Consider the following 72,089-nt stretch of genomic DNA (forward strand, 5'->3'; position numbering starts at 1 on the left):
GTGATTAAACCCTCCGCAGTTTTCCTCGCAAGTTGCCCTGTTCCCTTTCTAAACACACCCTTTTATAATACAAAAGATCAAAGCCCGTGACAATAGATTGACGCAAACCCTTCCCCTTTTGATTGTACCATCTTAATCTCATTTTTCTGCCATTCTGTTCGATTTCAAACCATACTGCTTCTTCTTAGGCAGTCCCTCAGAACCGAGGATGATTTGCTTCCACATTAAAAATGAGTTCTCAGGTGACTGATTAGTCCAATGCGGGACCTACAGTCTCTGTCACAGGTGGGGCAGACGGTGGTTGAAGGGGCGGGTGGGTGGGGTACTTGGGTTGATGTGCGCTCCTTGCACTGCCTGCGCTTACAATACAAAAAGAAATATCTTCATCCTGTTGGATGTTCGACCATTATCACACAAAGAAATGTCTTGTTTGGACACTTCCTTGCTTATCATCAGTTTGAAAGGTTCTTTTTCTTAGGCAGTCCCTCGGAACCGAGGATGACTTGCTTCCACACTAAAGGTTAGTGAATGTGTTTCAATCCAGTGACAATCCTGAAATTAACATTTCCAAAAGATGTTCCAGACTCGGTGGAGCCAATTGTAAGTGTGGTTAACAGCTGGAGTGAGGAGTTTCGCTGGACAGGACAGTCAGTTGAATTTACACAAACACAGGCCATTGTGTGGTTCGATTGTTCCAGCCACTTCCTTGATTAGCATATTCATGAAGTAAAAGGAGTCGTGTCTGTGGTTCTTATGCTGTTTAATCCAGAGCGTGTATTACACATTCCCTTTAAAAGTCTCGCTGGTTCCTCAGGTGATGCTGGGATACGAAGTTTGGTCAGGTTCTTATGATTGGTCAATTTCACAAAACTGCCTTTACAGACCAGCAGTTTGACCCTTTAATGTTGGTATCATTTGAGTTGAATGCGTTCTTGCTGCAGGAACTGGCTACACTCAGAGTTTCTTGTACGAGGACACCTAAATCTCTCTAAACACCAACATTTAATACAATAGCAAAATACTGCGGATGCTGGGAATCTGAAATAACAACAGAAAACGCTGGAAAAACTCAGCAGGCCAGGCAGCATCTGTGGAGAGAGAAACAGTTAACGTTTCAGGTCCAACATTTAATAGTTTCTCACCTTAACAATATTCTGTTTTCCTATTCTTCCTACCAAAGTGAATAACCTCACATTTCCCCACATTATACTCATCTGCCACCTTACTGCCCACTCACTTAGTCTGTCTATATCACTTTGCAGACTCTGTGTTCTCCTCACAGCTTACTGTCCCACCTAGCTTTGTATCACCAGCAAACTTGGATACATGACACTCGGTCCCTTCATCTAGGTCATTAATATAGATTGTAAATAGCTGAGGCCCCAACACTGATCCTTGCAGCACCCCACTAGTTACAGCCTGCCAACAGGAAATTGACCCATTTCTCCCTACTCTCAGTTTTCTGTCCGTTAACCATTCCTCTCTCCATGATAATACATTAGCCCCAACCCCATGCGTAACAATCTTTTATGTGGTACCTTACCGAATGCCTATTGGAAATCCAACTACATCCACTGGTTCCCCTTTATCAACTCTGCTAGTTACATCCTCAAAATACTCTAATAAATTTTTCAAATACGATTTCCTTTTCATAAAACCATGTTGACTCTGCCTAAATCATATCATCATTTTCTAAGTGCCCTGTTCCACTTCCTTAATAATGGATTCCAGCATTTTCCCGAGGACTGATGTCAGGCTAACTGGCCTGTAGATCCCTGTTTTCTCTCTTCCTCCTTTCTTGAATAGCGGGGTTACATTTGCTACCTTCCATTCCACTAGGACCTTTCCAGAATCTAGTGAATTTTGGAAGATCACGACCAATGCATCCACTATCTCTGCAGCCACCTCTTTTAGAACCCTAGGATGTAGGCCGTCAGGTCCAGGGGATTTGTCGGCTTTTAGTCCCATTAGTTTCTCAAATACTTTTTCTGGACTGATATGAATTACTTTAAGTTCCTCACTCTCATTAGCCCCTTGGTTCCCCACACTTTCTGGAATCTCAACCTTCTCCAGTGTAGCTCACGCAGCTCCAGCTCGCGCAGCCTAAGCCCGGGCTGTCCGCAGTGCGGCCGCAACATGCCCGTAGACTTGCACGAGTGGTCGGGACCTCTTGCCCTGACCGAGGTGGATGAGAAGCCTGCGCAGCCCCTCCATGTCAAGTATGACAACGTGGACATAGATGTGCTGGGCAAAGTGCTGAGCTCGGCCCAGGTACTGACTGCAGCTGAGAGCTGAACACACAGGAACCGCTCCAGTGCATGGGGCCAGCAACAAGAGGCAACAAAAGCAAGGAAGGCACAGAGTACAAAAGCAAGGAAGTTATGATGAACATTCCTAAAACACTGGTCCGGCCTCAACTGGAGTATTGTGTCCAATTCTGGGCACTGCACTTTAGGAAGGATGTGAAGGCCTTAGAGAGAGTGCAGAAAAGATTTACAAGAATGATTCCAGGGATGAGGGTTTTCAGTTACGTGGATAGACTGGAGAAGCTGGGGTTGTTCTCCTTAGAGTAGAGAAGGTTGAGAGGAGATTTGATGGAGGTTTTCAAAATCATGAGGGGTCTGGACAGAGTAGATAGAGAGAAACTGTTCCCATTGGCGGAAGGGTCGAGAACCAGAGGACACAGATTTAAGGTGATGGGCAAAAGAACCAAAGGCGACATGAGGAAAAACTTTTTTACGCAGCGAGTGGTTAGGATCTGGAATGCACTGCCTGAAAGGGTGGTGGAGGCAGATTCAATCACGGCTTTCAAAAGGGAATTCGATAAGTACCTGAAGTAAAGAAATTTGCAGGGTTACGGGGAAAGGGCGGGGAGTGGGACTAGCTGAAATGATCTTGCAGAGAGCTGGCACGGGCTCGACGGGCTGAATGGCCTCCTCCTGTGCTGTAACCATTCTATGATTCTAAGCTTATATTGTGGTTAATAACAGACAAACCCTGTTCTTTCCCCTGATCTGATTACAGATTCCAACCAATCGATTCAGTGAATGGAATGTCTTATCAGTGTTGCCATGGCGATCTATCTGCAGTGAAACACCTGTTTGAGTTTCTAACTCAGACTAAACTTCTCTTTCCCAAAATGCACATAATATCAGACATTTGATGTCAATGTATTTTAACCATGTTATGTTAATATCTCTAAAATCTACAGGTAGATCAGATACACAAATCTGTAAAAGTTGGAGGGCAAGTTTATAAAGTGGTTTAAAAATGTTAGCCGAGGTTTTTAATAAATGGGGCGTAGAAAAGAAAATCATCGGTTTGGCTGCAGTTAGTATAAGTTTTGGGCATCTTACACTAGGAAGGATGTCGGGGCCACAGAGAGGCTGCAGAATAAATTCAGAAGTTATACCACGGATGAGAGGCTTTAATTATCAGAGAATCAGAGAATCATAGAATGAAACAGCACAAAAGGCGGCCATTTGGCCCATCATGCTTGTGCCAGCTCTTTGGGAGAGCTATCCAATTAGTCCCACTCCCTTGCTCTTTCCCTATATCCCAGTAAATGTTTTCCCTTCAAATATTTATCCAATTGCCTTTTGAAAGTTACTCTTGAATCTGCTTCCTTCACCCTTTCAGGCAGTGCATTTCAGATCATAATAACTTGCTGGGTAAAGAAATGTTTCCTCATGATGACCTGTCTGCAGTGAAGCGCCTGTTTGAGTTTCTAACTGAGGCGAACTTCTCTTTCCCAGGAGGAGAGACGAGAGAAACTGGGGCACTTCTCATTAGAACAAAGCAGGGTGAGAGAAGATGTGAGCGAGGTGTTTAAACTTGATCAATGACACCGACCAAAATATCAGAGACACTCCCTGTCCTTCAGGACCTGTGTCTAGGGGAGAAGCTGATGGGTTTATCATATCATCTTTGGGTTAAATGTTGTGCTCGTGGAGCTGAGCCCCTAGTGTCAGCATCAAACACTCTCCAGTCGGGTACAGCACGGGTTAGATACAGAGTAAACCCATCAGCTGCTCCCCGACACAGATACCGAGGGACAGGGAGTGTCCGGGACAATGACATTTCTCACTCAATAAGGTATAAATTGATCCTGTACCTCTCCCCATTAATCCTGGGCTCCACACGGGGCGAATCCTGCTCCTGTTTCCCTTCCTGTAACAGCACTGAGCTAAACCCAGCCCATAATGAGCAGGGCTCAGGGAGGTTGGTTGCTAGGCACTGCAGTGATGTCATAAAGCAGGGCCATTCAGCCCAGCTGGTCGTCTCCTTGTCCCTTTAAAGGTGGAGAGCCGGGACACCCTGTCTCCAAACACATCCCACCTGTTCATACTGAGAATCCCCGGGGAAGGCCCAAGGCCCAGAGTGTGGAACACAACCAAGGGGGAAAGAGGAGGAGAGAAGGGGAGGAAAATCAAGGAGTCGGGACTGAGGGACACCAAGCTTCAGTTTTAGAGCCTGTAGACTTCAGGAGGGGAAGAGTGAGTTCAGTAGTTTTAGGATCCAGGGAGAGAACAAGGAGCAGATGGGGAGACTGGTGTGGACTCCAGCACAGTGAGGATGTAGGGGGGAGGGAGATTGTGTTGGGCCGTGTATTAGGGGTGTGGGAGGGTCAAGAGAGGAAAGGTCAGAGGAGCAATTACTGTAGCAGTGCCCATAAATAGTGAGAGAGAGAGAGAGAAGGTGGGGGTTCGAGTGGATCAGGGACAGTCTGTTAAACTCTCTGTTTGCTGTGACCAGTTTTCCTTCGGTTAAAAATGGCCTTGTTGAGATACCGCGGCAAACGTGGGAGTCGAGACCAGAGCTAGTAAAACACAACTGCTTTATTCAACCTCATGGCAAAGAGGAACTGGAAAAGCCCGCGCATCCACTTAAATACTCCCCAGACAGGAAGTGCTCCCGGCAGCCTGTCCCTGCGGGAAACAAGTTGCTGGAGGAAAGGGCCCCAGCTGGGGGCGTCTGCTTAAACTGTCCGTGCCGCCGTGAGCGGATTATGTCCAGTGGTGACGTGTCGCCACAGAACTCCACCCAGAATCCGCTTAGGAGGAGTGGACGAGTCGTGACGGTGGTCTGATGGTTCTGCCGCAGCGGCTCTGAGTGGTCGCCGGTCTAGTTGGTGGGGCCGGGCGGTTCGCCGCCGGCTGTGCTGGCTTGCTGGCGGGCCGGCCTCTAGTTGGAGGCCGGGCCACGGGGACCTGTTCCCCTGGTTCTGTGTGTGCTGGTTTGAGCCAGTCGATGGAGACTGTGTCGACCCTGTCGCCGAGTCGCAGCTTGAAGACCTTGTCCCCGGTTTGTACTACCTCATACGGTCCGTCATACGGGGGTCGCAGGGGCCCGCGGTGCGCATCGTGTCGCACGAAGACGAAGCGCGCCTGCTGTAAATTTGGCGGGACGTGAGGTGCGAGTTCGCCGTGTCGGTTGACCGGAAGTGGGGCGAACTGCTGAGCGGAAGAGAAAGAGTTGAGCCGCTGCTGTTCGGCCGACCAAGGCGTGGTAGCCTCCGGAAGGAATTCGCCTGGGACGCGCAGCGGTTGTCCGTAGACTAACTCCGCTGCCGAGGACTGGAGGTCTTCCTTGACTGCGGTGCGTAGGCCTAGTAGCACCCACGGTAGGCGGTCAGTCCAGGTACTGTCCTGCAGGCCGGCGCGGAGTGAGGCCTTGAGTGACCTGTGGAAGCATTCACACAGCCCATTGGCCTGCGGGTGGTACGCCATGGTTCGGTGGAGCGTCACCCCGAGGTTGCGTGCTGTGGCCGTCCAGAGTTCGGAGGTGAACTGGGCGCCTCTGTCGGAGGTTATGTCGGCTAGTATGCCGAACCTTGCGACCCAGGTGTTAACGAACGCCCTGGCGATGTCGGCTGTAGTGGTGGAGGGCAGCGGCACTGCCTCAGGCCAGCGTGTGTAGTGGTCGACCATCGTGAGGAGATAAGTTTGGCCTTGCGATGGCGGCAGAGGACCGACGATGTCGACGTGTACGTGGTCGAAGCGGCGGCTGGGTACCTCGAAGTCTCCCAGGGGTGCTTTTGTGTGTAGCTGTACCTTAGCCCGTTGGCAGGTGAGGCAGGAGGTGGCCCAAGTCCGAACATCTTTGCTGAGGCCGCGCCAGACGAAACGCTGGGAGAGGAGTTTGACGGATGCGCGGGCACCCGGATGGGAGAGCGCGTGTAGCGCGTCGAAGATGCGGCGGCACCAGGTTGCAGGGACGACCGGCCTGGGTTGGCCGAGTGAGACGTCGCAAGTGACTGCCGTGGCTTCGGGCCCGTGCGCGACCTTGGCTAGGCGTAGCCCTGGCAGGCTGGTAGCCGTCGAGAGGAGGTCTGGGTCCGTGAGCTGGGCCGCTGCTAGTTGCGCGTAGTCGACCGCGAGGTGATTCGCGCAGATGGCGGGACGGGAAAGGCAGTCGGCGACAATGTTGTCTCTACCAGAGACGTGCTGGATGTCCGTAGTAAACTCGGACACGGCCGCGAGCTGGCGTTGCTGCCTAGCGGACCAGGGTTCGGTGTGCTTGGCCATCGCGTATGTGAGCGGCTTGTGGTCCACGTATGCGGTGAAGGGGTGGCCTTCCAGGAGGAACCTGAAATGGCGGTCCGACAGGTGGAGCGCGAGAAGCTCGCGGTCGAAAGTGGAGTATTTGACCTCCGGGGGGCGCAGTTGGCGGCTGTAGAAGGCAAGTGGCTGCCACGCGCCATTGACCCACTGCTCGAACACCGCTCCGACCGCGTGGTCGGAGGCGTCGGTGGTAAGCGTGACCCGGGCATCGGCCCTCGGGTGCGCAAGCAGGTTGGCGTCGGCGAGTGCGCTTTTGGTGGCGTCGAAGGCGGCTGACGTGTCAGTGGTCCAGGCTACGTCCATCTTGCCGGATTTACCTCGGAGGGAGTCGTATAGGGGCTTCATGAGGGCTGCAGCTCTGGGGATGAACCTGTTGTAGAAGTTCACCATCCCGAGGAACTCCTGGAGGCCCTTGATGGTTTTGGGGTGGGGGAATTGCTGGACGGCCTGCACCTTGTTGGGCAGGGGGACGGCCCCAGCAGGGGTGATGTGGTGACCGAGAAAATCGATCTCGGTTAGGCCGAATTGGCACTTCGCCGGGCTGAGGATGAGCCCGTGTTGGGCTAGGCACCTGAACAGGATGCGAAGGTGTTCGAGGTGTTCCTGTTTGGAGGAGCTGGCCATGAGAATGTCGTCTAGATAGACGAATAGGAAGTTCAGGTCCCGGAGGACTGAGTCCATAAGGCGCTGGAAAGCCTGTGCTGCATTCTTGAGGCCGAAGGGCATCCTCAGGAACTCGAACAGGCCGAATGGGGTGATGACGGCCGTTTTGGGGATGTCTGCGGGGTGTACGGGGACTTGGTGGTAACCGCGCACCAGGTGGACCTTGGAAAAGACGGTTCGTCCAGCCAGTCGGGCCGAGAAGTCCTGGATGTGTGGCACCGGGTATCGGTTGGGGGTGGTGGCGTCGTTGAGGCAGCGGTAGTCCCCACAAGGGCGCCAGCCTCCGCCGGGCTTGGGGGCGATGTGGAGGGGCGAGGCCCAAGGGCTGCTGGAGTGGCGGATGATGCCGAGTTGTTCCATGGTGGTGAACTCGGCCCGCGCGATTTCCAGCTTGGCCGGGTTGAGTCTGCGGGCGTGGGCAGAAACTGGGGGGCCGGTGGTGGGGATATAGTGCTCCACACCGTGTTTGGCGGCTTTGGCCGAAAAGGTCGGGTTAGTGAGGGCGGGAAACTCGGCTAGGAGTGCCGAGTAGTCGTCCGTGGCTCTGGCGCGGCAGTAGGTCGTCAGGCCGGCCGAACGGGCCGGGGTGAATGCGCCGGGGTGGGGGCCATAGTGTTGATGTTGACGAGGCGGTGCCTCGGAATGTCGACAAGGAGGCCGTGGGCGCGTAGGAAGTCGGCGCCGATGAGTGGGCAGAGGACCTTGGCTGTGAGGAACTCCCAGCGGTAGCGGCGGCCTGCGAGGTTGAGCGTGACCATGCGGGTGCCATATGTGCGGATGTCAGAGCCATTGGCTGCGGCCAGCGTGATACCCCGTGTGCCGCGTTGGATTTCGAGGGCGGAGGCGGGGGTGATGCTGTGCTGGGCCCCTGTGTCACACAGAAATCGGCGGTTGGTTCTGTCGGTGACGTACAGTAGAGGCCCCTTTTGCCCCACGGCCATCGCGGGGGCCAGTGCGGGGGGGGGTTTGAAAGTGCACGGTGGCGTGCAGCGTTGGGCCCTAGTGCCAAAACGGGTGTGGTAGTAGCAGTGACCCGGAGTGGTAGGGCGGTCGGGCCTAGTGGGCCGGGAAGACCGCGTGGTCGTTGCCGTGAGGTCGGGCGCGACGTCGCGAGCGGACTGCGCAGAGAGCAGCCAGTCGGCCTTTTCGGCTATGTCATTCAGGTCCGTGGAGCCAGACTCCACAATGAGCGGGCGGATGCTGGCGGGGAGCTGCCGAATGAAAAGCGTGCGAAAGAGGGCGCCGGTGTTTTTGTCGTCCGAGAGGGACAGCATGTGGGAAAGCAGATCCGAGGGTGAAGCATCACCAAGGCCGGGGAGGTCAAGGAGTTGGCAGTTGCGCTGGTAAGAGGACATTTGAAATTTTTAAGGAGCGTAGCCTTCAGATGTTCGTACTTGCCTTCCACTGGTGGATCCTGCAGCGCTGCCCAAACCTTGGGGACTGTGGCGTAGGTGAGAGAGGAGACGAGGTAGTCGTACTTTGTGGCATCGACTGTAATGTGTTTCAGCCGGAATCTGGACTCAGCTTGAACAAACCAGGCTTCGGCCAGGTTCTCCCAAAAGTCCGGTAGTTTAACCGTGACTGCGTTTGTATCCGCCATGCTAGCTTAGGATTCGTCCTGAGCGTCGGGGTCACCAGTGTTGAGATACCGCGGCAAACGGGGGAGTTGAGACCAGAGCTAGTAAAACACAACTGCTTTATTCAACCTCATGGCAAAGAGGAACTGGAAAAGCCCACGCATCCACTTAAATACTCCCCAGACAGGAAGTGCTCCAGGCAGCCTGTCCCTGCGGGAAACAAGTTGCTGGAGGAAAGGGCCCCCGGCTGGGGGCGTCTGCTTAAACTGTCCGTGCCGCCGTGAGCGGATTATGTCCAGTGGTGGCGTGTCGCCACAGCCTCCTGTAGCCCAGTGACACAAACGGCCCATTAAACTCCTCCAATGGCCTTTGGCCTGGTGAGGTCTCCCTTTGTGAAACATCGGCTGTTGTTAAAGCTTTTCATTCTGACACGCTCACACTGAGAAATGAGCTGCAGAACTGCCGACACCGTCAGCTTTAAGGAGACGTTTCCCTTTGGGGATCGGATTGTCCATTGAGTTTGATTAAACTGATGTTAAAGTAACAAGGCTGCTTTGCTCCGTGAAGCAACAGATTATCAGAGTATTTCCCATAGGTTAAAATCCAATGTTACAGGGATTCACTGCCCTGGAGGGTTGAAGTGGACCCTGTGATATAATAGAATTTTCTGTCCTGTCAGACTTGAACATCTTGTAGATCCATCTTTTAACAAGTTGTGGGAACTCAGTTCTCAGATGGATTCCACTCAGTTTGTAACAAGTCCTCAATCAGCTCGTCTTATTGTCGAGATATCAAGGACTCGACACACTGCGTGTGTGGGAAACAAAGCTCATTTATTTGACATTGATACAGATTAAACTCCAGCCCAGTTATAGTGTTACTAACATCAGCTGAAACAAACCCCAACTGTCAGAATGAACAAGGTTCAATCCTGGATGTGATTAACAGCAGCAAGAACAGTAGAATCCAACCCCTGCAGTCACTTGTGAACTCGCTGGTGTGTCCGCAGGTTGGATGAATGAATGAGTGAATCCCTTCCCACACATGGAGCAGGTGAACGGCCTCGCCCCAGTGTGAATTCACTGGTGTGTCAGCAGGTTGGATGAATCAATGAATCCCTTCCCACACACGGAGCAGGTGAACGGCCTCTCCCCAGTGTGAATTCACTGGTGTGTCAGCAGGTTGGATGAATCAATGAATCCCTTCCCACACACGGGGCAGGTGAACAGCCTCTCCCCAGTGCGAGTACGTCGATGAGTTTCCAGCTGGGGTGGGTAATTGAATCCCTTCCCACAGTCCCCACATTTCCACGGTTTCTCCGTGGTGCCGGTGTCCTTGTGTCCCTCCAGGTTGGACAATCAGTTGAAGCCTCGTCCACACACACAACACGTGTACGGTTTCTCCCCGCTGTGAATGGTGCGATGTTTTTTCAGGCTGTGTAACTGGTTAAAGCTCTTTCCACAGTCAGTGCACTGGAACACTCTCACTCGGGTGTGTCTCGGTGCTTTTCCAGTCACACTGACGTTTGAAATCTTTTTCCACAGACAGAACAGACAAACATTCCTCCTTCCACATTCAAAGGCCGATGATATTCAGGTCCTGGTGAATCCAGTGACTGTCAGATCTTGACGTGATGTTTGGTTTTGAGTTTCCCGTCTGCAAATCCTCCCCTTCTAATACCCTGTAAAAGGAGTTTACAAAAGTCATCACTGTAAGTAGGATAGAAATTCAGAACAGACAATTCTAGTTTCTATGGAACATTTTTTCCTCTCTTGTTCCCCGAAAGCATTAAATCCCCATCCCACACACTCTCCCTCCTCCATGTGCTGAAATTCAAACCCATCGCACCATCTCCATCATTTTTCCTTTCAGTCGACTTTTCTCCCTCTCCTGAACGTGCTGACTCTGGCTGGGTTCAGTTCCACACTCATTGGTTCCCCTCCCTCTCCTCCCCTGAAGGTGCTGACTCTGGCTGGGTTCAGTTCTGCACTCACTGGTTCCTCTCCCTCTCCTCCCCTGAAGGTGCTGACTCTGGCTGGGTTCAGTTCTACACTCACTGGTTCCCCTCCCTCTCCTTCCCTGAAGGTGCTGACTCTGGCTGGGTTCAGTTCTGCACTCACTGGTTGCCCTCCCTCTCCTCCACTGAAGGTGCTGACTCTGGCTGGGTTCAGTTCCACACTCACTGGTTCCCCTCCCTCTCCTCCCCTGAAGGTGCTGACTCTGGCTGGGTTCAGTTCTGCACTCACTGGTTCCCCTCTCCTCCCCTGAAGGTGCTGACTCTGGCTGGGTTCAGTTCCACACTCACTGGTTCCCCTCCCTCTCCTCCCCTGAAGGTGCTGACTCTGGCTGGGTTCAGTTCTGCACTCACTGGTTCCCCTCTCCTCCCCTGAAGGTGCTGACTCTGGCTGGGTTCAGTTCTACACACACTGGTTCCCCTCTCCTCCCCTGAAGGTGCTGACTCTGGCTGGGTTCAGTTCTGCACTCACTGATCCCCCTCTCCTCCCCTGAAGGTGCTGACTTTGGCTGGGTTCAGTTCTACATTCACTGGTTCTCCTTCCCAGAAGGTGCTGACTCTGGCTCTAACCTTCTTTCCAATACTCTGTCCTTCCTTATAAGTGTTTCTTCTGTAATATCTATTTTGGTGAAGGGCACTCCTTGACCTGTCACAATTTCTCTTCCATTTACAGACGCTCCCTGCCCAATCTCCCTTTCCCCTTCATTTACAGATGTTCCCTGACCAATCACCATTTCTCCTTCATTTACAGACACGCCCTGACCAGTCTCCATTTCTCCTCCATTTACAGACGCTCCCTGACCAGTCACCATTTCTCCTCCATTTACAGATGCTCCCTGACCTTCTCCATTTCTCCTCCATTTACAGACGCTCCCTGACCAGTCACCATTTCTCCTCCATTTACAGATGATCCCTGACCAGTCACCATTTCTCCTCCATTTACAGACGCTCCCTGACCCGTCTCCATTTCCCCTTTATTTACAGATGCTCCCTGACCAGTCCCCATTTCTCATAGTCATACAGCAAAGAAAGAGCCCATCATGTCTGCGCTGGCCATCAAGCCCTGTCTATTCTAATCCCATTTTCCAGCACTTGGTCTGTAGCCTTGTATGTTGTGGCGTTTCAAGTGCTCATCTAAATGCTTCTTGAATGTTGTGAGGGTTCATAGAAACATAGAAGATAGAACCAGGAGTAGGCCATTCGGCCCCTCGTTTCTGCACCACCATTCAATGCGATCATGGCTGATCATCCAAATTCAGTACCCGGTCCCTGCCTTCTCCCCATACCCCTTGATCCCTTTAGCCTTAAGAAATATATCCAACTCCTTCTTGAATATATTTAATGTATTGGCCTCTACTACCTTCTGTGGTAGAGAATTCCACAGGTTCACCACTCTCTGGGTGAAGAAATTCCTCCTCATTTCAGTCCTAAGTGGCCTACCCCTTATCCTTAGACTGTGACCCCTGGTTCTGGACTTCCCGACTATCGGGAACATCCTTCCTGCATCTAGTCTGTCCAATCCTGTCAGAATTTATAAGTTTCAATGAGATCCCCTCTCATTCTTCTAACTCCAGCGAGTATAAGCCCCATCGACCCAATCTCTCCTCATACGTCATTCCTGCCATCCCAGGTATCAGCCTGGTGAATCTTCGCTGAACTCCTTCCATGGCAAGAACATCCTTCCTCAGGTAAGGCGACCAAAACTGCACCCAATACTCAAGATGTGGTCTCACCAAGGCCCTGTACAACTGCAGCAAGACATCCTTGTTCATGTCCTCAAACCCTCTCGCTACAAAGGCCAACATGCCATTTGCCTTCTTAACCGCCTGCTGCACCTGCATGCTTACCTTCAGCGACTGGTGCACAAGGACAACCAGGTCTCGTTGCACTTCCCCTTCTCCCAATCTATTGCCATTCAGATAATAATCTGCCTTCCTGTTTTTGCCACCAAAGTGGACAACCTCGCATTTATCCATGTGATATTGCATCTGCCATGCTTTTGCCCAATCACCCAACCTGTCCAAATCATCCTGGAGTTTCTCGGCATCCTCCTCACAGCACACACGCCCACCCAGCTTTGTGTCGTCTGCAAATTTGGAGATATTACATCTAGTTCTCTTGTCTAGATCATTAATATATATTGTGAATAGCTGGGGCCCAAGGACCAATCCCTGCGGTACCCCACTAGTCACTGCCTGCCACTTGGAAAATGACCCGTTTATTCCAACTCTTTGCTTTCTGTCTGCCAACCAGTTCTCTATCCAAGTCAATACCTTGCCCCCAATCCCATGTGCCTTAACTTTACACGCTAATCTCTTTTGCGGGACCTTATCAAAAGCCTTCTGAAAGTCCAAATACACCACATCCACTGGTTCTCCCTTATCTATTTTACCAGTTACATCCTCAAAAAATTCCAGTAGATTAGTCAAGCACGATTTACCTTTTGTAAATCCATGTTGACTTTGTCCGATCCTGTCACTGTTTTCCAAGTGGTCTGCTATTACATCTTTTATAATGGACTCTAGCATTTTCCCCACTACCGATGTCAGGCTGTTTTCACTCTACCACCTTTTTTGAATAGTGGGGTAACATTAGCTACCCTCCAATCCATGAGTACTGTTCCAGATTCCATGGAATGCTGGAAGATGATCAGCAATGCATCAACTATTTCTAGGGCCACTTCCTTAAGTACTCTAGGATGTAGATTATCAGGCCCTGGGGATTTATCGGCCTTCAATCCCATCAATTTCACTAACACCATTCCCCTAAAAATACTAATTTCTTTCAGTTTCTCCCTTTCATCAGACCCTATGTTCCCCGACATCTCTGGGAGGTTATTTGTGTCCTTCTTTGTGAAGACAGAACCAAAACATGTATGTAATTAATTGGTCTGCCATTTCTTTGTTCCCCATTACAAATTCCCCTGATTCTGACTGCAAGGGACCTACGCTTGACTTCACCAATCTTTTTGCCTCTATCACCCTTTCAGGCAGGGAGTTCCAGATTCCAACCACCCTCTGGGTGAAAAAGTTTTCCTCAAATCACCTCTAAACCTCCTGCCCCTTACCTTGAAACTATGCCCCCTGGTTATTGACCCCTCTACTAAGGGGAAAAGTTCATTTCTATCGACCCTATCTATGCCCCTCATAATTTTGTACACCTCAATCAGGTACCCCTCAGCCTTCTCTGCTCTAAGGAAAACAACCCCTGCCTGTCCAGTCTCTCTTCATAGCTGAAGCGCACCATCCCAGGTAAACATCCTGGTGAATCTCCTCTGCACCCTCTCCAATGTAATCACATCCTTCCTACGTGTGGCGACCAGAACTGCACACAGTATTCCAGCTGTGGCCTAACTAGCATTTTGTACAGCTCCATCATAACCTCCCTGCTCTTATATTCTATGCCTCGGCTAATGAAGGCAAGTATCCCATATGCCTTTTTAACCGCCTTATCTACCTGTCCTGCTGACTTCAAGGATCTATGTACATGCACACCAAGGTCCCTCTGATCCTCTGTCCTTCTTAGGGTCCTACCATTCATTGTGTATTACCTTGCCTTGTTAGTCCTCCCAAAATGCATCATCTTACACTTTTCAGGGTTAAATTCCATTTATCACTGTTCTGCCCATCTGACCAACCCGTTTATATCGTCCTGTAGCCTGAGGCTTCCCTCCTCGCTATTTACCACTCCACCAATTTTCGTGCCATCTGCGAACTTACTGATCACACCTCCTACATTCATATCTAAATCATTAATGTACACTACAAACAGCAAAGGACCCAGCACCGATTCCTGCGGTACACCACTGGACACAGGCTTCCAGTCACAAAAACAACCTTCGACCATCACCCACTGCCTCCTGCCACTAAGCCAATTTTGGATCCAATGTGCCAAATTGCCCTGGATCCCATGGGCTCTTACCTTCTTGACCAGTCTCCCATGCTGGACTTTGTCAAAAGCCTTACTGAAGTCCATGTAGACTACATCAACTGCACTACCCTCATCCACACACCTAGTCACCCCGTCAAAAAATTCAATCAAATTGCTTAGACATGATCTCCCCCTGACAAAGCCATGCTGACTATCCTTGATTAATCCTTGCCTCTCCAAGTGGAGACTAATTCTGTCCCTCAGAATTTTTTACAATAATTTCCCTACCGCTGATGTTAGGCTCACTGGCCTGTAATTCCCTGGTTAACCCTACTACCCTTCTTGAGTAATGGTACTACTTTAGCTATCCTCCAGTCCTCTGGCACCTCCCCTGTGGCCAGAGAGGTTCTGAAAATTTGTGTCAGAGCCCCTGCAATCTCCTCCCTTGCCTCGCACAGCAGCCTGGGATACATCTCATCTGGGCCTGGGAATTTATCCACTTTTAAGCCCTCTAAAACCGCTAGTACCTCCTCCCTCTCAATACTAACTTGTTCAAGTATATCACAATCCCCCTGCCTGATTTCTATGCCTACATCGTCCTTCTCCATAGTGAACACAGATGCAAAATATCCATTTAAAACCTCACCCACATCTTCCGGCTCTACACACAGATTGCCACTTTTGTCCCAAATGGGCCCTACTCTTTCCCTGGTTATCCTCTTGCCCTTAATATACTTATAAAACACCTTGGGATTTTCCTTTATTTTGCTCGCCAGTGTATTTTCATGCCCCCTCTTCGCTCTCCTAATTTCTTTTTTAAGTACCCCCCTGCACTTTCTATACTCCTGTGGGGCTTCCACTGTTTTTAGTCCTTTGTATCTGCCAAAAGCCTCCCTTTTTTTCCCAATCCATTCTTGTATATCCCTTGACATCCAGGGTTCCCTGGGCTTGTTGGTCCCACCCTTGACCTTTACAGGAACATGTTGGCATTGTACTCTCTCTATTTCCTTTTTGAAAGACTCCCGCTGCTCTGCTGAGGATTTTACTACAAGTGGGGAAAATGCTAGTGTTCTGGACCAATGAACATTTTGTGTGTGCAAATAGCACCCTCTGGTGGTGGTTATTGTGTTAACAGTTTGTATGCTGGAAAGGTCATCTGATCTTTCTTCCTGTGAGGTCATTTGACCTTTGTTCCTTTCTTCCTGTGAGAGGTCATTTGACCTTCCTAACTTTCTTCCTGTTGACCCCAGGAAGCAGTTTTGCTAGGAAGAACCTGACTTGAGTAATGGAGAATCTGCCATGAGAGGTTCCATTTACAATCCAATGTAATCTGATTTCATATGTTAGGCCAAGCGCAATATCTGTGAGTATCTTTGTTCCTTAGCATAATAGCAATGTTGTCAGAGTAATATTTTGATAATACTATGTTTATAAAAGGTTAATGTTTGATAGTTATAGAAGTTAGTTCAAATGTTAGTTAGTTATACAATTAGTCTATTCTACTGTTGTAAATATGTTTATATCTTATGTAATATCGAATGTATAGTACTCAGTTTATGTACAAAACATACTTTGTCTTTGTTTACAGTTTCACAAATTTGTTCAAGTAAAGCTTCAAAACAGCAACCGGCTTGAGAAGAATTATTTTTGAATGAGTGTTTAACGTGCTGGATAGCTAGATAGGAGCACGTCTAGCGCGGCCAGTACAGTGTAAAGATAGCAATACGGCTAGCAGTGAAAAGATATCAGTGAAAAGATATCAGTGAAAAGATAGCAATACGGCTAGCTGTGAAGAGTGGAGCAGGAGGAACCCAGAGTAAGCCTTAACCTCATAGAGCACATCTACCTCACATCAACATGTCAGAAGATAATAACGAAAATGCTTTGCAGCAAGTATAAGACCTTAAACAGGCAGACGAAACTGTAGAACGTGACAATCGGCCTATAAGCTCCGGTTACTACAGATCGCAAGTTGGTTCACGGTCATCGGGTGGTTCTAGAGTAAGCATAGCCATCGCCAAAGCACGGGCTAAGCTAGTAGCAACTCAAGCCAGAGCTGCGCATGCGGACAGTGAAATAGAAATAAAAGTGAGACAGGCCCGTCTCCAAGCTGAACCCCAAGCAGAACAGGCCCGACTCCAAGCTGAATTCCAAGCGGAACAGGCCCATCACCAAGTGGAACGCCAGGCTGAACAGGCCCGTCTCCAAGCCACATTAGAGGCTCTGCAGCAACAAAAAGAGATAGATGCTGCATTAGCCGAGACACAAGTATTCGAGGCAATTTTGGAGGGAGCTGATCCCGAGACAGCTTACAAACCTTTAATTCCCATTCCATGGCAGAGTCCACGACAGCGCACCATAGATTACGTGAGCGACCATGCCGACATACAGTTTACAGGAGAAAGGGATGGAGGCCCGCACATCTCTACAGACGCAAACACTTCGTATAACATGCCACAAGTTGCCAACCAAGGTCGAAGCAGATGGCGTGCCTCAAGCCGCAGAGTCTCCGCCAGCAGAACGGAAGACACGGTGCAAAGGAATAGGACGCCGAACAGAGAAAGTCGGAGGCAACTCCCCTCTCGGTTCCTTGAGACCCCCAACAGAGCCCCTAGCCAAGGCAACCCTGGCACAGGTCCCAGCACCTACGACCTTGCCAAATATCTTGCACGCACCCAGCTGGTGACTTCGGGTTTAATTAAGTTTGATGACAGGCTGGAGAATTATCGGGCTTGGAAGTCCTGCTTCCACGATGCCATATCGGGCTTAGACCTGTCGGCAGGAGAAGAGCTCGGCCTCCTTATCAAATGGCTCGGCCCAGAGTCCGCCGGACAGGCCTGCAGGATAAAAGCGGCCAATGTGGGGCAGCTGCCAGAGGGGTTGAGGAAGGGTTGGGTGAGGCTGGAAGAAAGCTACGGCTCGCCCGAAGCCATTGAAAGGGCTCTCTTTGACAGGTTGGAGAACTTTCCGAGGTTGACGAGTAAGGAACCCCAGAAGCTCCGCGACCTTGGAGATCTGCTGTCGGAACTCGAAGCCGCAAAGCAGGATGGCTACCTACCCGGTCTATCGTACTTAGACACTTCCAGAGGGGTAAGTCCCATCATTGAGAAGCTTCCATTTAACCTGCAGGAGAAGTGGATAATGTTTGGATCAAAGTTCAAGCTAAAGCACAACGTGGCGTTCCCACCATTCTCTGCGTTCGTTAAATTCATCCGTAAAGAAGCCAAAGCTAGGAACGACCCCAGCTTCAACTTCTTCTCCTCCCACCCAGCACTTGCCAGAAGAGACAAGTTCGACAGACATAGAAAGACACCAATATCTGTCCGCAGAATGCAAGTGTCCTCAACTGACCACACAAAGATTCAGAAGAAACCTGAGGATATGAGCAAACAATGCCCTATCCACAACAAGCCCCATCCTTTAAAGAAGTGCAGAGGCTTCAGGGAGATGACCCTGGAAGATCAGAAACAATATCTTAAAGAGAACTCTATGGCCTAGAAATTCAGTTGCGTTCGCCAGCCGTTAGCGCCATAAGAGGGGTAGATTTCGAGCGCTAGGCACTTAGCGCCCGGGCGCAGACCAATCTGCGCCTATGCCCAACTTCAGTTGACATTTATCGCCGGCGCAAAGTGTTTGCGCGCGCTCAGCTGAGCGCGCAGCTTATGACGTCATTTCGTCGTGCAACGCCGTTTGTGCGCCCCAAACCGGAACTTCAGTGGCGCCCGCCCAATGTGGGCGTGGCGCTGTTAAGAACTGTGAAGTGGAACACAGCAGAGGCCCTGCGGGCCTCGGGGAGCGCTAATTAAAGGGCACTTAGACTGAACTATAAAGGGCAGCCATTTTGCTGCAATGACTTTAGTGCTACGGATTTCTGGACAGAGACCAAGGAAGAGACCTTACTGAATTGGGCCAACATAGGAGAGGTATTTTTGGCTTCTGGCCAGAGCTTGCAAATTTGTCTCATTGTGATTTCACTGTTTGCAAGTATATTATGGGGGCTGCATGGGGTTCCAACCCTCAGTTCCAGCATTATGTGCGAAGGGCTCGCAGACGCTGTGTGAGAGGGGCAGCCATGCCTAGACGCAGAGGGGCCATCAGGCGTCGGCAACGTAGGCCTTACCCACTCAGGGAATACCGCCAGCAGGTGTCCTATCTCACCATGACTGCCGCGCATTGTGTTAAGAGGCTGCGCTTCAGAAGGGAGGTGGTTGCAGAGATCTGCCAGCTGCTTCACAGAGATCTGCGTCCACAGCTGATGTGCAGGACGTCTCTGTCGGTGGAAGTGAAGGTCACGGTGGCTCTGAACTTTTATGCAAGCAGCTCCTTCCAAGCCGCTGCTGGGGACATAGCGAACATCTCCCAGTTCGCCGTGCATCGCTGCATCCGGCAGGTCACCAATGCCCTTTTCGCAAGGAGACACCAATTCATCTCCTTCCCCATGACCCTAGAGAGGCAGGAGCAGCGTGCAGTTGGATTTGCGAGGATCGCCGACTTCCCCATGGTGCAGGGCGCCATTGACTGCACGCATGTGGCTATGCGGGCACCTATCGACAATGCCGAGGATTACCGCAACCGGAAGGGCTACCATTCCCTCAATGTACAGCTGGTGTGTGACCACAGGCAGCGCATCCTAGCTGTCAATGCCCGCTTTCCAGGAAGCAGCCACGATGCATTTATCCTGCGCCAGACTACTGTGGCTGACATGTTCCAGGCACAGCCTCCCCCAAGAGGATGGCTTATCGGGGACAAAGGCTATCCTTTGTGTACATGGCTCATGACCCCGCTCCGCGCGCCCAGGACCCCTGCTGAGGAGGCATACAACGAAAGCCATCAAGCCACAAGGAACATCATAGAGCAAATGATTGGCGCCCTCAAGCAACGGTTCCGCTGCCTGGATCGTTCCGGCGGATCTCTACAGTATTCGCCGGATAGAGTCTCCCAGTTCGTCGTCGTTTGCTGCATGCTGCACAACCTGGCTATCCGCAGGACTCGGGCACTGCCACCTCACGTTGGACCACCACCTCAGGAGGACGAGCAGGAGGACCATGAGGAGGAGGAGGAGTACCAGCCCAGGAGGGAGCCACAAGGTCCAAGGGCCGTCCGTCGGCGGCTTATTGAACGACACTTCTAGGCCCCCTGTCAGGGAATGGCTTGTGGCAATGAACGCACCTGAATGCAGCCGCTCCGCAAGCCCTCAGCCGGTTAACGCAACAACCACTTGAAACATCACACATGGACAAGCTGAATAAATAAAAAGCTTTATTTAACAAACTCAGGGCCCTTCCCACATGAAACCCAAAAACAGAGAAGACCCCCAAAAAACAGTCAAAAACATATCTCACTCCCACAACCTGGGGAGGAATAACAAAACTTGTCCATCCAAATGGCCTTCATCCTCGGCCTTACCAAGACAAACCCCCCCATACAGAACACAAACACCCCCATATAAAAAAACATTTGCCTTCATCTTCGGCCTTACCAAAATAAACCCCCCCCATATAGAACACAAACACCCCCATATAAAAAAACATTTGGCAACACACTCTACTTTGTGTGCCGAGAGGGCGAGTCCTTGTCCAGGCTTTTCCGGCCCCTGGCCGACCTGCTGCTCCGCCTCAACCTGGGCCCTGTGGGTGTTGCAAGGCTGGGGGAAGGCTCCTGAGGGGCACAATGCGTGACGGCAGATGCCCTTGGGGGTCGGCCTAGACGAGCTCCGGCCCTGGAGGGGCCGGCTGCTGACTGCTGCAGCTGTGGCTGGGCAGCATCAGTCTCTCCAGCAGCTCGTCGCAGCTTTGCTGGGGGAGTGGCAGTGGCGGCTGCAGCAATGGGGGCAAGCTGGCTGATGCCAGGCGCTCGCTGGTCGCCAGAGACACTGGCAGTCGGCCGGGCTGGCACTGCAGCAAGCGCAGCAATCTGGTGAAGCCCAGACCACTGTGCTGCAGCAGCGTGGCGGGTGCCCTGGCGATGCGTGCATGACACAGCGAGTGTGGCAGCAGTGAGTGCCCGTACTGCCCTGGTCTGTGCCCGCATCAGACCAGCCAGTGACTGCACGGCACCACTCATCAACTCTGCACTCGCTGCCTGTGCTGCCCTGAAATCGGCCCGACTCGCGTCCTGTGATGCCCTGAATTCTTCGTGACCCCTGGCCTGTGCTGCCCCGAATTGTTCGTGACCCCTGGCCTGTGCTGCTGCGAGTTCTTCTAAACCCCTGGCCTGTGAGGCCCCGAAATCGGCCACACTATGAGCCAGGGACTCAATGGCCTCAGGCAACCGTCCCACAACCCCCATGAACTCGGTGTGCCGATGATCCGAGTCCGCGGACATTTGATCAAGGAGGCGCACCTCCTGGGCGAGGACCGTCTCCGGACTGGAGGCCGGACTCTCCCTCTGGGGAGAAGGCTGCCGAGCTGCCCGACCCTTCCCGCGTGGCAGGATGCCACTGGGCACAGGAGCTACACCCCCCTGCAACACTTCCCCCTGGCTCTCCTCCAGGCAAGACGTGTCCCCTCCATTGCCATCCCCTGGCGTGGATGAGGGTTCCCCTGATGTGCCGCCTTCCTCTTGCTCCTCGTCGTCCTCCTCTTCCGAGGGACTGACACTCGCAGCCTCAGGGACCTCCTCCTCACCAGCTGAAAGCAGGAAGGCACAAGAGTAGCTTTAGAGTGAGGACAGGGCGTCAGCGAGGGAGGCATGCGTGGTGGCATTATGCGCATTGGTCGGACAGTGGCAAAGGATGTAGATCTGAAGCGCAAGGGGAACGAGAGAGGCCCAAACGCTCATGTCCTTACCATTGGGGCCCAGCACAGGGTCGGCATCTCCAATTGCAACGGGGCCAATCACCCGGGCACCCATGAGTCGACCCACGCGCTCCTCCAGGTCACTGAGCTCCTGGAACTGGGCACGGCCTCCCCCGGTGACAGTCCGGCTCTTCAGATTCTGGGCCAGCTTGGCCTGCAAGAGAAAGGACGGCCTCTAAGTACAGTGTGGTGCCCTGTTGTTGTGTGCACTGCCTCCCATGGTCGAATAGCTTGGCCAGTGTGGTGCCCTGTTGTTGTGTGCACTGCCTCCCATGGTCGAATAGCTTGGCCAGTGTGGTGCCCTGTTGTTGTGTGCACTGCCTCCCATGGTCGAATAGCTTGGCCAGTGTGGTGCCCTGTTGTTGTGTGCACTGCCTCCCATGGTCGAATAGCTTGGCCAGTGTGTAAAGTGCAGAAAGTGCTATTGATGTTCATGCCAGTGCCATAGCTGCTGGAGGAGGGCTGGCCATTAGGCCTTTGAGGTCCCTTTGCCCATAATGTGAGGTGCACATGCAAGGATGAGGAGGACAATGGAAAGGGTACTCACCCTGACCAACCGAGTGAGGTCGTTAAACTTTTTCCGGCATTGGTCACCAGTCCTGGGGACATCGCTGTTGGCTGTGACCCTCTGGGCGATTTCCCTCCAGGCTCTCCTGTACAGCCTCTTGGGAGCCTTCTTGCCACTGTCTGGGCACAAGATATCTCTTCTCTTCTCCAAACCCCTAAGCAGCACCTTCAAATCATGGGCAGAGAAGCGCTGCGCTCGCTCACGGGCCCTCTGCATCGTTGCTGGCGCTATTTCTCTCCAGCAGCAGTGTTTAGGCCTAGCTGGAGGGCGGCAGTATCCAGGGCGTGGCAGCAGACCAAGTCGACCCTTCCCCCTTTAAGAGCTGGCCGGCGCCAGGGTGTCTGCTGTCAATCAAAACATGACCGCACCTGCGCTGCGCCCGGCCTCGGCGGTATCAGTCTGCACCGCCGGCTTAGCGCCTAAAGATAGGGGTGTAACGCAAGTTTTAGCGCTCGAGCAAACTCCTTGGCCAAAGCTACTGAATATCGGCGAAGTGGCCTCCACTTTCCGGCGGGCGCAAACTTTAGCGCCCGCCCGACTTTACCGCCCCAAAAGTGGCTATACTGAATTTCTAGGCTTATATGTTTCAGGTGCTGCTCGTCCACGAGCCATCTCGCCAAGAACTGCAAGGTGGATGCAAAATGCACTGAATGTGAAAGTGATTGGCACGTTTCAGCACTACACCCAGGCCCAGCTCCTTGGAAGTCAGAGACGCCTCCTCCCGCATCAGAGCACGGCGGGGAGAGAGAGGGAACTGCTGGTCCGGAGATTACATCCAGGTGCACCGAGGTATGTGGAGAAGGAGTGAGCGCAAGAGCATGCTCCAAGATATGCCTCGTTAATGTGTACCCCGTAGGACGTCGCACACTAGAGAACAAGCCATCTCAGGTGAGCACACTCAAGACTTCCATCTTGGAGAATGGTCGTCCAAGCTACCTTACCCCATGCAGTGGACAGATCCGCGTGGTGTTTGACTCCAGTGCACCATATCAGGGCGTCTCTCTCAACGACGTACTCCTCACAGGGCCTGATCTTAACAACAGCCTCTTGGGAGTGCTCATGAGATTCAGGAAAGAGCCCGTCGCCATCACTGCCGATATCCAGCACATGTTTCATTGCTTCGTGGTGAGAGAAGACCACAGAGACTTCCTCCGCTTCCTGTGGTATCGGGACAATGACCCTAATAGAGACATTGTGGACTACAGAATGCGTGTCCATGTCTTTGGGAATAGCCCATCCCCTGCTGTCGCCATATACGGACTAAGGAGGGCTGCCAAGGAAGAAGACGACGACTTTGGCAGTGATGTGAGAGGGTTCATCGAACGAGAGTTCTACGTCGACGACGCACTGAAGTCATTCCCGACCGAAGCAGAGGCCATCAGTACCCTCGGACGAGCCCAGGAACTACTTGCACTATCCAACCTCAGGCTGCATAAGATAGCCTCTAACAGACCAGCAGTGATGGAGGCATTCCCCCCTGAAGATCGTGCTAAGGACGTCAAGGACCTAGACCTCTTCACTGATGACCTCCCCCTACAGCGTAGCCTAGGGGTGTCATGGAACATAGCAACAGACACGTTCACGTTCCAAATCCTAGACGCCAAGAAACCCTTCACACGTAGAGGAGTGCTCGCTACAGTCAACAGCCTATACGACCCTCTCGGCTTCTTAGCCCCTGTCACCATACAAGGCAGGCTGCTCCTCAAGGAACTCTCCACACACGCTGAATAGTGGGATTCACCTCTCCCTGAAGAGATGGAAGCAGAGTGGGACAGATGGAGAGACTCACTCCAAGACTTACAGGAGATCCGAATACCTCGCTGCTATTCGTCTTTCTCTCCCTTAAATGCCCTATTCAAAGAGCTTTGTGTCTTTGCAGACGCATCCGCTAAGGCCATTGCAAGTGTGGCTTATCTGAAGGTCACCACTCAAGAAGGACAAAGCAAAATCGGCTTCGTCTTTGATAGAGGCAAGTTGGCGCCCCAGCCAGACCTCACCATACCCAGGTTGGAACTGTGCATAGCAGAATGCAACCTACCCCCTCACAGCAGTCTACGGAAGCTGCATCCTATCATCGACATCGACGGACCGTCTTTGAGGTGGTTCTTCTTTTGTCGCCAGAGGACTACAGTGACAAGTAGAGTTCGGACTATGTGGAGTCGTTAACGACCCCAGACGGGGAGTGTTCTGGACCAATGAACATTTTGTGTGTGCAGATAGCACCCGCTGGTGGTGGTTATTGTGTTAACAGTTTGTATGCTGGAAAGGTCATCTGATCTTTCTTCCTGTGTGAGGTCATTTGACCTTTGTTCATTTCTTCCTGTGAGAGGTCATTTGACCTTCCTAACTTTCTTCCTGTTGACCCCAGGAAGCAGTTTTGCTAGGAAGAACCTGACTTGAGTAATGGAGAATCTGCCATGAGAGGTTCCATTTACAATCCAATGTAATCTGATTTCATATGTTAGGCCAAGCGCAATATCTGTGAGTATCTTTGTTCCTTAGCATAATAGCAACGTTGTCAGAGTAATATTTTGATAATACTATGTTTATAAAAGGTTAATATTTGATAGTTATAGAAGTTAGTTCAAATGTTAGTTAGTTATACAATTAGTCTATTCTACTGTTGTAAATATGTTTATATCTTATGTAATATCGAATGTATAGTACTCAGTTTATGTACAAAACATACTTTGTCTTTGTTTACAGTTTCACAAATTTGTTCAAGTAAAGCTTCAAAACAGCAACCGGCTTGAGAAGAATTATTTTTGAATGAGTGTTTAACGTGCTGGATAGCTAGATAGGAGCACGTCTAGCGCGGCCAGTACAGCTAGAGTCCATTATAAAAGATGTAATAGCAGAGCACTTGGAAAACAGTGACAGGATCGGACAAAGTCAACATGGATATACAAAAGGTAAATCGTGCTTGACTAATCGACTGGAATTTTTTGAGGATGTAACTGGTAGAATAGATAAGGAAGAACCAGTGGATGTGGTGTATTTTGACTTTCAGAAGGCTTTTGATAAGGTCCCGCATAAGAGATTAGCGTGTAAAGTTAAGGCACATGGGATTGGGGGCAAGGTACTGACTTGGATAAAGAAATGGTTGGCAGACAGGAAGCAAAGAGTTGGAATAAACGGCTCTTTTTCTGAGTGGCAGGCAGTGACTGGTGGGGTACCGCAGGGATCGGTCCTGGGACCTCAGCTATTCACAATATATATAAATGATCTAGACGAGGGAACTAGATGTAATATCTCCAAGTTTGCAGATGACACAAAGCTGGGTGGGCGTGTGTGTTGTGAGGAGGATGCCAAGAAACTCCAGTATGATTTGAACAGGTTGGGTGATTGGGCAGATGTATGGCAGATGCAATATAACGTGGATAAACGCGAGGTTATCCACTTTGGTGGCAAAAACAGGAAGGCAGATTATTATCTGAACGGCAATAGATTGGGAGAAGGGGAAGTGCAACGAGACCTGGGTGTCCTTGTGTACCAGTCGCTGAAGGTAAGCATGCAGGTGCAGCAGGTGGTTAAGAAGGCAAATGGCATGTTGGCCTTCGTAGTGAGTGGGTTCGAGTACAGGAACAAGGATGTCTTGCTGCAGTTGTACAGGGCCTTGGTGAGACCACATCTTGAGTATTGTGTGCAGTTTTGGTCGCCTTATCTGAGGAAGGGTGTTCTTGCCATGGAGGGAGTGCAGCGAAGATTCACCAGACTGATACCCTGGGATGGCAGGAGTGACGTATGAGGAGAGATTGGGTCGATTGGGCTTATACTCGCTGGAGTTTAGAAGAATGAGAGGGGATCTCATTGAAACTTATAAAATTCTAACAGGACTAGACAGACTAGATGCAGGAAGGATGTTCCCGATGGCCGGGGAGTCCAGAACCAGGGGTCACAGTCTAAGGGTAAGTGGTAAGCCATTTAGGACAGAGATGAGGAGGAATTTCTTCACCCCAAGAGTTGTGAGCATGTGGAATTCTCTACCACAGAAGGCAATGGAGGCCAATTCATTAAATATATTCAAGAAGGAGTTAGATATATTTCTTAAGGCTAAAGGGATCAAGGGATATGGGGAGAAGGCAGGGACAGGGTACTGAATTTGGATGATCAGCCATGATCGCATTGAATGGCGGAGCAGGCTCGAGGGACCGAATGGCCTACTCCTGTTCCTATCTTCTATATTTCTATGTTTCTTAGTAGCTGATCCCAGTCCACTTTGGCCAGATCCTGCCTTATCATATTAAAATCGGCCTTCCCCCAATTTAGAACCTTTATTTCCGGTTCATCTTCCTTTTCCATGACTACCTTAAATCTCACCGAATTATGGTCACTGCCACCAAAATGCTCTGCTACGGACACTTCTACCACTTGCCCAGCTACATTCCCTAGAATTAGGTCCAGTACCGCCCCCTCTCTTGTAGGACTTTCTACATGCTGGCTCAAAAAGCTCTCCTGGATGCACTTTAAGAATTCCGCACCCTCTAAGCCTTTCACACTCTGACTATCTCAGTTAATATTGGGGAAGTTGAAATCCCCCACTATTATTACGCTATTATTTCTACACTTCTCTGAGATTTGCCTACATATCTGTTCCTCTATCTCCCCCTGACTGTTTGGGGGCCTATAGCACACTCCCAGCAAAGTGCTTGCCCCCTTTTTGTTTTTAAGTACTACCCATATGGCCTCATTAGAGGAACCTGCTGAGATATCATCCCTCCTTACTGCAGGATTTGACTCCTTGATTAATATTGCGACACCCCCTCCTCTTTTACATCCCCCTGTCTCGCCTGAAGAATCTATACCCCAGAATATTGAGCTGCCAGTCCTCCATTTACAGACGCTCCGTGACCAGTCCCCATTTGTCCTCCATTTACAGACGCTCCCTGACCAGTCCCCATTTGTCCTCCATTTACAGACGCTCCCTGAGCAGTTCCCATTTCTCCTCCATTTACAGTCACCATTTCTCCTCCATTTACAGATGCTCCCTGACCAGTCACCATTTCTCCTCCATTTACAGACACTGCCTGACTCGCTGGGGATTTCCCAGCAGTTCCTAGTTGTCCCGGAGTATTGTGTCTTAAACTGGCGGGTAGTTGTGGGAGGCGGATAATGTTGAGTGTTTTAATAATGGGGCCTGGGGTCGCACTCGGTGTGAGCAGCCCGCGTCCCCCCCTCCCCCGGGGTTTATTTATTTATTTATCTTTGTTTTTTTTACATAGATGAATTTTTAGTTATAACCAAGGCCACTGATTACAGCTTCTATGCAAATCTGCACATGCTCATAGAATTTGAGCCCTATAATATTAACACTCCTATAATGGTGTATAATAAAATCACCATTTAACATGTTTCAATCACAGTAATCATTGACCCCCACACCAGATTGTATTCACCCTGAGCAATGCCATGAGAGATACACTAGTTACCTGAAGATTACTCTCGATTGCATTGGGGAAATAATTTGACTTGCGAGACGATTAAGATCCCTGTATAAACCTTCATATAAACTCAGATATATTTCACATATCCTGGAATATAGCAGTTGAAATACACGAGCATTCAGTCACCTGTTTGCCGATACAATAGTTTCAGTTGAATTTGCTGCCTGTCTGTGAGAAGGTCATTGGCGGCAGCTTGGTAAAAGGAGCCTGATATACCGATCAATTCATCCAATGAAAAGCGACGAGTTAAGACAGTAACTATAGGTTTTTATTGGCTAAATAACAGAGCCCACCCTCGTGGGTGATCGGATCCAACAAGGAGGAATACCAGCCAGTCGACCACCTTTATACCTGGGCAAGTAGGTGGAGCCATGGGCGGAGTCAGCAGTGGTCAGCCCAGGTATAACAGCGTGACAAGAGGCGACCTCGTGTAGTGATACAACAGTGTAAACAGTGATAACCATAGTGTAACGATATAACAGTGATAACCATAGTGTAACGATAGTGAACGATAAAAGTGGTTTACCACATTCACCCCTTGTTTAGATTTGAGTCCGGCGGGGTGAAGTGTACTACCAGTTCGGGTATGTCAGTCTGTCCGGAGGCCTCGTAAGTCTTTCTGATCGGCGCAGCAGCAGTGGCGGTGATGCAGTATCCGATGTTAATGCTGGTGTCTGCGTGGTCGGCGAAGGCTCGTGGGGTTCTGGCATGCCGTCTACCTGGGCTGGATTTGGGGGGGTGGTGGGGGGTAACGGTGGTGTCTCAGGGGTGCCCGAGGGTGCAAGGTCTCGTAAGGAGACTGTGTCCTTCCGCCCGTCTGGGTATGCCACATAGGCGTACTGGGGGTTGGCGTGCAGGAGGTCCACCCTCTCGACCAGGGGGTCCGTTTTATGGGCCCTCACGTGCTTTCGCAGCAAGACGGGCCCCGGAGAAGTCAGCCATGTTGGTAGCGAGGTTCCCGTAGTCGACTTCCTGGGGAAAACAAACATTCGTTCATGGGGGGTGGCGTTAATGGCCGTGCAAAGCAGTGACCGGATGGAATGCAGCGCTGCCGGGAGGACTTCCTGCCAGCGAGAGGTTGGCAGGCCCTTAGACTTTAAGGCTAAGAGAACGGCCTTCCAGACAGTCGCATTCTCTCTTTCCACCTGGCCGTTCCCTCGGGGGTTGTAGCTGGTGGTCCTGCTTGCAGCAATGCCTCTCGCTAGTAGGAACTGGCGAAGTTCCTCGCTCATGAAGGATGAGCCCCGGTCGCTATGCATATAGTTCGGGAACCCGAACAAGGCGAAGAGGTCGTTCAGGCATTTGATGACCGTGGTACTGGTCATGTCTGGGCAGGGGAAGGCAAAGGGGAAACGGGAGTACTCATCAATGATGTTGAGGAAGTACACATTACGGTCAGAGGACGGGAGGGGCCCCTTAAAATCGATGCTCAAGCGCTCGAAGGGGCGGGTGGCCTTGATCAGGCTTGCACTGTCCGGCCTAAAGAAATGCGGTTTGCATTCGGCACAGGTTTGGCAGTTCCTGGTCATGGTCCTGACCTCCTCGATGGAGTACGGCAGATTCTAACCCTGGGACTGCACATGGGGATTCTAACCCTGGGACTGTATATGGGGATTCTAACCCTGCGACTGTACATGGGGATTCTAACCATGAGACTGTACATGGGGTTCTAACCCTGGGACTGTACATGGGGATTCTAACACTGGGACTGTACATGGGGATTCTAACCCTGGGATTGTACATGGGGATTCTAACCCTGGGACTGTACATGGGGATTCTAACCCTGGGACTGTACATGGGGATTCTAACCCTTGGCCTGTATATGGGGATTCTAACCCTGGGACTGTCCTTGGGTTTCTAACCCTAGGACTGCACATGGGGATTCTAACCCTGGGACTGTTCATGGGGATTCTAACCCTGGGAATGTACATGGGGGTTCTAAACCTGGGACTGTACATGGGGATTCTAACCCTGGGACTGTACATGGAGATTCTATTCCTGTGACTGTACAATGGGATTCTAACCCTGGGACTGTACATGGGGATTCTAATCCTTCGACTGTACATGGGGATTCCAGCCCTGGGACTGTACATGGGGATTCTAACCGTGGGAATGTACATGGGGATTCTGACCCTGGGACTGTAGACGGGGATTCTAACCCTGGGACTGTACATGGGGATTCTGACCCCGGGACTGTACATGGGGATTCCAACCCTGGTACTGTACATGGGGATTCTCATCCTGGGACTGAACATGGGGATTCTAACCCTGGGACTGTACTTGGGGATTATAACCCTGGGACTGTACATGAGGATTCTCTTCCTGTGACTGTACAATGGGATTCTATCCCTGGGACTGTACATGGGGATTCTAATCCTTGGGCTGTACATGGGAATTCTAGCCCTGGGACTGTACATGGGGATTCTAACCCTGGGACTGTAAATGGGGATTCTAACCCTGGGACTGTACATGGGGATTCTAACCCTGGGAGTGTACACGGGGATTCTAACACTGGGATTGTACATGGGGATTCTAACACTGGGACTGTTCATGGTGATTCTAACCCTGGGACTGTACATGGGGATTCTAACCCTGGGACTGTACATGGGGATTCCAACCCTGGGACTGTACATGGGGATTCTAACCCTGGGACTGTCCATGGGGATTCTGATATACCTATCAATTCATCCAATGAAAAGCGACGAGTTAAGATAGTAACTATAGGTTTTTATTGGCTAAATGACAGAGCCCACCCTCGTGGGTGATCAGGTCCAACAAGGAGGAATACCAGCCAGTCGACCACCTTTATACCTGGGCAAGCAGGCGGAGCCATGGGCGGAGTCAGCTGTGGTCAGCCCAGGTACAACAGCGTGACAAGAGGTGACCTTGTGTAGTGATACAACAGTGTAAACAGTGATAACCATAGTGTAACGATATAAACAGTGATAGCCATAGTGTAACGATAGTGAACGATAAAAGTGGTTTACCACATTCACCCCTTGTTTAGATTTGAGTCCGGCGGGGTGAAGTGTACTACCAGTTCGGGTATGTCAGTCTGTCCGGAGGCCTCGTAAGTCTTTCTGATCGGCGCAGCAGCAGTGGCGGTGATGCAGTATCCGATGTTAATGCTGGTGTCTGCGTGGTCGGCGAAGGCTCGTGGGGTTCCGGCATGCCGTCTACCTGGGCTGGATTTGGGGGGGTGGTGGGGGGTAACGGTGGTGTCTCAGGGGTGCCCGAGGGTGCAAGGTCTCGTAAGGAGACTGTGTCCTCCCGCCCGTCTGGGTATGCCACATAGGCGTACTGGGGGTTGGCGTGCAGGAGGTCCACCCTCTCGACCAGGGGGTCCGTTTTATGGGCCCTCACGTGCTTTCGCAGCAAGACGGGCCCCGGAGAAGTCAGCCATGTTGGTAGCGAGGTTCCCGTAGTCGACTTCCTGGGGAAAACAAACATTCGTTCATGGGGGGTGGCATTAATGGCCGTGCAAAGCAGTGACCGGATGGAATGCAGCGCTGCCGGGAGGACTTCCTGCCAGCGAGAGGTTGGCAGGCCCTTAGACTTTAAGGCTAAGAGAACGGCCTTCCAGACAGTCGCATTCTCTCTTTCCACCTGGCCGTTCCCTCGGGGGTTGTAGCTGGTGGTCCTGCTTGCAGCAATGCCTCTCGCTAGTAGGAACTGGCGAAGTTCCTCGCTCATGAAGGATGAGCCCCGGTCGCTATGTATATAGTTCGGGAACCCGAACAAGGCGAAGAGGTCGTTCAGGCATTTGATGACCGTGGTACTGGTCATGTCTGGGCAGGGGAAGGCAAAGGGGAAACGGGAGTACTCATCAATGATGTTGAGGAAGTACACATTACGGTCAGAGGACGGGAGGGGCCCCTTAAAATCGATGCTCAAGCGCTCGAAGGGGCGGGTGGCCTTGATCAGGCTTGCACTGTCCGGCCTAAAGAAATGCGGTTTGCATTCGGCACAGGTTTGGCAGTTCCTGGTCATGGTCCTGACCTCCTCGATGGAGTACGGCAAATTCTAACCCTGGGACTGCACATGGGGATTCTAACCCTGGGACTGTAAACGGGGACTGTAATCCTGTGACTGTACAATGGGATTCTAACCCTGGGACTGTACATGGGGATTCCAGCCCTGGGACTGTTCATGGGGATTCTAACCCTGGGACTGTACATGGGGTTTCTAACCCTGGGACTGTACATGGGGATTCTAACCCTGGGACTGTACGTGGGGATTCTAACACTGGGATTGTACATGGGGATTCGAACACTGGGACTGTTCATGGTGATTCTAACCCTGGGACTGTACATGGGGATTCTAACTCTGGGACTGTACATGGGGATTCCAACTCTGGGACTGTACATGGGGATTCTAACACTGGGACTGTACATGGGGATTCTAACCCTGGGACTGTACATGGGGATTCTAACCCTGGGACTGTATATGGGGATTCTAACCCTGCAACTGTACATGGGGATTCTAACCCTGAGACTGTACATGGGGTTCTAACCCTGGGACTGAACATGGGGATTCTAACCCTGGGACTGTACATGGGGATTCTAACCCTGGGACTCTACATGGGGATTCTAACCCTGGGATTGTATATGGGGATTCTAACCCAGGACTGCACATGGGGATTCCAACCCTGGGACTGTTCATGGGGATTCTAACCCTGGGAATGTACATGGGGATTCTAATCCTAGGACTGTACATGGGGATTCTAACCCTGGGACTGTACATGGGGAATCTAACCGTGGGAATGTACATGGGGATTCTAATCCTGGGACTGTACATGGGGATTCTGACCCTGGGACTGTACATGGGGATTCTAACCCTGGGATTGTACATGGGGATTCTAACCCTGGGATTGTACATGGGGATTCTAACCCTGTGACTGAACATGGGGATTCTAACCCTGGGACTATACATGGGGTTTCTAACCCTGGGACTGTACATGGGATTCTAACCCTTGGACTGCACATGGGGATTCCAACCCTGGGACTGTTCATGGGGATTCTAACCCTGGGAATGTACATGGGGATTCTAATCCTGGGACTGTACATGGTGATTCTAACCCTGGGAGTGTACATGGGGATTCTAACCTTGGGACTGTACATGGGGATTCTAACCCTTGGACTGTACATGGGGATTCTAACCCTGAGACTGTACATGGGGTTCTAACCCTGGGACTGTACATGGGGGTTCTAACCCTGGGACTGTACATGGGGATTCTAACCCTGGGACTCTACATGGGGATTCTAACCCTGGGATTGTATATGGGGATTCTAACCCTGGGACTGTACATGTGGATTCTAACCCTGGGCCTGTATATGGGGATTCTAACCCTGGGACTGCACATGGGGATTCCAACCCTGGGACTGTTCATGGGGATTCTAACCCTGGGAATGTACATGGGGATTCTAATCCTCGGACTGTACATGGGGATTCTAACCCTGGGACTGTACACGGGGATTCTAACCCTGGGACTGTACGTGGGGATTCTAACCCTGGGACTGTACATGGAGATTCCAAACCTGGGACTGTACATGGGGATTCTTACCCTCGGACTGTACATGGGGATTCTAACCCTGGGACTGTACATGGAGATTCTAACCCTGGGACTGTACATGGGGATTCTAACCCTGGGACTGTACATGGGGATTCTAACCCTGGGTCTGTACATGGGGATTCTAACCCTGGGACTGTACATGGGGATTCCAGCCCTGGGACTGTACATAGGGATTCTAACCCTAGGACTGTACATGTGGGCCCTGAATTTAGTGTTGCAGTGCAAATAGTCCCATCATAAATGGTCCCTGGGTTTGGTGTCCTCGTGTAAATGGTCCCTGGGTTTGGTGTCATAGTGTAAATGGTCCCTGGAATTGGTGTCAGAGTGTAAGTGGTCACAGGATTTAGTGTCTCAGCGTAAATGTTTCCTCAATTAGGTGTCATTGTATAAGTGGTCTCTAGATTTGGTGTCGTAGTGCAAATGGTCCATTGATTTGGTGTCACACTAAGTGGTCCCTGGATGTTTTTGTCACAGAGTATGTGATCCCTGGATTTGGTGTCTCAATGTAACTAGTCCCTGGATTTGATGTCTCTGTGTAAGTGGACCCTGAATTTGATGTCACACCATAAGTGGTCCCTGGATTTGGTATTACGGTGTAATGATCCCTGGATTTGGTGTCTTAATGTAAGTAGTCCCCGTATATGGTGTCTCTCTGTAAGTGGACTCTGGATTTTATTTCACACTGTAAGTAGTCCCTGGATTTGGTGTCACACTGTAAGTGGTCCCTGAATTTGGTGTCACTCTGTAAGTGGTCCCTGAATTTGATATCAGCAACAACTTACATTTATATCGCACATTTAACGAGCCACAGAAGGGGATAGCAGGAAAGATGACTAAAAGCTTTATCAAAGAGGTAGGTTTTAAGGAGCATCTTAAAAGACGAGAGAAAAGGGGGAGAGGCGGAGTGTTTTAGGGAGGGAATTCCAGAGCTTAAGGCCAAGTTCTCTTTCACACATACCTTCCAATCCCCCTCACCCCAACTCCTCTTTCACCCCTACTCTCCAACCCCCTCACCCCAACTCCTCTTTCGCCCCTACTCTCCAACCCCTCACCCCAACTCCTCTTTCACCCCTACTCTCCAGCCCCCTCACCCCAACTCCTCTTTCACCTACTCTCCAACCCCCCTCACCCCCAACTCCTCTTACACCCCTACTCTCCAACCCCTCACCCCAACTCCTCTTTCACCCCTACTCTCCCACCCCCCTCACCCCAACTCCTTTCACCCCTACTCTCCAACCCCTCACCCCAACTCCCCTTTCACCTACACTCCAACCCCCCTCACCCCAACTCCCCTTTCACCTACTCTCCAATCCCCTCACCCCAACTCCTCTTTCACCCCTACTCTCCCACCCCCCTCACCCCAACTCCTTTCACCCCTACTCTCCAACCCCTCACCCCAACTGCTCTTTCACCCCTACTCTCCAACCCCCCCACCCCAACTCCTCTTTCACCCCTACTCTCCAACCCCTCACCCCAACTCCCCTTTCACCCCTACTCTCCAACCACCCTCACCCCAACTCCTCTTTCACCCCTACTCTCCATCCCCTCACCCCAACTCCTCTTTCACCCCTACTCTCCAACCCCCCTCACCCCAACTCCCCTTTCACCCCTACTCTCCAACCCCCCTCACCCCAACTCCTCTTTCACCCCTACACTCCAACCCCCCTCATCCCAACTACTCTTTCACCCCTACTCTCCAACCCCTCACCCCAACTCCCCTTTCACCCCTACTCTCCAACCCCCCTCACCCCAACTCCCCTTTCACCCCTACACTCCAACCCCCCTCATCCCAACTCCTCTTTCACCCCTACACTCCAACCCCTCACCCCAACTGCTCTTTCACCCCTACTCTCCAACCCCTCACCCCAACTCCTCTTTCACCCCTACTCTCCAACCCCCTCACCTCAACTCCTCTTTCACCCCTACACTCCAACCCCTCACCCCAACTGCTCTTTCACCCCTACACTCCAACCCCTCACCCCAACTCCCCTTTCACCCCTACTCTCCAACCCCTCACCCCAACTCCTCTTTCACCCCTACTCTCCAACCCCCTCACCTCAACTCCTCTTTCACCCCTACACTCCAACCCCTCACCCCAACTGCTCTTTCACCCCTACACTCCAACCCCTCACCCCAACTCCCCTTTCACCCCTACTCTCCAACCGCTCACCCCAACTCCCCTTTCACCCCTACTCTCCAACCCCTCACCCAAATCCCCTTTCACCCCTACTCTCCAACCCCTCTCTCATCTTCCATTGACATCAATGGAACGTACACTGACAATTGATATGTCAGGATTTGAGATTTACAAATGATTCTGGAGGCTCTGAGTTGGGATCTTTCTTTATTCTGTCCACTCGAGGAGTGTGATAACAGACTTTCTCCTGTGAATATAGAGCTAGAATATTGGGTCATGGTGTGTTTACGTGTTCATCTTGTTGATCTAAAAATTGAGTCTTGTGGTTTCAGACACCAGATAATCAAGCTCACAACAACAGATTGTCTTTTACTGACTTTATTAACAGCACTGCAAAGATACAGACAGAGTATAGTTACCTGATCCGGAGAACAGGGATAATACAGTGGATTCAGAGCTTTCTTCTCCCCAGGTCTGTTCTAACAAGCTGCGACTACACTGGCGATATTTATATTCAACTTGTTTACCACATTATTGACCTGGCCCTGCTCAAACCATAACCACAAGGATATCTGTGCATTGTTCTGACTGTGACCACAAGGCTGTGTCACTATCACACACACACACCGTTTCCTTGTTTCACATCTCCATACACAGACCATCTCTTTACACATCCCCTTCCATCCTCAATCAGCGTCATTGAAAAATAGATTATCTGGTCAATACCACATTGCTGTTTGTGGGAGCTTGCTGTGCACACATTGGCTGCTGGTTTCCTACATTAGAACAGCAACTACACTTCAAAAGTACTTCCTTGTCTGTAAAGCGCTTTGGGACGTCCTGAGGTTGTGAAAGGTGCGATAGAAATACAAGCCTTTTTCCTTGGATAACAGCAATAGTTACACTGGGATAAATCTTCAGTCATTTTCTATTACAGGCTCTCTGGAAAGTGTGGGGAGCTGGGACTTGAGAGTAACTGAAGATATTAGAACTGAGATAATCTAGAGTTAGAAAGGAGAAAAGGCCCAAAAATGGAACAGTCGGTAACAGGGCATCATTAGTCTCCTCTTATCTTCGAGGAAACAAATACTCGACACTGTGTATCTGACATTTATCCAGAATATTAAACTCCAGCCCAGTTACAGGAGGTATTCTCATCAGCAGAAACAAACCCCACCTGTCAGAATGAACATGGTTCAGTCCTGGATGTGATTAACAGCAGCAATAACAGCAGAATCCAAACCCTGCAGTCACTTGTGAACTCGCTGGTGTTTCAGCAGGTGGGATGACTGAGTGAATCCCTTCCCACAGAGTGTGCAGTTGAACGGCCTCTCCCCAGTGTGAACTCGCTGGTGTCTCAGCAGGGTGGATGAATCAATGAATCCCTTCCCACACACGGAGCAGGTGAACGGCCTCTCCCCAGTGTGAACTCGCTGGTGTGTTAACAGGCGGGATGAATTAGTGAATCCCTTCCCACACACAGAGCAGGTGAACGGCCTCTCCCCGCTGTGAGTGTGTTTGTGTGTCAGCAGATCTCTTCTGCTTTTAAAGCTCTTTCCACACTCAGAACATTTGAATGGTCTCTTTTCAGCATGAACACGTTGGTGTTTAGTGAGGCTGATTAATCGAGCAAATCCTTTCCCACACACAGTGCAGGTGAACAGCCTCTCCCTAGTGTGAAGTCGTTGGTGTTTCAGCAGATTGGATGACTGAGTGAATCCCTTCCCACACACGGAGCAGGTGAACGGCTTCTCCTCAGTGTGAACTCGCTGGTGTCTCAGCAGGGTGGATGAATCAATGAATCCCTTCCCACACTCGGAGCAGGTGAACGGCCTCTCCCCAGTGTGAATTCGCTGATGTGTTAACAGGTGGGATGAATTAGTGAATCCCTTCCCACACACTGAGCAGGTGAACGGCCTCTCCCCGCTGTGAGTGTGTTGGTGTGTCAGCAGATCTCTTATGCTTTTAAAGCTCTTTTCACAATCAGAACATTTGAAGGGTCTCTTTTCAGTGTGAACAAGTTGGTGTTCAGTGAGGTTGGTTAATCGAGCAAATCTTTTCCCACACACAGTGCAGGTGAATGGTCTCTCCCCAGTGTGAACTCGCTGGTGTGTCAGAAGGTGGGATGACTGACTGAATCCCTTTCCACACATGGAGCAGGTGAATGGTCTCTCTCCAGTGTGAACTCGCTGGTGTGTCAGAAGGTGGGATGACTGACTGAATCCCTTCCCACACTCAGAGCAGATGAACGGCCTTTCCCCAGTGTGACTGCGTCGATGAGTTTCCAGCCGGGACGGGGAGCTGAATCCCTTCCCACAGTCTCCACATTTGTACAGTTCCTCCATGGTGCGGGTGTCCTTGTGTCTCTCCAGGTTGGACGATCAGTTGAAGCCTCGTCCACACACAGAACACGTGTATGGTTTCTCCCCGCTGTGAACGGTGCGATGTTTTTTCAGGCTGTGTAACTCGTTAAAGCTCTTTCCACAGTTAGTGCACTGGAACACTCTCACTCGGGTGTGTGTGTCTCGGTGCTTTTCCAGTCACACTGATGTTTGAAATCTTTTCCCACAGACAGAACAGACAAACATTTCTCCTTCCACATTCAAAGGCCGATGATATTCAGGTCCTGATGAATGGAGTTACTCTGTCAGATCTTGATGCGATGTTTAGTTTGAGTTTGCGGTCTGTAAATCCTCCCCTTCTAATACCCTGTAAAAGGAGTTTACAAAAGTCATCACTGTAAGTACAGGATAGAAATTCAGAACAAACAATTCTAGTTTCTATGGAACATTCTTTCCTCTCTTGTTCCCCCAAACATGTGGTCCAGTCAAACTAAAAGAAGCCAAAATAAGCAACAAAGACCCAACAAAAGCAAAGGGAACCTTCCCAACTAAACCAGAATGTTGTTGCCAGTGTCTGAGAGACACTCTGTACCCTGAGGTACCCACCGGTCAAGGAAGGTATCAAGTGAACCGGTAGACACCGCCTGCTCCCTCTCCAGGGCCACCTGGGCAGGGACAAGACCACGGGAGAGAGGCAGGCAGCCAGAGTGACCCCCCCCCCATGGGCCCCGCCCATCCTGGGCCCCGCCCATCCTGGGCCTACAAATTGCTGTTTTTGCCAGGTCCAGAAGATCGTCCGACTTACCCACCCCCCTCCGCACCAGGCGGCCAAAGATTGGGAGTGTGGGGCTAAAGTGTAACCAAGAGTTGAGGAGCAGCCCCTTCAGATAACTATACAGGGGCTGCAACCTCTCACACTGAATATATACACGGCCCGTGGACTCCTCTAGGCCGCAAACATCACATGCGGCCTGGGAGTGGGTGAAGGTGAACAGAAAGCAGAGAATCAGGATAAATGGGTCATTTTCCGGTTGGCAAACGGTGACTGGTGGCGTGCCACAGGGATCGGTGCTGTGGCCTCAGCTATTTACAATCTACATTAATGACTTGAATGAAGGGACCGAGTGTAATGTAGCCAAGTTTGCGGATGATACTAAGATGGGTGGGAAAGCAAGTTCTGCAGAGGACTCAAAGAACCTGCAAAGGGATATAGACAGGCTAAGTGAGTGGGCAAACATTTTGCAGATGGAATATAATGTGGGAAAGTGCGAGGTTATACACTTTGAAAGGAAAAATTAAAAAAGCAAATTATTATTTAAATCGAGGGAGATTACAAAATGCTGCAGTTCAGAGGGACCTGGAGGTCCTTGTGCATGAAACACAAAAAGTTAGCATGTAGGTACAGCAAGTAATCAAAAAGGCAAATGGAATGTTGGCCTTTATTTCAAAGGGGTTGGAGTATAAAAGCAGGGAAGTCCTGCTACAACTGTACAGGGTATTGGTGAGACCACACCTGGAGTACTGCGTACAGTTTTGGTCTCCGTATTTAAGGAAGGATATACTTGCATTGGAGGCAATTCAGAGACGATTCACTAGGTTAATTCCTGAGATGAGGGGGTTGACTTATGAGGAAAGGTTGAGCAGGTTGGGCCTATACTCATTGAAGTTTAGAAGAATGAGAGGTGATCTTATTGAAACTTATGATACTGAGGGGGCTCGACAAGGTGGATGCAGAGAGGATGTTTCCCCTCGTGGGGAAATCTAGAACTCGGGGGCACAGTTTCAGAATAAAGGGTCGCCCTTTTAGAACTGAGATGAGGAGGAATTTTTTCTCTGAGGGTCGTATATCTGTGGAATGCTCTGCCCCAGAGAGCTGTGGAGGCTGGGTCATTGAATATATTTAAGGTGGAGATAGACGGATTTTTGCAAGGTAAGGGAGTGCAGGGTTATGGGGAGCGGGTGAGGAAGTGGCTTTGAGCCCAAAATCAGCCCTGATCTTATTGAATGGCGGAGCAGGCTCGAGGGGCCAAGTGGCCTATTCCTGCTCCTATTTCTTATGTTAATGTGATGAAATAACTCTGTGTTCTGGATTGTCTGTTGTTGTACTTGTTAATGTCTGGAATGTTTTACAGGTATAACCACTAATGTTCCTCCCTAGCTCTGCCTTTATGGATCCTCCTGATTGGTGTGAGTCTTATTTATAAGAGCTGGGTTTTACTCATAAGGGCTGGGTCGGTGATGAATGATGGTTGCCCTGTGTTAACTTGATGCCATGATTCTTACTTAATAAAAGCCTTTAGTTTTAACTTTTAACCTCATGGATTCAGGCAGTTATTTGGCACATCAGTTGCCCAGGGTGCGCCATCTCCCGGGCACTAGGACCCGGTTGGGAACAAGATGGCGGCCGCAAACATTCAAAGACCGCATGGATGAACTATAGAAGTTGTTCATCCCAGTTTGGGATAAGAATAAAACAAAAAGGGTGACTCAACCATGGCTAATAAGGGAAATTAGGGATAGCATAAGATCCAAGGAGAGGGCATATAAATTGGCCAGAAAAAGCAGTAACCCTGAGGATTGGGAGCAGTTTAGGATTCAACAAAGGAGGACAAAGGGATTAATTAAGAAGGGGAAAATAGAATATGAAAGTAAGCTTGCAGGGAACATAAAAACTGACTGTAAGAGCTTTTATAGATATGTGAAGAGAAATAGATTAGTGAAATCAAGTGTAGGTCCCTTGCAGTCAGAAGCAGGGGAAGTTATAATGGGGAACAAAGAAATAGCAGACCAATTAAATGCATATTTTGGTTCTGTCTTCACAAAGGAGGACACAAATAACCTCCCAGAGATGTTGGAGAGCATAGGGTCTGATGAGAGGGAGGAACTGAAAGAAATCAGTATTTGTAGGGAAATGGTGTTGGGGAAATTGATGGGATTGAAGGCCGATAAATCCCCAAGGCCTGATAATCTACATCCTAGGGTACTTAAGGAAGTGGCCCTAGAAATAGTAGATGCATTGCTGATCATCTTCCAAAATTCGCTGGAATCTGGAACTGTACCCATGGATTGGAGGGTAGCTAATGTTACCCCACTATTCAAAAAGGGTGGTAGAGAGAAAATGGGGAATTATAGACCGGTAAGCCTGACATCAGTAGTGGGGAAAATGCTAGAGTCCATTATAAAGGATGTAATAGCTGAGCACTTGGAAAACAGTGACAGGATCGGACAAAGTCAACATGGATTTACAAAAGGTAAATCGTGCTTGACTAATCTACTGGAATTTTTTGAGGATGTAACTGGGAAAATAGATAAGGGAGAACCAGTAGATGTGGTGTATTTGGACTTTCAAAAGGCTTTCGATAAGGTCCCGCATAAGAGATTAGCGTGTAAAGTTAAGGCACATGGGATTGGGGGCAAGGTATTGACTTGGATAGAGAACTGGTTGGCGGACAGAAAGCAGAGAGTAGGAATTAACGGGTCTTTTTCCGAGTGGCAGGCAGTGACTAGTGGGGTACCGCAGGGATCGGTCCTTGGACCCCAGCTATTCACAGTATACATTAATGATCTAGATAAGGGAACTAGATGTAATATCTCCAAGTTTGCGGATGATACAAAGCTGGGTGGGTGTGTGCGCTGCGAGGAGGATACCGAGAAACTCCAGGATGATTTGGACAGGTTGGGTGATTGGGCAGAAGCGTGGCAGATGCAATATAACGTGGATAAATGCGAGGTTATCCACTTTGGTGTCAAAAACAGAAAGGCAGATTATTATCTGAATGGCAATAGATTGGGAGAAGGGGAAGTGCAATGAGACCTGGGTGTCCTTGTGCACCAGTCGCTGAAGGTAAGCATGCAGGTGCAGCAGGCGGTGAAGAAGGCAAATGGTATGTTGGCCTTCATAGCAAAAGGGTTTGAGTACAGGAGCAAGGATGTCCTGCTGCAGTTGTACAGGGCCTTGGTGAGACCACACCTTGAGTACTGTGTGCAGTTTTGGTCACCTTATCTGAGGAAGGGTGTTCTTGCCATGGAAGGAGTTCAGCGAAGATTCACAAGGCTGATCCCTGGGATGGCAGAAATGACGTATGAGGAGAGATTGGGTCGATTGGGCTTATACTCGCTGGAGTTTAGAAGAATGAGAGGGGATCTCATCGAAACTTATAAAATTTTGACAGGTCTGTGTAGTGTATGTACCCGTCTACCTTTAAGAGAACTATTGTATGTAACCGTTCACCTTTAAGTGAACTATTTTAGGTGTGGCACTACTTTGTTTGGCTTCTGTATACTGTAATACCGACGGTGACCACACCAGTATATAAGTGTTGTGTCAGGATTTATTGGGCAGATTCGCCCTGACCTTCGAATAGTAAAGTCCTGTTTTAAGTTACTCTTGGAGTCTGTGTATTAATTAACTAAACAACCCACAGACTTTACAGTGGCGATGAGTCCGATCGTACCCTGCGGCAACAATACTTCCGAAGCAGTTAACGAGCGTCGAGAAGAGGCAACTGCCCTCGTCGTTCTGCTGGGAGAAAACTCGAGGCTGCAGAACTAGAAAGGAGGAAGAATTTAGAGACAAAGACTTCCATCAGCAACAGGCACTGACTGTCCCTTCTGCCACGGTGAGGAGTGAGCCGATCAGCACGAGAAGCAAGGCGGCCACGGTGACTGTGAGTAAGGGAAAGTAAAAAGAATAACCGGAGGATAAGGGCGGTGCACTCGACCACGGTCGAGGGGGAAAGGAGCCGGACAGAAGTCGGGTCCAGAGGCGCTGAGACTGGGGCAGCGTGGAGCAAGGAAGCCGCGGTACAGACAGGCTGGGGGACGCAACGGCGTCGTGAGACAGCTAGACCGCGACCGGCGAAAAAGGTCGGGCAGTGACCGAAGCCACGAAGCGCTGCGACCGGGAACGTAGGCGCGGGAAGAGATAAACTCAGCCGCAGCCGGGGAGGGAAGCACCGGACTGCGAGAGGGCTGGGAGGCGCGATTGGGAGCCGAGCGAGCGGGAGAGGCAGAGCCGACCAAGGGGGATGGAGCGAGAGCCAGTCCAGCGGCTGAAACTGTTCTCCGTCAACGGGGTGTACCCAGCGCCGGTAGAGCCGAGCGAGCGGGAGAGAGACAGAGCCCGAGCAAGGGAGACTGAGCGAGAGCCAGTCCAGCGGCTGAAACTGTTCTCCGTCAACGGGGTGTACCCAGCGCCGGTAGAGCCGAGCGAGCGGGAGAGAGACAGAGCCCGAGCAAGGGGAACTGAGCGAGAGCCAGCCCAGCGGCTGAAACTGTTCGCCGTCAACGGGGTGTACCCAGCGCCGGTTGCCCTGCCGAGAAAAGGGAAAGCACTGAAGCCGACGCGCAGGCTGTGAACCTGAAAGCCAGCGGCCGTCGCCCGTGGGGAAAGTGTACCCCTCCCGCCAGGGGAAGAAACGCGGGAAGCCGCCATTAGGCGGGGAAGAAGACAGAAGCGGGAAACCGCCATTGAAGTGGGCGGGGAGAGAAGATAAGCGCGGGAAACCGCCATTTTCGCGGGAACCGCCATCTTGGGAAAAAAAAAAAAAAAAAATTTAAAGAAATAATTCGTGGTGTTATCAGGAAGAGAGGAAGATGCCTACGCGTGGTAACATCAACGATTTTAATTCTGAGGTAGAAGACTGGGCCACGTATGTGGAACGCATTGAGATCTATTGTGAGGCCAATAAAATAGAAGAAGAAGATGACAAAGCTATAACCTTGCTAAACTCGATGGGTGCGAAGACATACGGGCTCTTGAAGCATCTACTAGCACCAGCTAAACCGGCGGATCAGACTTTCGATGATATTGTGACTGTTCTGAAGGATCACTTGAACCCCACACCGTTGATGTTGGCGGAACGATTCAAATTCTATGCGAGAACGCAAAGGAAAGACGAAAGCAACGCAGAATACTTGGTCAAACTGCGTAGACTAGCGAAACACTGCCAGTTTGGAGGGAATCTGACAGAGGCATTGCGAGACAAGTTCGTGTGCGGGTTGTCAAAGGAAGGAACGCAAAAGCGACTACTCGAAGAGAACGACCTTACACTTGACAGGGCTGTCCTTATTGCAGCATCGCACGAAGCCGCAGCGAAGGGAACTGCGGAAATGCAGCTAAAGGCAGCGGCACTCAGTGTGGATCAAATTACCTCGAGTACAACAAAATGCTATCATTGTGGGAAGACAACACACGACCAGAACCAATGCTGGTTTAAGAACCAGGAATGTAGGAAATGTGGCAAACTGGGTCACATAGCTAAGGTATGCCGGTCAGGGAAGAAGACCAACAACCAAAGGAAGCCATCACAGGAAAAGTACAACAAGGTACACAAGGTGGCTGAGAAGAGTTCAGACGAACAGAATTCGGACTCAGACCCAAACGGCCAGGAGCTGGGTAGTCTGAGAATTCACAATGTGAGTAAGGAAGCTGACCTACAAACTATCTGGGTCATGCTAAAAATAGCTGGAGTCCAAGTGAAAATGGAGTTGGACACTGGATCAGCTCTATCAGTCATAAATCGAAGGGAATACCACCAGCCATTCTCACATATACCCTTAAGGGATACCAAGTTCGTATTGCAGACATACACGGGGCATAAAGTATACCCCATGGGAAAGATAAGAGTCAAGGTGAGAGATAGGGGTAAAGAACACCCAAGAATGAACTTATACGTACTATCTGAGGGAGGACCACCACTTCTAGGACAGGAGTGGATCAAGAAAATAGACATGGAATGGCACTATCTAAAAGCCATAACGAGTGAGGACTCGGTGCAGACAATCAGCTCAGATTCTGAATCGGATGACGATAAGACCAACCCAAATGTGAAAGACAAGGCTAAAATGGACTTGCCGACTAAGGTTGGAAAAACGAAGGCATGCAGAAAGGCTTATGCTTCAGAGAAGAACAAAGTTTCAGAACAGATCTCCACCGAACAACGACAACATAGTTTGACAGAGAATTCTGAGTCTGTTCAGTTTAAGGACATATCCATGATGGAAGAACACCGAGCTCGGACTCAACTTTATTTCAAATCACGACAACAATTAGAACAATTGAGTTACCGTCTCGTACAATAGATGAAAACAATGAAAAAGTTCTATGACACCGAATGGGAGAATCTGGAAAGACAACAGAAGCAGCTAGCTCAAGCAGGGAGCGACCATAGAGCCATCGTGACCAATCACCGATCACATCTCCCTTATGATGTTCAGGAGTTAGAATATTTGCAGAAAGAAGCAAATGAAGAGGAATCTTCAGGAAGCCAGGATTTTATTCCAGTTCTTCTCTACGACTCCTTACAAGCAGAGTTTGAGAAGTTGAAGGAACAGTATGAACAGGCCCAGGCTACAATCCTGGAGGGGGTTAACTCGGCAACCTCCGAAAAGCTAGTTTCAGTGGAAGCTTATGAGCAACTAAAGGTTGAACATGAGCAAGAAGTCCAAAGGCTGCAGGAAATTCTTGATGAGCTCAAGGCCAAGACAGACTCATCGGTAGAAGTTCCATCCATAGATGAGAAATTAGAGGTGAAAGACATGGCAGAACATGAAAGTCAAGATGTCCAAGAACTCATAAAAATATTGAAGGAAACCCAAGACAAATATGAGGCGGCAATGACCGAGGTTCAACAACTTGAAGAACAGATTCAACTGGGAATTCTTTCAGTGAAAGAAAAGGCAACTGTAAGAAACACAGAGACTGAAAGAATGGCCCCTGAACATGAGCTAGAGAGCATCAAGGCGCAACTTCTCCGAGCGCTTAAAGCCAAAGTACAAGAGGAAAAAAAGGTGAAAGCATTGGAGGAAAAGGTGGATGAAATGGAGAAGACTCTGATCCACAGGGTGCCCGTGGAAGAGTTAACGGTCAGCCAACTCCTTCATATGCTGAGAGACAAGACTCTGCAAGGGGAACCATTTGAACACGAGCTTCAATCTTCAAAGGGAAGGGGTTCGGAGCTCTCAAAAGTTTGGGGAATAGTTGAGGTTGCAACACAGATTTTACGGGGCTGCCGAAAGTACGCTGAATCACGTCAATGTGAACTACAGAATGTTGAAACAGCTGCTCCAGTAGAAGGATTGAATAGCCCGATCAACCAATCCCCGATGGAAGGAGAAGTATTGGAATCACAAATGAGGTCATTAGTGAAGGATTGGCAGGAAACCCAGGAAGAGCGGGATGAATATGAATGCATGAAGAAGTCTCTTCAGGAAAGATGTCTAGGGAGGGAACAACAGTCGGCTAACGTCCAGTTGGGTAAGGAAGAAGTAGCAGGCCCTCTCGCTAGACTAGCTCAGGATGACACCGAATATTACCATGACCTGTTGAGTGACATGGAATATTACGATGACTTGGTCTGCCCAGCTTGTGATGAAAACTCCCAAATTGCAGAAATCAGGATGAAGCACTTAAAGTCTAAGGAACATAGGGAGATGGTGGCGCTACAGCTGGCAGCGGATAAGGGAGCCCCGAGAGTCTCCAAGAAGCAGAAAAGAAAAAGACGAAGCAGAAGACGATAACCATCTAAATCATTATCACTTCTATCAGATCATGCACGTGGGCCCTACGAAGGGGGCCAAATCAGTTGGAAAGTAGGAAAAATTACCAAGGCAGTCCAGCTGTTTGTAAAAGTCAGCACTGCTGGTTCAGCAGGACGGAAGTTCAAGCTGTTAAGCCAAGGGAAAGACTATTGGATGAGTCATGCTAGAAATGTGAACCGGCTACACCACAGAGATGTTGTTCGGACCGAGTCAAGACCAGAGACTGAATCTGTGAACTGTTTCCCGCAGAGACTATATCTGTGAATTGTTTTACATGAAGTTGATTATATGTTATGTTTAATGGGGAATAAGTATGTTGTAAGCTAAAAAGGGAGGATTGTAGTGTATGTACCCATCTACCTTTAAGAGAACTATTGTATGTAACCGTTCACCTTTAAGAGAACTATTTTAGGTGTGGCACTACTTTGTTTGGCTTCTGTATACTGTAATACCGACGGTGACCACACCAGTCTATAAGTGTTGTGTCAGGATTTATTGGGCAGATTCGCCCTGACCTTCGAATAGTAAAGTCCTGTTTTAAGTTACTCTTGGAGTCTGTGTATTAATTAACTAAACAACCCACAGACTTTACAGTCTGGACAAACTAGATGCAGGTAGAATGTTCCCGATGGTCGGAGAGTCCAGAACCAGGGGTCATAGTCTAAGGATAAGGAGTAAGCCATTTAGGACAGAGATGAGGAAGAATTTCTTCACCCAGAGAGTGGTGAACCTGTGGAATTCTCTACCACAGAACGCGGTTGAGGCCAAGTCTTTAAATATATTCAAGAAGGAGTTAGATATATTTCTTAGAGCTAAAGGTATCAAGGGATATGGGGAGAAGGCAGGTACGGGGTACTGAGTTTGGATGATCAGCCATGATCTCATCGAATGGCGGCGCAGGCTCGAGGGGCCGAATGGCCTACTCCTGCTCCTATCTTCTATGTTTCTATGTGACGGTCCGGTGCTGAGCGCGCTCTCCCTGCTTCGGGAGGCCAGCTCTCGCCGCTCGCTCCCGCAACCGGAGCGAGGTGCTCGGCGAGTCGGGCAGAGGCAGCGCAGCGCGGTGAGCAGCAGCAGCAGCCATAAAGTCGACCCGCTGGAGCACATCGGCCGGCAGCTCCTCGGCGGGAAGGAATTCTGACTGGGAGGAGGGGAGCTGAGCATGGCGGCCAGAGGCCGACCCGTGAGAGAAGCAGGCCCCGGGCCGTGGAGCGTGGAGCTGGCGACGGTGAGGAGGAGGCCACGGCGATTGGAGCATTCACATCCCGACGATGTGTTCGGCGAGTCGGATGGTGGAGCGCAGCGCAACGAGCAGCAGCAGCAGACACGTCGACACGCTGCAGCACGTCGGCCGGCAGCTCCATGGCGGGTAACTCGCAGTCCGGCTGGGAGGAGGGGAGCCGGGCATGGCGGCCAGAGCGGGAGAAGCAGGCCACCACACGTGGAGCCGGCAACAGTGAGGAGGAGGCCGCGGAGAAGAGGCGGACGGAGCGGCTGAGGGACATCGTGCTCCCACTGCCACGGGAAGCCATTGTATTGACTCTGAACGCGGCGCTGTATGTATAGCTGACGCGTCCCTACGGGGAACAAGCATTCCATTGTACTTGTACTGGTTACATATATGGCAAATAAAGCTGAACTGAACTGAGACCCTGAAGCCCCGCCCACTCCCGGTTCCAGGCTGAGATGGCTGCACATGCGCCGTAATCCCTCCCTGCCCAAGATGGCTGCGCATGCGCCGTGATCCCGCCCTGTCCAAGATGGCGGCCAGTGACCCCGCTGACCCGGGCGGACGGGCCTGTCACCGCGGGGCAAACACGGGGCCTGTGGGCTCTTATTCGGGGCCTGAGGCCTACACCGGGTGCTTACGGAGCTTCACAGCCCACCCGCGGGTCCAATTCCTCCCCGAGCCCACAATCTCCTACCGCCTCCCGGAACCGTCTCTTCCGCATCAGACCATCGCCGACTCGCACTGCGCATGCTCAGAGCACCTCCCGCGCCTGCGCACTGTGCTCCTGTGGTCATTCTGCCGCGCGGGGGATTTTTACTCTTATTTAGCCCAGTGGTACTGAGGCCAATTATAGTCCCTGAGCTGTCTTGGCTGAGATCAACAAACAGCACAGATCAAGGATTGAACTTGGGACCTTCCCAGTCAGTTGTGCAGAGTGTTTTAAAAGTTGGGGGAGGGTTAGAACAGAATATTTTGAAAGGACTGTTACTCCACCTTTAAAGGAAACCTTCATTAAACTGCAAAATTCTGAAGTCTTTCAAAATTGAACAAGCAAAAAGTAGACAGACATTTTAGAAAGGCTTAAGTCACTAAAATAGACAGGTTTACAATCACTGCACGAGTACAGAAGGGAGCGAATGTTAAAAGCTCTGTCAGTGAAGTGCTCCGACACTCCAAGATAAACCAGACTGTCCTTTTAACTATAAATATGCAAAGTCACGGTCCATTTAAATATCTGTCCCATTCCCCCAGGCAGTGGGAGTAGGAACAGCGCGCGGTCTCTTTATAACCTGACCCAGCGGGCCACATGAGGAAACCCACTGTATGTGGGGCGGGGCCTTGAGAACCAGCTCTATGTGGGGATCACCTACATAGAGACACCAAATCCAGGGACCACTTGTACAGAGACACCAAATCCAGGGACCACTTACACTGAGACTCCAAATCCAGGGACCACTTACAATGAGACACCAAATCCAGGGACCACTTACAATGAAAAAAGAAATCCAGGGACCACTTACACTGTGACAAATGAAAAAGGACACATCCGGTGACATTGGCATCATCAATAATTATTTCTATCCCTAATCCTAATCCGTAAGCATAACCACTCACCTCTAATCCTAACCACTAACCCCTATTCCTGACCCTAACCACTAACCCGTAACCACAACCCGTAACCACAAACAAGTAACCCCTCAGTGTAACACCTGCCCCGAACCCCAAGACCCCAACCACTAACCCTAAATCGTTCAGTGTCAATGGTAATTGTGATGTCACCGGTGATGCAGGTTGGCCGTGTTGTCAATGGTCATTGTGATGTCACTGGTGATGCAGGTCGGCCGTGTTGTCAATAGTGATTGTGATGTCACTAGTGATGCAGGTCGGCCGCGTTGTCAATAGTCATTGTGATGACAACGCGGCCGACCTGCATCACCAGTGACAATAGTCTAAAATTATCATGGATTAGTTGGTTTTTAGAATACTTGTTTTACTATCTTATAATCATCAGTATCTTATAATCATCAGTAATGGATTTATAATCGTGTGTAGGAATTAAATATAAAAGTCTGTAATCATCAACTGTATGCAATGGTAACCTGAATTATGTATAACATGTGACCCTTTTTATGCTTAAAAGTCTGTGAGTAAGCTGTAACCAGACAACCTGGGGTGAGGAAGAGATTGCCGTGGTCGATTAGACTGCAGTTAGCCTGGGAACCAAGGTGAGCTGCAGTTACCACTGTGTGGAATGTTATCACATCCGCAGTGAATTAAAAACAAAGGCCAAGTTCAAGGGCCGTATCACAACCAATGAGACATGTTCCTTTCGTATTGCCATAACTACCCCAGATATGAGCCTTGATGTCAAAAGCAGATGATGGAAGATGTCATCAGACTAAAGCATTTAGATGAGCACTTGAAACGCCATAGCATACAAGGCTACGGACCAAGTGCTGGAAAATAGGATTAGAATAGACAGGGCTTGATGGCCGGTGTGGACATGATGGGTTGAAAGGCCTCTTTCTGTGCTGTATAACTCTATGACTCTAAAGCCTGTGTAAACCAGGGTGCTACGAATGTGGCGTCTTTATGATTGGATTTTGGGTCTGGGTCTCAGCCAGTGATTGGTTCAGGAGGACTCCATAGGTTTTGAATGAGAGTAAGGGTATAGGAAGGGGGTCTTAACAGGCACAAATTGTAGAAGATTTCAGGAGTAGAAGATTTCAGGAATAATCAAGGAGACACCCGGGAGATGAAGAGAGACAAGAGACACAGGGTGCAGCTTATTCACGGTTGCACTTCTACCCAGAGTATAAGTGGTAATATCAGTCTCAATTATACCCTGTAAACTGCTGCTCGAATACTGTAATATATTAAGTCTTGCTTGTGCTGAATAAAATTAAATCACTGTCCCCAATATGGGTCAACCTCGAATCATTTGGAACCAGGGTCCCTCTGGGATCTTATAAACTGGTGAGCCTAGCCAGGAGGTTGATTGACAGTTGATTCTTTTATGAATTATTCGGTACAAGTAAGATCCTAGGACTGACGTGGTTAGTGCGACGGAGTCATTTAAGGAAGGAAAGCCTTCGGGAGGGTGTGGGACACTGCAACCTACCAGTAGTCATAGCAACAGTTAGTAGAAATGGCGGGCTTGACAGAAGTTGAGCATGTCAGAGATAAAGAGTTCAGATAATTAAGTGAAACTGATTTAGTGTTGTTTCTGACGAGTCCAGAAACAGACTCATATCAGAAGTGGATAGAGAGGGTCCAGAGACAAGGGTCTCTGGGAAAGGTCGAATTAGACAAAGGGAAACACTTGTCAGGCTATGCAGCACATTTCTGTGCACAGCGCGGTGAAGTAAGAGAAGGGAAACATTTAGAAGCACAGAGAATAAGAGAAGGGAAACATTTAGAAGCACAGAGAATAAGAGATGGGAAACATTTAGAAGCACAGAGAATAAGAGAAGGGAAACATTTGGAAATGCGGAAAATAATCGAGGGAAAAAGAATGCCAGGACCTAGAAACCAGGAATCTGGGAATTCAGCAAATGAAGAAAAAAAACCGGGAGAGCCAGGACAAGCTGTTGAGACGACAGCTTAAAGGGTGAAAAAAGAAAGGTAAAGTTGAAACCATCACTGAAGCTGTCAGCTTCTGTATTGAGAAAAATAAAACACAAGATTACTGAATGAAAGGAACCTTAAAGGAAGCTGGAATTTCAGTTTGTGTGAAAGTGGGTGTTAAAGTGTGGAAGTTTTCCTGACTGTGAATGTTTAAGCAGTTACAGTATTTCTTTTGTCTGAAAGTCTGTCTTTAAAATAGTGTCTGTCTGTTTTTTTTTTTTTTAGCTCCGCCCACTTTCCTGTGCACAGAACTAAAAGCTGTTTAACCTTTTGTAATCTTGTCTTGGATGTTGGAAGCATTTGGTACTCTTGGAGTTCATAACCCATTACAGGGATCAATATTTCTAAGTTGCGTAAATGTGTGAAAATGTTGAGTATGTTCATTTCAATTTAAGATTGTGCACCCAGAATTGGGAAAAAAGAACTTTGAAATACAATTTCAGTTTAAAACTCTTGGAGTTGCAGTTGCCATGGTGCCTGGTACTTAATTGGAATTTCCAAAGCACTTTGATTTGATTTCTTTCAATGTGGAAACTATTTTTTCCAGTTAGATTCTGTATTTTTACAGTCATTTGGAAAGGTGCCTGAAGAACAACGAGAAAGATGACATCATTTACTGGGTTTTTTTGTAAGCGTGGGTTATTTTGATTATTTTGTTTGTTCTGCATTGTGTTTATTTTTTTGAAATATTGGTCTGAATTAAATTGGAATTATTGAGGTTAACTGTTAAATTGTGAAAAACCACCTTTCATTGCTGCCTCAGTGAAATTCTGGTTATTATTTTTAATTATGTGAGGATTTCCAGTTCCGTATGTGAGACTTTCACGTTGGCAGTTTTGAATTTCTTAGATGTTTAATGCTTTGAATTGGAATTTTGTGATTTTTGAGGTGATTCTGTTTGTTAAACATTTTGGTTGTACTGGAAAATCTTGGGGTTGGAAACCTCTGAAACAAAATGCTAAAAAATGTAAACAAAATTGGAGTTTAATCTAAAAGGCTGTCTTTCCTGATGAGAATCTTTTATTTAGAGTTAATAATATGTTACTAATGATTTCTGCTGTTTTAATGGATTTGTAATATTGAAGAAAGTTTTGAAGGTACAAAGACTTGGAAAAAAGTTTCAATCGGGAAAGCTTTTAAAACATTTTTGCGTGAAGTGACGCAATTGCGTGTGTCTGACAATGTTTCACTCCGCCTTCTTATAAACCTGCAAAGGAGTTAACTCTGTCTGCTGACAGCTGCCTTTTTAAATTCACCAAGCAACAACTTTTGTATTGCTGAATGAAATTTAAAGATATTGGACATTATTCACAGGATAGTCAAATTTTCATTAAAAGAAACTGGTGGAAAGCAGTCGAAGGTGGTCCTGCCAATTGCTGTGTATCAGGGAAGAAAGTTTTGGGGAAATAAAATTGAACATTGACAAAATCTGTCAGTCCAACAATACTGCAGTGATAAAATGGACTCGGACACAATACATCGGATTATTTTGGGAAATAAAAAAGTCCTCTAAAATAAAGAATTAAAAAACCCAAAATAACTGGGACCAAGTGGGAAGGTTTGATCTGTTTCCTAACTTTAATAGTGTATTGGTGAGTAAAGTTCCTCCAGGGCTCATGAATGAGATAGAATGGTAATTAATGGGATGTGTAAAATGGAATGAGAGGAAGTGATTGAGGATGTCAGATAGAAACAGGAAATGTTTCATTCACCACCAAATGGGAATCATTTCCTCAGTTGAATTGGAATAAATCACCTGTGTATGATTCACCGAAAGGTCTCAATCTGGGATTAATGAACAGTCTCGGGAAAGGCAGGAAAGCGCAGTTGAAAATAGTCAATTGATAGTTTTCTCTTGGAGAGATTTGTGTCCTTGCCTGTGAACTTTGTAAGAAAACTTCATTTGATAGATTGGTCACTACCCGAGACATCGGGACCATACAGTGGTAGATGAGCAAAGATCTCCAGACACCTCACGATCTTTAGATGAGATCTCCTGAAAGCCCATGAATGGTTCGTTTCGGATGGCGCGTGTGGCAGGATATTGTGTGTGGACAGATGTGATTTGTTACATAGGAAGCAATTAGCATGTGGAAATGTGTGGTGAATTTACACTGAAGAACGGGTCTCGGACATATTCAGTTATTGACAACAGCACGACATGAAATGGTTAATGTGGCTCAGGAGAGTGAGACAACTTTTAAAGCACTGACACATACTCCATCGAGAAACTATCTAATTCATGAAACAATCAGCATAGAGTTAAAGACTCTGGTACCTGTCAGAGGGATTGAAACTGAAGTTGAAGCGGAGAGCGACATAGAATTCGGATTGAGACAATTGAGGGCTAGAGAGATCATACTTAGTAAGAATTATCCACAAGATGGATACCCAAGGCATATTACACTAGTTTAAAAGCATGATTATTCAAGAATCAGCGTGCATTGACTAACAGTTCCATAATACACTTAAACCTACAACTAATAATGCTTATTTCATTTCATCCATGTTAGCTAGTGGGAATCTGAAATGGAGATTTCTCAGGATTCTTACACCCGAGACACGGAGAGAGAGAGACACAGGGTGCAGCCTGCTCACAGCTGCGCTTCTACCCAGAGTATAAGTGGTAATATAAGTCTCAATTATTCTCTGTAAACTGCTGCTCGAATACTGTAATGTATTAAGTCTTGCTTGTGCTGAATAAAGTTAAATCACTGTCTCCAATACGGGTCAACCTCGAATCATTAGGAACCGGGGCCCCTCTGGGATCTTACACCATGCACGTTCTTCCCTGGTCCTTCTAGGTGGTGGAGATCGTGGGTTTGGCAGGTTCTGTCAAAGAAGCCTTATCAAGTTGCAGATGTTTAAAGTCCCTCTCCATCGCCCCTCCCACCTCTTTCTCGCCTCCCATAGAGGCCAGAGTCATGTGTAGGCCCAGACCAGGTGGCAGGTTCCCTTCCCTGAGGGACATCAGTGAACCAGTTGGGTTTTACGACAATCCAGCAGCTTTCATGGTCACTTGTTTCTGCTGCCGGACCCACAAATGACCAGATTCATTAAGCTCAATTTCACAACCTGCCTTTGTTTTATTGTGGCTTCTCTCTCACGCTCCCTTTTTCCTGTTTTAACTTCATTTTGCAGGGTATTGGAAGGGGCGGATTTGCAGACAGGAAGATCAAACCAAACATCACATCAAGATCTGACAGAGTCACTCGATTCATCAGGAACTGAATTTCATCGGCCTTTGAACATGGAAACAAAAAGCACCATTCACGGTGGGGAGAAACCGTACACGTGTTCTGTGTGTGGATGAGGATTCAGCCAATCACTTGGCCTGTCAAGACACAAGCGCAGTCACACCGCGGACAAACCGTGTAAATGTGGGGATTGTGGGAAAGGATTCAATTACCCGTCCCAGCTGTAAACTCATCGGCGCAGTCACACCGGGGAGAGACCGTTCACCTGCTCCGTGTGTGGGAAGGGATTCACTCAATCATCCAACCTGCTGACACACCAGCGAGTTCACAAGTGACTGTGGGGGTTGGATTCTGTTGTTTTTGCTGCTGTTAATCACATCCAGGACTGAACCATGTTCATTCTGACAGTTACGGTTTGTTTCTGCTGATGTTAATAACCCCTATAACTGGGCTGGAATTTAATATCCTCAATATATGTTAAAATAAATCAGTTTTGTTACGTCTGTGTATAATAAGACACAGACTGTGGAGAACGGTACAACAGGTGTTTACTCAACGTGGCTCACACTGCAACTGCCTGTACAGATTACTACTCAGTGTTATATACAGGTGTGGTCACTGCCGGTACTACAGTATACATGAGCTGTAAAAAGTAGTTCCTCCCTTAAAGGTATATACATTACAATTCCTCCCCTTTTCGATTAACAGTACCATAACACTCATTTAACAATTAAATATCAAACTAATTACAATTAACACTTTTAACATGCAACATTAGCTGAAAATAGTCTATTTATATATTCAGTCTTTGGGGAGGCTTCCTGATCCTTTCTGGATAGCGCTTTTCCCGAGTGTCTTGCTCTTGGTGCGGAGGCGATTCTGGCCCCCTGTCGTCGGTTGGTTCATCAGCTTCCGATGCTACTGTTTTTGGGGTAGATGCGACCTGTACGTCGGGTTCATCACCAGGTACGTATGGGCGAGGCATGGGGTTGACTTGTTCCTGTGACTCTAGGATCTGGTCAGCATGGCGTCTCACGATGCTCTCCCCAACATCCACTGTGTATATTAGTGGGCCCTGCCATGTGCATATCATTCCAGGCTGCCATTTTTCTGTTTGGTAGTCGCAGGCCAAGACTGGTTGCCCTACATTGAAGCTCCTTGTTGGCTTCTCATGGATGTGCTGGAATTGCTTACTCTCAACATCTCTTCGTACGTTTGGTCTGAACAAATCCAGGCGCGATCTTAACCTTCGGTTAAAGAACATCATGGCTGGGGCCTGGTTGGTGACTGCATGTGTCGCATTCCGGTAGGCGAACAGGAAATTGTCCACCTTGTGCTGCAGCGGAATGTTGTCATTGTACATAGCCTTTATTGCCTTCTTAAAGGTTTGTACGAACCTCTCAGCCAATCCATTTGTGGCTGGATGATACGGGGCGGATGTGTAATGCCTTACCCCATTCTTCTGCATAAACCTCCGGAACTCTTTGGACACAAACTGTGGTCCGTTGTCGGAGCAAATCTGTTCTGGCAAGCCATTCCTGGCAAAAATGGTCCGTAGGACTGCAATAGTTTTCTCCATGATGGTGGAGGGTATTTTGATGACCTCAGGCCATTTTGAGTGCGCATCCACGGCTATTAAAAACATTGAGTCCATGAATGAACCAGCAAAATCAATATGCACCCATTGCCATGGAGATGAGGGCCACTCCCATGGGTGTAGAGGGGCCTGTGGTGGTGCATTTTGGACTCTCTGGCATCCTGAGCAGCTCTTGGTCAGGTCCTCGATTTGTTTATCGATTCCCGGCCACCACACATAAGCCCTGGCTAGGCTTTTCATTTTTACCCCTCCCAGATGACCCTCATGAAGCTCATTGAGCACTCTATCCCTTAATAACAACAGAAAATGCTGGAAAAACTCAGCAGGTCAGGCAACATCCGTGGAGAGAAATTTGAGTTGACGTTTCGGGTTTGACCCTTCTTCAAAACTGGAGAGAAAAGGAACTAGATCGAAGGCAGGGCTGCGATCGGACAAAAGAATAAAAGAACCAAAAGAAGTAAAAGAGATTAGAAGCTAGACGAGATGGTAATAGGCTGGGATTAGGTGTAAAGTGTACTGGCAGGGCAAAAGATAGCTGCCAGGTGTGAGAGAGAAACAAAAGGAAAGGGGGGGGGGAGGAAAGGAGTGGAAAAGTATAAGTAAAAATGAAATAGGGGCCGAGGTTATGATCTGAAATTGTTGAACTCGATATTGAGTCCGGAAGGCTGCAGAGTGCCTAATCGGAAGATGAGGTGCTGTTCCTCGAGTTTACGTTGAGCTTCCGTGGAACAGTACAAGAGGCCAAGGACGGTGAGGTCCGAGTGGGAATGGAGCGGTGAATTGAAATGACAGGCGACCGGAAGCTCGGGGTCACCCTTACGGACTGAACGGAGGTGTTCCGCAAAGCGGTCACCCAATCTGCGTTTGGTCTCCCCAATGTAGAGGAGACCGCATCGTGAGCAGCGAATACAGTATACTAGATTGCGAGAAGTACAAGTAAATCACTGTTTCACCTGGAAGGGGTGTTTGGGGCCCTGGACAGTGGGGAGGGGGGAGGTATAGGGGCAGGTGTTACACCTCCTCCGCTTGCACGGGAAGGTGCCAGGCGAAGGGGAAGGGCTGTTTGGGGTGATAGAGGAGTGGACTAGGGTGTCTCGGAGAGAGCGGTCCCTGCGGAATGCTGAAAGGGGAGGGGAGGGGAAGATACGTTTGGTGGTGGGATCACTTTGGAGGTAGCGGAAATGCCGGAGGATGATCCGTTGAATGTGGAGGCTGGTGGGGTGAAAGGTGAGGACAAGGGGCACCCTATCGTGGTTCCGGGAGGGAGGGGCAGGGGTGAGGGCAGAGGTGCGGGAGATAGAACTGACACGGCCGAGGGCAGTGTCCACCACGGTAGAGGGGAATCCTCGGTTGCGGAAAAAGGAAGACATGTCTGAAGCACTGGTGTGGAAGGTGGCATCGTCGGAGCAGATACGGCGGAGGCGGAGAAACTGGGAGAATGGAATAGAGTCCTTACAGGAAGCGGGGTGGGAGGAAGTGTAGTCCAGGTAGCTGTGGGAGTCAGTGGGCTTGTAGTAAATATTGGTCGATAACCTATTCCCAGAGATGGAGATGGAGAAGTCGAGGAAGGGAAGGGAAGAGTCAGAGATGGACCATGTGAAGGTGAGGGAAGGGTGGAAATTGGAGGCAAAGTGAATGAAATTGTCAAGTTCGGGGCGAGAGCAGGAAACGGCACCGATACAGTCATCAATGTATTGGAAAAAGAGGTGAGGGAGGGGACCCGAGTAGGACTGGAACAAAGAGTGTTCCACATAGCCCACAAAAAGGCAGGCATAGCTAGGACCCATGCGGGTACCCATGGCAACGCCTTTGATTTGGAGGAAATGAGTGGAGTTAAAGGAGAAGTTGTTCAATGTGAGAACAAGTTCAGCCAGGCGGAGGAGGGTCGTGGTGGATGGGGACTGGTCGGGCCTCTGTTCAAGGAAGAAGCGAAGCGCCCTCAGGCCATCCGGGTGGGGGATGGAGGTGTAGAGGGATTGTACGTCCATGGTGAAAAGGAAGCAGTTGGGGCCAGGAAACTGGAAACTGTTAAAGTGGCGGAGGGCGTCCGAAGAGTCGCGGATGTAGGTGGGAAGAGACTGGACAAGGGGAGAAAAGATAGAGTTAACTTGGGTGGAATTACCACTCGGGAGCCACACATCAAGGTCCCCCAGCACACTGACAGCTGTTCTCTCCTTGTCGAGAATGCTGGCAACAGTGAATCGCCATGTGCTGGCCATCCCTTCACCGTCAAATCATATACCCGAGACAGTGTTGGGTCATTTCGGGTTTCCTTTTCGATACAAGCATTAGTTACCGGTAGGTATTCAACTATAGTCGAATGGAATATTTTGACAGGATCCACTGCTGGTGCTTCCTCCGCAGTAGGCAGTGGCAGGCGTGATAGCCCATCAGCATTTCCATGCTGTTTCATGCCCTTATATTCAATCTCATAGTGGTGCGCCCCTAGAAAAAGTGACCATCTTTGTAGTCATTGCGCAGTCATCACCGGAACGCCCTTGTTCGGATTAAAAATGGAGACAAGAGGCTGGTGATCAGTCAGCAAGGTGAATTTCTGCCCGTGCAGATAGTGATTGAACTTTTTCACTCCCCACACTAGGCTGAGGGCCTCCCTGTCAATCTGGGCATAGTTACGCTCGGCTGAGGTTAGTGATCGTGATGCGAAGGCTATTGGCCTCTCTGAGCCGTCCGAGAATTTGTGCGACAGCACCGCTCCAATGCCGTCGGGTGACACTTCACATGCCAACCGAATTGGTAATGCTGGGTTGTAATGGGCCAATACCTCTTTCGATGTGATTAGTGTTTTGCTCTTCTGGAAAGCTCATCTACATTCGTCACTCCACTTCCATGGCACCCCAGTTTGCAGTAGGGTGTTCAGTGGGTGTAGTATTGTAGACAAATTTGGCAAGAACTTATGGTAGTAGTTTACCAGTCCGAGGAACGACCTCAGTTGTGACACATTTTCCGGTGCTGGAGCCTTGACTGTAATGATCAATAACATGTCATGCTATAGTGGACACTAGGTGGAGCTGTAGTGCTGGATATAGCTGTATGTACAAGACTACACTACCCATGAGGCACTAGTACCCACAAGGCAACAGTCAAGATGGCAGCCTGCACACAGGAGCACACATGCAGCATCTCTACAGATACTGTACTTAGAGAACGTGTACTGAATAAATGACTAGCTAGATGCTAGCTGTGTTCATAATAAGAATGTCTATTTATTAATGAACATAACATGGTACCAGGGTGGTGAACATCTGCTGAAAATTGTGAAAAGCGACATGGAGAATTTGAAGCCACCAGAGCGTTTGAATCTCACAGAAAAAATCGACTACAATTGGCAGACTTTTAAACAGCAATTCGAACTCTACATTGCAGCCATCGGATTCGGTATGAAGCCAGATGCAAGGAAGATAGCGTTGCTGCTCACGGTTGCAGGCCCACAGGCGATAGAGGTATTTAATACATTTGTATTTAATCCAGCGGAGAACAGAGAAAAATTAGAAGATGTGCTAAAAAAATTTGATGCACATTGCTCTCCCAAAAAGAATGAGACGTATGAAAGATACATCTTCTGTTCTCGGACACAGCAACAAAATGAGACTTTTGATAGCTTTATAACTGATCTGAAGCTGAAAGCACAGACATGTAATTTCTCTGAGCTGAAATCATCCATGATTTGTGACCAGATTGTGTTTGGTATTCATGATAAAAAAGTCAGGGAACGTCTGTTGAGAGAAACCGAACTAAATTTGGAAAATGCAGTGAAAATATGCCAAGCCAGTGAGCTAGCTCGAAAGCATGCGAAGACTTTCAGTGAAATCAATAATGATGCGATTGTAGTAAGTGCTGCTGTCGGTGCTGTGTCCTACAAAGGGAAGAAACATGGGCAGGACAGAAATGTAAAGCAATCGGAGGATGACATTTTTAATTGTAAACGCTGTGGTTACAAACACCAGTTAAGACAATGCCCAGCGTTTGGAAAAATGTGCACAAAGTGTAATGGAAAGAATCACTTTGCCAAACAATGCTTTTCAAAAGTAAAAACAACAAAAGGGCAGCAAGTTAATGTGATTGAGGACACTGATTTAAGTGAGACATTTTTTGTAGGAATGGTGTCATGTGACGATATCAAAAAGGATACAGAAAATGTGCAGCCCTCAGAAATGGACAATGCTGAACATAAAGTCAATGCAGTAAAAGTGGACAAATGGATGATCCCACTGCAGATAAATGGAGCATTAGTTACATTGAAACTGGACACTGGGGCAAAAGCAAACTTAATCAGTATGAGTGACGTAAAAAATATGAAAGAAAAGCCCAAAATACAGAAAAAGTCAGTACTACTGAAGAGCTATAATGGACAGAAAATAGATAGCTTAGGTGTATGCAGACTTAAAGTGACAGTCAAAGACAAAGTGCATCATCTCATGTTTTCTGTTGTGGCTGAAAGACTTGATTCAATACTAGGTGACAAAGCTTGTGAAGACTTAGAACTGGTCAAGAGAGTCTACCGTATAAACTGTGCCATAAGCAGACCAGATGACTCAGGTGATGAAGCAGAGAGCCCATCAAGGATGAAAAGGCCAAAGGGTATCCATGTCTTCAGAAAGCCTAGTTTCTCCAAGAAGAAAGAAAAAGACTTTAAGGTCAAAGAGAAGCCAAAGGAGAAAAAGTCCAAAGATATAACCGCAGCAGATGTTGTTAAGCAGTGGAAAGAGAAAAAGAAAAAGAAGAAGCCTGCACCAGAGCAAGAAGCAGCTCCGGTGGATACTTCTTCTTCCCTCAGGCCAATCTTTGGTGTTCGATTAGCCGAGGCTACTGAGAGGATTATGCTGTGTGATGGGATCCAGCCGCCAGCAGTTTTTCGAGAGTGCATTGACTACATTGAGAGTTATGGCATGAAGAGTGAAGGAAACACTGAAACCCTCTCCAAGCAAAGATCGCAAGGAGACCTCGATCTATACAAGAGCAGATTGATGACAATACCGCAACTGCATTTGTCATTCACCGCCAGAACAATCTCATGAAGACACATCAGACTTACCCGTGTTGAGAAGATCCACACGTGAAGTAAAAGAGCCTGATAGACTTAATCTTTGAGTACAATGTAAAGCTTTGAAAATGTGTTGACTGTTTTGAAAATGTTATGTTTATAGAGCACTAACAAAAGTGTTACTGATATTATCTTTATTGTTTTCTTGAAAGTTGATTGATATTGATTTTGTTAAACCTCAAAGAAAGGGGGATGTAACGATCAATAACATGTCATTCTATAGTGGACACTAGGTGGTGCTGTAGAGCTGGATATAGCTGTATGTACAAGACTACACTACCCATGAGGCACTAGTACCCACAAGGCAACAGTCAAGATGACAGCCTGCACACAGGAGCACACATGCAGCATCTCTACAGATACTGTACCTAGAGAACGTGTACTGAATAAATGACTAGCTAGAAGCTAGCTGTGTTCATAATAAGAATGTCTATTTATTAATGAACATAACATTGACTACTGCCTCAATCTTCTCTGGGGACTTATGTAACCCCTCTTTATCAATAACGTGGCCACAATACGAGATCTGTTCTCTAAAAAACTCGCATTTGGAGCGGTTAGCTCGGAGCCCATATTCCTGCAATTTAGTGAGCACCTGCTCCAGGTTGGCAAGGTGATCACTGTCATTTTCGCCCATGACCAGGATGTCGTCCAAATAACACTGGGTCCCTGGGATCCCTTGCAGGACTTGTTCCATTGCCCCCTGCCAAATAGCCAGAGCTGATGCTACCCCGAATACCAGCCAGTTGTATTGGTAGAGACCTTTATGGGTGTTGATTGTGAGGTATTTTTTTTATGCTGCTTCTACCTCCATTTGCAGATACACCTGGGCCAGATCAATCTTAGTGAAGCATTTCCCTCCAGATAGCGAGGCGAAAATATCTTCAATCCGCGGAAGTGGATATTGTACGGTGTGAAGGACCGGGTTCACTGTTACCTTAAAGTCCCCACAGATGCGAACCTTCCTTGGTTCCCCAGGCGTGCTGCTCAATGACTTTTTCATCACAGGGACGATGGGTGTAGCCCACTCGCTCCAGTCTACCTTGGACAGTACACCTGAACGTTCCAGACTCTCCAGCTCTGCTTCGACGGCTGGGCGGATTGCATAAGGTACCGGTCTGGCTTTAAAAAATTTGGGGCTTGCGTTTTCTTCAATTTTAATCATCGCTGTCATGCCTTTTAGTGTTCCGAGTCCTTGCTGGAACACTTCTTTCACGTCAGTTAGGATCTTTGACAGTCGCCCAGCTGTGACGTCATCATCCTTTTTGTCAGCCACAGTCAGTGCCTGTATGGAATGCCAATCCATTTGTATTTTCCGGATCCATTCACGTCCCAGTAATGGTGGTCCTCCATCTTGCAATACATACAGGTTTAGTTTTGGTGTTTCCTTACCGTTATGTATAACGGTCACCCTTATTTTTCCTTTGGGTTAGACTTTTTGCCCCGTGTACATCTTCAAAATAATTTTTGTGTCTCTCAAGGGTATGTTTGAGAATAGCCGCTCATAGTCCCGTCGGTTTATGACTGTTAGGGCTGATCCTGTGTCCAATTCCATCTTTACCTGGACTCCTGCTATCTTGAGAGTGACCCAAATGGTTCAGTGATCCTCCGTTGTGATCACATTATGTAGTTTCAGACAACTCAGTTCCCTGCTTTCGGAGTCGTTATCACTCTTTTGTTCGTCTGAACTATTTCCGTCATCTTATGTACCTTGTACTTTCCTTTGGTCGGTTCCTTATTGCTGGTTTTCTTTCCCGACCTGCAGACTCGTGCTATGTGTCCTACTTTTCCACACAGTCTGCACACTTTGTCTTTGAACCAGCAATCATTCTGGTCGTGTGTTGTTCTGCCACAGCGATAGCACTTCTCTGTTCCATATGACATTTCATTTGTGCCATATTCTTGCGGTCTCTGTTGTATCTCTGCAGCGCCCCGTGCTGCTGCTTCATATGATACCACAATGCTGAAAGCCTTTTCCAGCGTAAGGTCCTTTTCAGATAAAAGCCGTTTCTGGGTTCCTTCACTTTGAAGCCCACACACAAACTTGTCCCTTAAGGTATCTGCCAGTCCCGCTCCAAACTGGCAGTGTTTCGATAGTTTGTGCAGTTCTGTTAAATAATCAGCATTGCTTTCATCCTTATGCTGGTTCCGTTTGTGAAACTTGAATCTTTCTGCTATCAGCAGCGGTGTGGGGTTTAAATGTTCCTTTAGTATCGTTACTATGTCTTCAAAACTCTTTTCCATTGGCTTCGTTGGGGTTACTAGATTTCGTAATAAACCATACGTCTTTGCACCCATTAAATTTAACAATACCGATGCTTTCTTGTCACCTGACACCTCATTTGCCTTGCAGTACACCTCTATTCGTTCGACATATGTTGTCCAATTTTCGACTTCATTGTCAAATGCGGTGATACTGCCACTCTTCGGCATTTTGGGTGTGGTTTAAAATGGCGTCTCCCAATGGCGTCTCCCGCACTTTCCTTCCTCCCCCGCTGCTGCCAACGCCGCCTTCGGCGGTCCTCGTGGCAATGGCGGCACCTCACGGGTTTCTGTGCATCTCTCTCTCCCTCTCTCCGACGCTGCTCGGCCCCTGAACACCGGCTGCGCCCTGTGCGCTCTGCCCTCTCTCTCTCTCCCCCGTCGACGCTGCTTGGCCCTTTGCTGTGCCGCTCGGTCGGGCTCTAGCCCACCGCTGTCCGGGAAGGGTCTGCGCACTACCTGTTGCCAGCCCGTTTCACTGGACCACCTCGACTGGAAAGCCAAGCCTGGCTCTCGACAGCCTCCCCCGTAATTCTCGAGTCTCTGCTGGATGACTGGGCGGTTGCCCGTGGTCGACGCCCGAGTCTCTGGCCTTGACCTCTAATCCACTGATCTCCAGGAACGAATCCCCAGGAGGTGTTGCAGAGTTGCAGGTAGGTTCGAACCTGCCTCGTCGCCAATGTTACGTCCGTGTATAATAAGACACAGACTGCAGAGAACGGTACAACAGGTGTTTACTCAACGTGGCTCACACTGCAACTGCTTGTACAGATTACTACTCAGTGTTATATACAGGTGTGGTCACTGCCGGTACTACAGTATACATGAGCTGTAAAAAGTAGTTCCTCCCTTAAAGGTATATACATTACCAAGTTTTGTTTTAAATACATTGTTGTAGATTTTCTTCTTTCCCACCTGAGTGTTTAGCATCACCTGGCTGGAGCTCAGAAAGGACAATCTGGGGGAGGATCATACGGTGGGAACAGAACTTCAGCTTGGACACAGTCCTTCAGGGCCACACTGAGAGGGGCAAACGGCACTTTGGTCTTTCTTGTCTCTCTTCACTGGCAGCAAAGACTCTGTCCAGGTTAACCTTGAGGTGTGTAAGAAATGTGTCCCAGCTGCTCTCTTCCATGGTTCAGAGCTCCTCGGCATGGAACAGAAGGCTCCTTTCCAACTGTATTTATTTTTTTTTTAATTCGTTACTGGGATGTGGGCGTCGCTGGCAAATCCAGCATTTATTGCCCATCCCTAATTGCCTTTGAGAAGTGGGTGGTGAGCCACCTTCTTGAACCGCTGCAGTCCGTGTGGTAAAGGTACTCCCACAGTGCTGTTAGGTAGGGAGTTCCAGGATTTTGACCCAGCAACAATGAAGGAACGGCGATTTATTTCTAAGTCAGGATGGTGTGAGACTTGGAAGGAGTTATATCCATGTATCTTAATGTTGTGTCCTTCAATAATCAGACAACAGACTGCAGGGAACGATTCAACAGGTGTTTACTGAATGAGGGTTACTCTAGAACTAACTGTACAGATCACTACTCAGGGTTTATATACAGGTGTGGTCACTGCCGGTACTACAGTATACAGGAGCTGTAAAAAGTAGTTCTCTCCCTTAAGGTATATATACATTACATACATTACAATTCCTCCCCTTTTAGATTAACAGTACCATAATACTCATTTAACAATTAAAATTTTAATATACAATGTTATATGAAAATAGTCCCTTCATATATTCAGTCTCTGGGGAGGCTTCCTGATTCTTTCTGGATAACACCTTTCCCGAGCGTCTCGCTCTTGGTGCGGAGGCGATTCTAGCACCCTGTCGTCAGTTGATTCATCAGCTTCCAATGCTATTGTTTCTGAGGTAGAAGCAACCTGTACGTCAGGTTCCTCACCAGGTACGTATGGCCGAGACATGGGGTTGACTCATTCCTGTGACTCTAGGATCTGGTCAGCATGGCATCTCACAATGTTCTCCCCAACATCCACTGTGTACATTAGTGGCCCCTGCCGTGTGCATATCGTTCCTGGTTGCCATTTCTCTGTTCGGTAGTTGCGGGCCAAAACTGGTTGCCCTACATTGAAGCTCCTTGTCGGCTTCTCACTGAAGTGCTGGAATTGCTTACTCTCAACGTCTCTTCGTACATTTGGTCTGAGCAAATCCAGACGAGATCTCAACCTTCGGGGCCTGGTTGGTGACTGCATGTGTCGCATTTCTGTAGGCTAACAGGAAATTGTCCACCTTATGCTGCAGTGGAATGTCGTCATCGCACATGGCCTTTACTGCTTTTTTAAAGGTTTGTACGAACCTCTCAGCCAATCCATTTGTGGCTGGATGATACGGGGCGCATGTGTAATGCCTTACCCCATTCCTTTTCATGAATCTTCGTGTTAGGTCCGTGAATGATTGAGACACGGACTAGCAGGAGAGAAAACAAACAGATCTTTACTGGTGGAAGTCAATAACGAAACTAAACAACAGAGGCTCTCTAGTGCCTTTTATACAGGGGTGGTCACTGCCAGTACTGCAGTCTGAGACCAGTTATTCTCTTAAAGGTACATACACAACAATTCCTCCCCTTTTAGATAAACAGTACATAACATTCATTTAACAAATAAATGATAACGAATTACAATCACAATTACTGTTGCTAGATACATTGGTTAAGTTTAAGCAATTATAAGTTCAGTCTTTGAGGAGGCTTCCTGATTCTGTCTGGATAACGCCTCTTTGGGGTAACAGGTTCTTCTGGCAATGTTGAGTCAGAATCAATGTCGTTGCTTGGTTCATCTGCTTCCAATATTACCGGTTCTGCGGTAGCTGCAATTGGAACGTCGATTTCATTACCAGGTGTATCAGATCGTGGTGTGGAGTTGACGTTTTCCAGTGACTCTAGAATCTGGTCAGCATGGCATCTTACAATGCTCTCCCCAACGTCCACGGTATACATGAGAGGTTCTTGTCATGTACAAATCGTTCCTGGCTGCCATTTCTCAGTGCGGTAGTCCCAGGCCAAAACTGGTTGCCCTATCTTAAAACTCCTGGTCGGCCTTTCATTCAGATTCTGAAACTGCCTGTTCTCCACATCTCTTCGGACGTTTGGCTTAACCAAATCCAAGCGGCATCGTAGTCTTCGATTGAAGAACATCATGGCTGGACTTTGGTTGGTAACCGCATGTGTCGCATTCCGGTAGGCAAACAAAAAGTTGTCCACCTTGTGTTGTAGGGGTATCTCTTCATTACACATTGCCTTGATAGCCTTCTTGAATGTTTGGACAAACCTCTCGGCCAATCCATTAGTGGCTGGATGATATGGGGCAGATGTGTAATGCTTAACACCATTGTTCTTTAAGAACCTCCAGAACTCTTCAGACACAAACTGTCGTCCATTGTCAGAGCAAATCTGTTCAGGCAGCCCATTCCTGGCGAATATGGTTCGTAAAACAGTGATAGTTTTTTCCGTGGTGATTGAGGACATTTTTATTACCTCTGGCCACTTTGAATGTGCATCCACTGCAATTAAAAACATCGAGTCCATGAAGGGACCAGCAAAATCAATGTGCACCCTTTGCCATGGAGATGAGGGCCACTCCCATGGATGCAGAGGAGCTTGTGGTGGGGCGTTTTGGACCTTCTGGCATCCTGCACAGCTCTTGGTCATCTCTTCAATTTCTCTATCGATTCCCGGCCACCACACAAACGCTCTGGCTAAGGTCTTCATTTTTACCCCACCCAGATGACCCTCATGAAGCTCATTGAGCACTCTATCCGTCAACTTAGGTGGAATTACTACTCTGGATCCACACATCAAGGTTCCTCTGCACACTGACAGCTGTTCTCTTCTCGGCGAGAATGCTGGCAGCAGTGGTTCACCATGTGCTGGCCATCCCTTCACCGTTAAATCATAGACCCGTGATAGTGTCGGGTCATTCCGTGTTTCCTTTTCTATGTTTGCATTCGTCACAGGAAGACATTCGACTGTGGTCGAGTGGAATAACTCCATTGGATCCACTGCAAGGTCTTCTTCTTCCACCGTCGGCAACGGTAGACGTGACAATCCATCAGCATTTCCATGCTGTTTAGTTCCTTTGTACTCGATGTCATATTGGTGTGCCCCTAGGAAAAGGGACCATCTCTGCAGCCGTTGTGCTGTCATTATCGGTACGCCCTTCTGAGGGTTGAAAATGGAGACAAGAGGTTGATGATCGGTTAGTAGAGTAAATTTTTGACCGTGCAGATAGTGATTGAACTTCTTCACCCCCCACACTAGGCTGAGGGCCTCTCTGTCAATCTGGGCGTAGTTACGCTCGGCAGAAGTTAACGAGCGTGACGCAAAAGCTATCGGCCTCTCCAAACCATCAAGGAATTTATGTGACAGTACCGCCCCAATGCCGTAGGGAGACGCATCACACGCCAGCCTGATTGGCAGTGCTGGGTTGTAGTGAGCCAATACTACCTTTGAAGTGATTAAGTCCTTACTCTTCCGAAAAGCACGCTTACAATCATCGCTCCATTTCCATGCTACCCCCATTCGTAGCAGGGCGTTCAGCGGGTGCAGAATTGTCGACAAATTCGGCAAAAACTTATGATAGTAATTCACCAATCCGAGGAATGACCTCAGTTGCGACACATTTTCAGGCGCTGGGGCCTGAACAACCACTTCAATTTTGTCAGGGGACTTATGTAACTCCTCTTCATCAATCACGTGGCCACAATACGATATCTGTTTCTTAAAAAATTCGCACTTGGGGCGGTTGGCTCGCAGCCCATGTTCCCGTAGTCTAGTGAGCACCTGTTCTAGGTTGTTAAGGTGTTCACTGTCATCTTCACCTGTTACAAGGATGTCGTCCAAGTAACACTGAGTCCCCGGAATCCCTTGCAGGACTTGTTCCATCGCTCTTTGCCATATCGCCGGAGCCGATGCTACTCCGAATACCAATCGATGATACTGGTAAAGACCTTTGTGAGTGTTTATCGTGAGATACTTCCTAGAGGACTCTTCAACCTCCATCTGCAAATATGCTTGTGCCAGGTCAATTTTTGTAAAACGCTTTCCTCCAGACAGCGAGGCGAAGATGTCTTTTATCCTTGGAAGAGGATATTGTACTGTGCGAAGGACAGGGTTCACCGTCACCTTGAAATCCCCACAGTTGCAAATCTTCCTTGGCTCTCCGGACTTATTGCTTAACGTTTTCTTCATGACAGGAACGATGGGTGTCGCCCACTCGCTCCAGTCGACGTTAGACAACACGCCCGCCTTCTCCAGATTCTCCAGCTCTGCCTCGACAGCTGGGCGAATTGCATATGGTACCGGTCTTGCTTTGAAAAACTTGGGAACTGCATTCTCTTCTATTTTTATCGAGGCGGTTACGCCTTTAAGCGTGCCCAGTTCTTGTTGAAATACCTCTTTGACGTTAGCTAAGATTGTTGACAATCATCCAGGAGTGACGTCTTCATCTATTTTACCATCCACCGTCATTGCATGAATGGAATGCCAACCTTCCTGATCCATTCCCGTCCCAATAACGGTGGTCCACCATTTGGCAGTATGTAGAGATACAATTTCCGTATTTTCTTGCCATTGTATTCGACAGGCACCCTTATTTTTCCTCTGGGGTATACTTTTTGCCCTGTATACGTCGTCAAGACGATGGATGTCTCTCTCAAGGGTATGTGTGAAAATAGCCGCTCGCAGTCTCATCGATTCATGACGGTTAGCGCTGATCATGTATCCAATTCCATTTTAACTTGGGACCCTGCTACCGTGAGGGTGACCCAAATGGTTCGGTGATCCTCTTTTGCGATTACATTGTGAAGTTTGAGACAGCTTAATCTCCTGTTCTCGGATTCACTATCTCTCATCTGGTCTTCGGAACTACTGTCCGTCATCTTTTGTACTTTCTTGTACGGTTCCTTAGTAGCCTTTTTGTTGTCGCTGGTCTTCTTCCCAGACCTACAAACTCGTGCAATGTGTCCAACCTTCCCGCATTGTCTGCATATTTTGTCTTTGGACCAGCAGTCCTTCTGGTCATGGTTAGTTCTGCCGCAGCGATAACATTTTGCAAATCCCCGTGTCATTTCGTGGGTGCCATATTCCTGTGGTTTTTGTTGAATTTCTGCAGCTCCCCTGGCTGCTGCTTCATACGATACTGCCACGCTGAAAGCCTTATCTAGCGTCAGCTCTTTTTCTGCGAGTAACTTCTTCTGTGTTCCTTCACTCAGGAGTCCACAGACAAATTTGTCTCATAGAGCATCTGCCAGTCCTGCTCCGAACTGGCAGTGCTTTGATAGCTTGCGTAGTTCCGTAAGATACTCAGCATTGCTCTCATCTTTGTGCTGAGTTCTCCTGTGGAATTTAAATCTTTCTGCTATCAACAGCGGAGCAGGGTTTAAGTGTTCCTGTAGAACAGCAACAATTTCGTTAAAACTCTTCGCCTTCGGTTTGGCTGGAGTAATCAGATCCCGCAATAGGCCGTACGTTCTAGCGCCCATTAAGTTTAGCAATATCGATGCCTTTTTCCCCTCCGCTATTTTGTTTGCCTCGAAATATACCTCGACTCTTTCCACATACGTGGTCCAGTCCTCTAATGTATTATCAAAAGCAGTGATACAGCCAGTCTTCGGCATCTTGCAAATCTAAAATGGCGCCTCCCGCGCTTTGCCTTCTTCCCCGATTTAACAAAATGGCACCTCCCGCGCTTTGTCTTCTTTCCCGCTGTTGTTAGCGCTGCTTTCCACGGTTTCCTGCGCGTTAAATATTGATTCTTTTTCTTTTATTATTTTCCCGTCGTGGAGCGGACCCTGTGGGACACTTCCCTCCCTCTTCTTAGGTCCGAACGCTGCCCGGCTTCGAAACACCGGCCGCGCCCTGTATGCTCCACCCTCTCTCTCTTTCTTTGCTTCCCGACTCGCTGCCCGGCCCCGTTGAAAGGCCACCCGATCGAGCTTCAGCCCGCCGCAGCCCAGGAAGGATCAGAGCACTACGTGCCATCAGCCCGATTAGCTGGGAAACCACGGACCGAGGAACCCAGCCTGGCTCTGGACAATCTCTCCTGCAAGTTTTGAACCCGATGATTGACGGTCGACGCCCGTTTCTCGAGTTTCAATGGACTCTATTTTTTTTTCTTTCTTCTGGCTCCGACCTTCAACAATGTCGTCGGAGCTGCTGCCGAGTTGCAGGTAAGTACGTTTCTTACTCGTCGCCAGTGTTAAGTCCGTGAATGATTGAGACACGGACTAGCAGGAGAGAAAACAAACAGATCTTTACTGGTGGAAGTCAATAACGAAACTAAACAACAGAGGCTCTCTAGTGCCTTTTATACAGGGGTGGTCACTGCCGGTACTGCAGTCTGAGACCAGTTATTCTCTTAAAGGTACGTACACAACACTTCGAAACTCTTCGGACACAAACTGTGGTCCGTTATCAGAGCAAATCTGCTCTGGCAAGCCGTTCCTGGCAAATATGGTCCGTAGGACTGCAATAGTTTTCTCTGTGGTGGTAGAGGACATTTTGATCACCTCAGGCCATTTTGAGTGCGCATCCCCGGCTATTAGAAACATTGAGTCCATGAATGGACCAGCAAAATCAATATGCACCCGTTGCCATGGAGATGAGGGCCGCGCCCATGGGTGTAGAGGGGCATGTGGTGGTGCATTTTGGACCTTCTGGCATCCTGAGCAGCTCTTTGTCAGGTCCTCGATTTGCTGATCGATCCCCGGCCACCACACATAAGCCCTAGCAAGGCTTTTCATTTTTACCCCTCCCAGATGACCTTCGTGAAGCTCATTGAGCACTCTCTCCCTTAACTTGGGTGGAATTACCACTCGGGATCCACACATCAAGGTCCCCTGGCATACTGACAGCTGTTCTCTTCTGGATGAGAATGCTGGCTACAGTGAGTCGCCATGTGCTGGCCATCCCTTCACCGTCAAATCATATACCTGAGGCAGTGTCGGGTCATTTCGGGTCTCCTTCTCTATACCAGCGTTAGTTACTGGCAAGCATTCAATTATAGTCGAATGAAATATTTTGACAGGATCCACTGCTGGTGCTTCCTCCGCAGTAGGCAGTGGCAGGCGTGATAGCCCATCAGCGTTTCCATGCTGTTTTGTGCCCTTTTCTTGATTTCATATTGGTGCGCCCCTAGAAAAAGGGACCATCTTTGTAGCCGTTGCGCAGTCATCACCGGAACGCCCTTCTTTGCATTAAAGATGGAGACAAGTGGTTGGTGGTCAGTCAGCAAGGTGAACTTCTGCCCGTGCAGATAGTGATTGAACTTTTTCACTCCCCACACTAGGCTGAGGGCCTCCCTGTCAATCTGGGCGTAGTTACGCTCGGCTGAGATTAGTGACCGAGACGCAAAGGCTACTGGCCTCTCTGAGCCATCCGGGAATTTGTGCGACAGCACCGCTCCAATGCCATAGGGTGATGCATCACACGCCAAACGAATTGGTAGTGCTGGGTTGAAATGAGCCAACACCTCTTTTGATGTGATCAATGCTTTGCTCTTCTGGAAAGCTCGTTTACATTCGTCACTCCACTTCCATGGTACCCCCGTTTGCAGTAGGGTGTTCAGTGGGTGTAGTACGGTAGACAAATTCGTCAAGAACTTATGGTAGTAGTTCACCAGCCCGAGGAACGACCTCAGTTGTGACACATTTTCCGGTGCTGGAGCCTTGACTACTGCCTCAATCTTTTCAGGGGACTTATGTAACCCCTCTTTATCAATGTAATGAAATCTGTTTATCTTGATCCTGTATTCGTTTTGCACTCATGTATATTACCCTCCCCCACTGTGTATAGTTTCACTTCCTCTTTCCCGACTAACCTGGGAGGTTCCAGGTCTTGGCTCTTGGCTCCGCCCCTGACTTCTCTTACATAAAGATCCCAGGATCTGTATGACTCATTCCTGTGAACCAGTCGGCGTGTTGAGATGTTAGCTCTGATCTTAGCGATTAAAAGCCAACTTGTTTAAGTCTATAACTTCTAGTTTTGTGGTTATTGAAGGCCCATCAATT

At 48.9% G+C, this 72,089-nt stretch overlaps 1 protein-coding gene and 1 long non-coding RNA gene across 2 annotated transcripts; one reads left to right on the plus strand and one right to left on the minus strand.

The window, feature by feature from the left end:
• Positions 1 to 35,567: 35,567 nt before the first annotated feature.
• LOC147119167 (uncharacterized) lies at positions 35,568 to 37,602 on the minus strand. Its single transcript, XM_085984873.1, has one exon. It carries the CDS (start codon positions 37,548 to 37,550, stop codon positions 36,456 to 36,458), a length of 1,095 nt encoding a protein of 364 aa, XP_085840999.1. The 5' UTR covers positions 37,551 to 37,602; the 3' UTR covers positions 35,568 to 36,455.
• Positions 37,603 to 47,341: 9,739 nt separating this feature from the next.
• Positions 47,342 to 54,796, plus strand: LOC147119168 (uncharacterized). Its single transcript, XR_015077998.1, has 3 exons — positions 47,342 to 49,544; positions 53,460 to 53,572; positions 54,088 to 54,796. It is a non-coding gene; the product is annotated as an uncharacterized LOC147119168 (long non-coding RNA).
• Positions 54,797 to 72,089: the final 17,293 nt, after the last annotated feature.

This window comes from Somniosus microcephalus, chromosome 4 (genome assembly GCF_052327205.1).
Source record: "Somniosus microcephalus isolate GS21.2 chromosome 4, FLI_Smic_1.0, whole genome shotgun sequence".
NCBI lineage: Eukaryota > Metazoa > Chordata > Chondrichthyes > Squaliformes > Somniosidae > Somniosus > Somniosus microcephalus.

Bases quoted from the DNA above. Each gene is read 5' to 3' on its own strand.
- LOC147119167 (XM_085984873.1), bottom strand. From the start codon at position 37,550: ATGGAGGAACTGTACAAATGTGGAGACTGTGGGAAGGGATTCAGCTCC.